The sequence below is a fragment of the Hibiscus syriacus genome, unplaced genomic scaffold, assembly GCF_006381635.1.
Source record: "Hibiscus syriacus cultivar Baekdansim isolate YM2019G1 unplaced genomic scaffold, ASM638163v2 tig00113548_pilon, whole genome shotgun sequence".
Classification (NCBI taxonomy): domain Eukaryota; kingdom Viridiplantae; phylum Streptophyta; class Magnoliopsida; order Malvales; family Malvaceae; genus Hibiscus; species Hibiscus syriacus.
Genome location: NW_024063465.1, coordinates 85,900 through 157,988, shown reverse-complemented (window position 1 = coordinate 157,988; position 72,089 = coordinate 85,900). Strand labels below are relative to the sequence as shown.

Here is a 72,089-nt window from a genome sequence, read left to right as displayed (position 1 = left end):
ACCAGACGGTGTCCCATGGTGTATGCTTTTCGTTGATGACATTGTCCTAGTTGCTGAAACAAGGACTGAGCTGAATAGTAGACTGGCTACCTGGAAGACTGCTTTGGAAGAAAAAGGTCTAGTGATCAATATTGAAAAGACTGAGTATTTATGTTCAAACTTTAGTGGGAACCAAAACGATGAAGATGTAGAAGTATGCATAGAAGGACACGTTCTCCCCTCAAAGGATTGTTTCAAGTACCTAGGGTCTATGATACATAAAGATGAGGGTGTGGATGATGACGTTACACACCGTATAAAGGCGGGATGGCTAAAGTGGAGGGCTGTTACCGGAGTTTTGTGTGACAAGAAGGTGCCTCTAAAACTTAAGGGAAAATTTTATAGAATGGCAATAAGACCAGCGTTGCTGTATGGATCAGAATGTTGGGAAATCAAGAAGGACCACGTAAGGAGGATGGAGGCCGCAGAAATTAGAATGCTTCGATGGGCATATGGTAGGACTCTGTGGGACATGACACCAAACTCTGCTATTAGGATTTCCTTAGGGGTGGTGCCTATACCCGAAAAATTGAGGGAGGGAAGACTACGGTGGTTTGGACATGTCCTTAGGCGACAACCATCGGATGTGGTCAGGAGGGTGGAGTCGATTACAGTCGACGGTGCCAGAAGGAGAGGACGACCAAGGCGGAAGTGGGAAGACTGCTTGAGATTTGATTTAAAGGATTTAGCCCTTACTGAGGACATGACCTCTGATAGGAAAGTATGGAGACTTAAGATCAGGGTAACCGAGTAGTACAAATCACATCCATAGGGTATATCATCTATGTCTTCTTTTTATGCATTTGTAGTAATTTCCATGACTTCTTCTTTTTATACGTTTATGTCATTGGAATTTATGAAGGCTTAGAACTAGGGTAGCGGAGTAGTGTTGCTTTAGTTTAGGTGTTGAGTTAATCGATCGACAGAATCGGCCAAGAGGGGGTGAATTGGCAATAAAACTTTCGGTGGAAGCTTTTGCAGAAAATTGAAAATATTTGCACAGCGATTTAGAGTGGTTCGACTTTCTCAATCAAAGTCTACGTCCACTACCTTAGCTATCCACACTATGGATTTTTCACAAATTCACTAATTTGTCTTTCTTTTGAGGACAAAGAGTAACCTTACAAACCCTCAAGAATTATACCCCAAATTCTTGAGAAAACTCTCTCCCAAAGAGAACAATACAAATTTGCAAACTTACAAGGAAATCCTCACAAGGTAGATTGTTTGCACAATTCTAGAACAAAGAAAAGAACACTCAAAGATGAATACAATTGAGCACAATAAGTGTTCTTGAAAGCAAAATGAATATTGAATGAAAAATAGGCTTGAAATGCTCAAACTTGAGGTTTGATGCTTTCTCTTTGATTCTCTTTTGATTCTAGTTGCTTGATGTTTCTTGTTGTTGATCAATGGCTTCTAAGCTTGCTTAAATACACCTTGAATCACTTCTGAACGTTGAGGATGATTAGTGAAGATAATATAGCCGTTTAAGTGTGAACACAATTAATAAAACAACTTGGAGCGTGGGGGGAATCGGTACCCCTTGAGGGGAATCGGTTCCCTAAGTGTAAAATTCAAATATTTCGACCGTTGAACAGGGGGAATCGGTACCCTCTATGGGGGAATCGGTTCCCTCCGAGCATTCTGGAAATCTCGGAGCCAAACCATTCAGGGGGGAATCGGTACCCCCTTGGGGGGGAATCGGTTCCCTCTGAGCAATCTGGAATTTTTGGCTTTGAAATGGTTCGAAATACTTTGTAAAATTATTTTGAAATTGTTTTAAGATTAAAACTTAATTTTACACTTAAGTAAGGATTAAAAATGACTTTTGAAAGATTTAGAGTAATGTTTTGATATTCGAATAATTATATCGAATATACTTAGAAAATCATTTGGAAAATCTTAAAATTCATTTAACTTAATTTGTTATATCGAAATATCAAAATGTTTTCAACAATCTCCCCCTTTTTGATATAACAAAACATTTTAGTAATTTTAAGATTTTGAAATCAAGTTTTGAAATTACTCCCCCTTACTTTAACACTTCTCCCATTTATCATTTTAAAAACACACTCAAAACACACACTTCTCCCCCTTTTTGTTAAATCAAAAAGATTCAAAGAAACGTGAAAAACATTTAGCCAATTGATTAGGTATATATATGCATAAGCTGCTAAGATCACAATCAAGAGAAACGTTAGCCATTAGTTTCAAAATCAATATTCATAAACAATGTGATATGGCAAAATTGGTCATATTGCTAATAATGATGTAAATGATGCAATAACGAATAAAACACACCAAACATATAAGTTCACACCATCCATAAATCCAAACAAATTCACAATCCACAAATTCAAACATTCAAAATGTTAAAACAATAAGTTTGGAGTTCAAAGCAAAATATAGAATCAAACATCCGTAGGAGGATCGGGAGGAGGAAATCGAGCTCGCATAGCGGCCATCTCGTGAGTGAGTTCATTAATACGAGCGTTGGTTGCTTCATTGTTTGCACGCATCTCCCGAAGAATCTCTAATTGTTGAGCTCCCATTGTGGATAAATGAGACTCTATGGAGGTAAAGCGCGAATCCATGGTCGCATATCGGAAATCAAATGTCTCCATAAAGGATTGAAAATATGGAGGCATTTGAGTCGACTGTTGTGCGTGCTCCTCGGGTTGTTCAGGCTCATCTTCAGCTTCATCGATATCCCTCATTAATTGTTCAGACTCGGGATCTTCGTCAGCTTCGGGTGGAGCTTGTGAATAACTAGCTCCCGGAGTATTTGCAGAAGATCGAACCCATTCACCGGTTTCTTTATCTTTGACCCATCCCGCTCTTGTTAAAGACAGAAGATTGATTTGTTTCTTAAGAGGAAATGAGGCATCTAGACCAAATCGGAGCTCGGCTTTAGAAAAGAGATTACTAAGGATACAACCGTAAACTAGTGAAGAACAGAGTTTCTTATTTGGCACTAGGTTAACGGTTTCAACAATCTCAGCAAAGATAATCTCGGAAAGGTTTATTTTTATATTGTGTTCAAAACAATGCAACCACCAAAGATCTAAAGCTCTAAGAGTTGAATATCAACCCCCGGATGGTCGAAACCACCAAGTGATCATAAGATGAAGAAAACGCTCATGAAGATCTAGAACACTTGCACTATCATTTCGTTTATATCGAGAGCCTAAAACTTGTTTTTCGTTTGATAAACCTTCATTATCCAAGCCTAAGGCATTGGCTATGTAAGCCGGATCAAGATGAAAATATTGACCTAGGAGGTAGGAACGTACTCCTATGGTTTTGGTTTTGTCACGATTTTTGATACAAACGACATTACTATAGAAAATACGAACAAGTTGATGATAGATAACGGGTTCAAGTTCGAAAAGTTTATCAAATTTCCATTCATGCAAGATAGGGAGATATTTAAAGTTAATATCAACCATAGCTTGAAGAGATGGGATACGTTCTTCCCTAATCTTATACGAGTCAAAATATTGGTAAAACCAAAAACGATAATCTTTAGGACCCGGTTGATTGAAACAAGAATTTTGGATAGTCAAGTTGGGATCACGATTTGGAATAGGATTTTGAGGGATAGGAGGAGGATTTGGTTGACGACTAGAACTACTAGATGAATACCTAGCACGTTTAGGATTGGACATGGTGAAGGAAATCGGAATAGATTGAATAACCTGCAATTTTAAAAACAAATGTATGCAATTCAATTAATCCCAAAACTCAATTGAGTCCTCAATATTTCAAGGTTCTCTAAATCAATCCTAATGGGCAAAGTTTTTGAGAAACTTTTGAAAAATACGGTTTTGAGAAATAATATATGTATATTTTTCATAACAACAACATAATTTAATCAAAACACAATAATTTGAAAAACAATTTTTTTTATTAATTTTGAAAATTTAAAAATTTTGGTAAATTCTTGTGTTTTTGATGAAATTAGTTGTAACATCTAGTTTCTAATCACTAAACAATTAATGCCCGATCACTATTTCAACCTAGAACTAATTAAAACTAATCCTATGTTCAAAAACAATGAAATAGAGAGTTTAGAAAAATTTACCTTGAAAGATGAAGATTGATGAGATTTAGATGTTGTTTGCACGATTTTAATGACTTCAACAGGTTTAGAAGATGATATTTGAGGCAAATTCCGATTGATATCGTTGACTTGAGGCAAAAATGGAGATTTGAGAGGGAACGGCGGAAGAGAGGGTTTGAGAATTTTTGGGGTTTTGGGTGTTCTGCCCGATTTAATAGAACCCCAAGGGGGTATCGATTCCCCTGTGGGGGAATCGGTTCCCCTTCAAAAGGGGAATCGGTTCCCTCATGGGGGGATCGATTCCCTCTGCACAAAAATGCTAAAATCCGATTTTAAACACCCAAAATGCTAAATTAATTTTCTCTAGTGGTATTGGCAACTCATATATTGAAAAATAATTATGTTCAAACAATTAAAATAATCTTTAATCGATATTTAAACATAAAATTAATTTTTCATCAAGAATCATAAACTCCCCCTAACTAATAGCAATGAATGCAATCAAAAATTACTATTATGAGCATTTTTCAGTATTTATTAAAAGTGTTAAAAAAATATTTCTAAACACTAAGTGAAGATAGGTTGGTCAAACCTAATTCTCTCCTAAGTGTCCAAAATCTTTCTTTGTCTAAGGGTTTTGTAAAGATATCCGCTAATTGATGCAAAGTATCAACATATTCTAGAACTACATCTTCCTTAGTGACATGGTCTCTAATGAAGTGATGTCTTATTTCAATGTGCTTAGTTCTAGAGTGTTGGATGGGATTTTTAGTGAGACAAATAGCACTAGTATTGTCACACTTGATAGGAATAGTACATACTTCAATTCCATAATCAAAAAGTTGTTGTTTCATCCATAAAACTTGTGCACATCAACTACCAGCTGAAATGTATTCAGCTTCAGTGGTAGATAATGCAACACAATTTTGTTTCTTTGAAAACCAAGAAATCAGCATATTTCCAAGGAATTGGCAAGTACCGGAGGTGCTTTTCCTATCTAATTTGCTCCTCCATAATCCGCATTAGAAAAAGCATGCAAGCTAAAGCTAGAGTCTCTAGGATACCAAAGTCCTAAACTAGGAGTGTCCTTAAGGTATCTAAAGATTCTCTTAACAGCTAGTAAATGTGATTCCTTAGGACATGATTGAAATCTAGCTCATAAGCAAACACTAAACATAATATCCGGTCTACTTGCAGTTAGATAAAGTAAAGATCCAATCATTGACCTATATGATTTAACATCTACACATTTACCTCCTTCATCTAAGTCAAGCTTTGTTGAAGAGCTCATTGGAGTGTCATGAGGTTTCCCATTTTCCAGTCCAAATTTTTTGAGCATATCTTTGACGTATTTAGCTTGATTAATGAAGATGCCATCTTTTCTTTGCTTGATTTGGAGTCCCAAGAAAAATGAGAGCTCCCCCATCATGCTCATCTCAAACTCACTTTGCATTAGCTTAGAAAATTCTTGGCAAAGAACATCATTAGTAGAACCAAATATATCATCAACATAAATTTGAACTATTAATAAATCTTTACCTTTATGCTTTAAAAACAATGTAGTGTCAACCTTTCCTTTTGAAAACCCTTTTTCAATTAAAAAATTTGACAATCTTTCATACCAAGCTCTAGGAGCTTGCTTTAAACCATAAAGAGCTTTTGTCAATTTAAGAACATGATATGGAAATTTTGAATCTTCAAAACCTGGAGGTTGTTCCACATACACTTCTTCTTTTATAAAACCATTTAAAAATGCACTTTTAACATCCATTTGATATAATTTAAATTCATGAAAACATGCAAATGCTAATAACATTCTAATTGCTTCCATCCTAGCTACGGGAGTGTATGTTTCATCATAGTCTATGCCCTCTTCTTGAGTATACCTTTGAGCAACAAGTCTAGCCTTGTTTCTCACTATAATACCACTCTCATCAAGCTTATTCCTAAATACCCATCTAGTACCTACAGTAGATTTATTACTAGACCTTTCAACTAATGTCCATACTTTACTTCTCTCAAATTGATTTAATTCTTCTTGCATAGCCATAATCCAATGTTCATCATTTAATGCTTCTTTAATATTCTTAGGCTCTATGAATGAAATAAATGCAACATAATTACAAATATTTCTAAGAGAAGATCAAGTTGTTACCCCTTTGGATGGATCACCTATAATCTCACTATCCTTGACATAGTTGTACTCTCTTGGATAAAATACTTCCCTTTCTTCAATGGTTGGATTCTCAAGAGGATCATGAGTTTCCTCATTTTTCGTTTCTTCCTTTGATGATGGTTTTCCAACTTCATGTCTAACATCATTTGTATTTATAACACCTACATCATCATTCACACAAGAATTCTTCCTCGGAAGGGGATTATCATCGAAAACAACATGTATAGACTCTTCTATAACTAATGTTCTTTTATTAAATACTCGATAAGCTTTAGAATTTAAGGAGTAACCCAGAAAAATTCCTTCATCACTTTTAGCATCAAATTTGCCAAGGTTTTCTTTACCGTTGTTTAAAACAAAACATTTACATCCAAAAGGATGAAAATAGCTAATGTTAGGCTTTTTATTTTTGAAAATTTCATATGGAGTTTTCTTTAAAATTGGCCTAATCATTACTCGATTAACAACATAACAAGTAGTATTTGTGGCTTCCGCCCAAAAATATTTTGGCAAATTATTTTCACAAAGCATGGTTCTAGCCATTTCTTCTAAAGTTCGATTTTTCCTCTCAACAACTCCATTTTGTTGAGGGGTTCTAGGTGCTGAAAAATTATGACTAATACCATTAGAATTACAAAATTCAATAAATCCAAGATTTTCAAATTCAGTGTCATGATCACTCCTAACACTAGTTATAGAGTAACCCTTTTCATTTTGGATTATTTTTGAAAAAGTGATGAACTGTTCTAATGCTTCATCTTTAGTACTTAAAATAGAACCAAGTATATCTAGAATAGTCATCTACCAAGACAAATGCATTTTGTTTTCCACCCAAGCTAGTAGTCCTAGTTGGCCCAAAAAGATCTACATGGATCAATTGTAATACTCTACTAGTTGATACGTCATTAATGGATTTAAAAGAAACACACTTTTGTTTTCCTTTAGCACAAGCATCACAGATTTTATCATTATCAAATTTAAGCTTAGGCAACCTTCGAACTAAATCACCTTGAATTAGCCGTTGCAAAACACTCATATTAGCATGTCCTAGTCTCCTATGCCATAACCAACTATCATGTTCATCCTTAGCAACTAGGCACAAATTAGTCATATCAATAGAATCTAAATGCACCATGTATATGTTTCCTATTCTATGACCAACAAGCATAATCAAAGTAGATGCAATGTCAATCAATTTTGCAAACACTTAATTTAAAAATAAGACATTGTATCTTTTGTCAAATTTATCTAATCAGATTATGCTTTAATCCATTCACATACAAAACATTATGCAATGTTGATTATCGAGATTAAGAGCACATGCATAAAGTTTTTGAAAATGTTATGCATTAAAACTTTATAATATTTAAAAAAAATATATATATGCATAATCATTAAGAAAAAAAAAATTTAAGGTCAAAATTTTACAAAACCAAAGTTCTTGAGAAATCGATATCAATTGTTAAAGAGATATCAATTACATTTTAAAAACAATTTTGACCAAAAATTAATATGATGAACTAGAGTTTATAAAGCATTACCAAAAATTACTATGTTCATCATACAATATTTTTCAACATACATGAGATAAAACATAATCATTTATTCAACATTTAAAACCTCATGCATACATAAACTAAATGAGCAACCAAATAAAATAAAAATATTAAGTTTAGAGGTTACTCATTCCTTTTTCATGTGTGGCCAGAGCATCTTGAATATCATCATCTTCATCATCATTGCTCACACACCTACAAGAGACATTTAAGTAGATTTGGTATCCAAATTGCTTTGGATCCTTGAACATCAGTTTCAATGCCTCTTGTTCCTTTTGGAACCCATACTTGTCTAATTTTAAATCGTTTTCCTTTCTTTAAAGGACAAGTATGTTCCTTATGACCATGATAATGACAATGTGAACATATTGTCATTATTGAACTAGATGAATTATTTAAAATGATATCTTTTTCTTTTGTTAAACATTAAAGCTTAACTTTCAAATCGAAATTTTCTTTTTCAATACTTTCAAATTTCATTTTTGAAAGCTCTAAATCCTTATTCAAGATTTCATTTTGATTTTCAAAATCCATTTTCGTTTCTAGAAGAAGTTTGTTTAATTTGAAAATTTCTTTTTCAAAGTTTTCAGATTTTATTTTTGAAAGCTCTAACTCCTTTCTCAACATTTCATTTTGATTTTCCAAGTCTGTTTTAGCTTTCAAAAGAAGATCATTTTTAGCAATAAATTTAGAAATCAATTTATTGTATTTGGAGTTCATGGTCTCAAACTCCGAAAATAATTCATCATAAGCATCTTGTAACTCATTAAAAGATTTTGAATTTAATCTATTTGAGTTAGAAGATACCTTTGGCTCTGTGAGAGCTAATAGAGACATCACCTTTATTGGTTCTTCTTCTTCCTTGTCCCCATAGATCTCCTCAAGCTTATCCCACATCTCCTTGGCATTTGAACAAGAAGAAACTCATACATTATATTGACATTAGCTTTTGTATTTTGTTGAGAAGAATATTCTTTCTTGATCATCATCCAAGCTTCCATATCAAATGCTTGGATAAATATCATCATAAGTTTCTTCTAACGACGATAATTTGTTTCATTGAAGTGTGGAGGCACGTCAATTGGTCTGGATTCTTCCATGGAGAATGAACCGGAAGCGGACGCCATCTTTATCGATTTAACTCTTCCCGGATCTACTCAAGAGGCGGTTAAACCTTCAAATGAGTCAAGCTCTGATGCCAATTGTTGAGTTAATCGATCGACAGAATCGGCCAAGAGGGGGGTGAATTGGCAATAAAAATTTCGGTGGAAGCTTTTGCAGAAAATTGAAAAGATTTGCACAGCGATTTAGAGTGGTTCGACTTTCTCAATCAAAGTCTACGTCCACTACCTTAGCTATCCACACTAAGGATTTTCCAAAATTCACTAATTTGTCTTTCTTTTGAGGACAAAGATTAACCTTACAAACCCTCAAGAATTATACCCCAAATTCTTGAGAAAACTCTCTCCCAAAGAGAACAATACAAATTTGCAAACTTACAAGGAAATCCTCACAAGGTAGATTGTTTGCACAATTCTAGAACAAAGAAAAGAACACTCAAAGATGAATACAATTGAGCACAATAAGTGTTCTTGAAAGCAAAATGAATATTGAATGAAAAATAGGCTTGAAATGCTCAAACTTGAGGTTTGATGCTTTCTCTTTGATTCTCTCTTGATTCTAGTTGCTTGATGTTTCTTGTTGTTGATCAATGGCTTCTAAGCTTGCTTAAATACACCTTGAATCACTTCTGAACGTTGGGGATGATTAGTGAAGATAATATAGCCGTTTAAGTGTGAACACAATTAATAAAAAAGCTTGGAGCGTTGGGGGAATCGGTAACCCTTGAGGGGAATCGGTTCCCTAAGTGTAAAATTCAAATATTTCGACCGTTGAACAGGGGGGAATCGGTACCCCCTATGGGGAATCGGTTCCCTCCGAGCATTCTGGAAATCTCGGAGCCAAACCATTCAGGGGGAATCGGTACCCCCTTGGGGGGGAATCGGTTCCCTCTGAGCAATCTGGAATTTTTGGCTTTGAAATGGTTCGAAATGCTTTGTAAAATTATTTTGAAATTGTTTTAAGATTAAAACTTAATTTTACACTTAATTAAGGATTAAAAATGACTTTTGAAAGATTTAGAGTAATGTTTTGATATTCGAATAATTATATCGAATATACTTAGAAAATCATTTGGAAAATCTTAAAATTCATTTAACTTAATTTGTTATATCGAAATATCAAAATGTTTTCAACATTAGGTTTTAACACTTTTGACTTTATTCCTTCTCGTTGCTTACTATCGTTGAATTTTGTGTTTCCTTCATTTCGAGTTTTGCTCTTTTTAAATATTAGCGGGTCTTACGTTTTTGTCTATATGCAGAGATTTTTATGCAGGGATTTATTTGCAGGGATTACTTCACAATTCAGACGTACATATGTAGACTGCATATGAAGACTGTTCAACTATTTATTTATTTATTTATTTATTTATTTATACATGCATGGCATTTCTATCTTTACTTTTAATTTTTATAACTGCCGGAGGTCTTCCACGGAAGCTGCTCTCAACCTGGTATTGGGGGCAGCCTACTACCATACCTCTCCCTTACCCCATTGCATATGAGAATAGGGTTTTATTGTTGTGTATAAAATAAAAATAAAAATATGGACGAAAATGAGTGTCTACAACTGCCCCTCTTTGTCCTTTTTCGTGGAACGAAAAATAGGACAAAGATAAAAAGACACAAATTTTCGTTCGGTAGAGTTGAAGAATAACTCCCTGTCGAGTTGCAGATGGCTCCTCCATCACGAAGTCGAGTCCATCTCGAAATGATATAGAATTGAAGCCGTAGTTTGGGATTTGAATCGGGATGCGACCCCTCGTTGCCCTTCGGTCTTCTTTTCGGTTTAAAGACCTTGGTTGGAGAATTCGACTGGAAAATAGTTCTTTGACTCCACCATGTAGTTGATAGGCCCTCGAGTTGAATGAAATCGAACTCGAAAGGTCTTCGTTGACATATAGCTTTTCTCGACTTAAGTTATGTTGTCGGGAAACAGTTTTTTTGTCATTGAGACATGGTTAACTCGAGTCTTCTTCTCGACTGAAAAAACCTCAATTGCAACCGGACAGTAGTATGATTGAGGTGTCATCGAGCTGAATGAAATCGAACTTGACAATTTTATTGACAGATAGCCCTTCTTGCCTTAAGCTATGATGTAAACTTGATTTGCCTTTGAGTTAAATACAATCGAACTCGAAGGTCTTTAACAGATAACCCTTCTCGACTTAAGCTCAGCTGCAAATGATAGTGCCTTGGAGCTGAACGTAGTCGAACTCGAAGGTCTTTGTTGATAGATAACCCTTCTGGCCTTGAGTTATGCTGTAAATGATGTGCCCTCGAAGCTGAATGTAATCGAACTCGAGGGTCTTTGGCAGATAACCCTTCTCGACTTAATCTATGTTGCAAATGATGTGCCTTGTAGCTGAGCGTAGTCGAACTCGAAGGTCTTTGGTTGGCAGATAACCCTTCTCGACTTAAGTTATGCTGCAAATGCTATGCCTTAGAGCTGAGCGTAGTCGAACTCGAAGGTCTTTTAGTCACAGATAACCCTTCTAGCCTTGAGTTATGCTGTAAATGATGTGCCCTCGAAGCTGAGTGTAATCGAACTCGAGGGTCTTTGGCAGACACCCTTCTCGACTTAAGCTATGCTGCAAATGATGTTTCTTGGAGCTGAGCGTAGTCGAATTCGAAGGTCTTTGTTGGCAGACAACCCTTCTAGCCTTGAGTTATGCTGCAAATGATGTTCCCTCGAAGCTGAGTGTAATCGAAGTTGAAGGTCTTTGGTTGGCAGATAGCCCTTCTCGACTTAAGCTATACTGCAAATGATGTGCCTTGGAGTTGAGCGGAGTTGAACTCGAAGGTCTTTGGTGACAGATAACCCTTCTAGCCTTGAGTTATGTTGTAAATGATGTGCCCTCGAAGCTGAGTGTAATCGAACTCGAAGGTCTTTGGCAGATAGCCCTTCTCAACTTAAGCTATGCTGCAAATGATGTGCCTTGAAGCTGAGCGGAGTTGAACTCGAAGGTCTTAGGTTGGAAGATAACCCTTCTCGACTTAAGTTATGCTGCAAATAATATGCCTTGGAGCTGAGCGTAATCGAACTTGAAGGTCTTTGGTTGGCAGATAACCCTTATCGACTTAAGCTATGCTGTAAATGATGTGCCTTAGAGCTGAGTGTAGTCGAACTCGAAGATCTTTGTTGGCAGATAACCCTCCTAACCTTGAGTTATGTTGCCAATAGTTTCTTAAAAAATGACTTCCCTTCACGGGTCTAAGTCGGTCATGATTCTTCAAGTGGTTCATTTGAGCGAGTCTGAACCAAATGAGATGATATTTGAATGACTCCCCTTTTACGAGAAAGCCCACTGATAAATTCTGTCAGCTGGATATATTCCGTTATAGAATTGAAATCTGGCTTGAAGACATTAACTTGAAATATGTTGTTCGTTGTTGATTTGAGCTGAACTGGATTTGTTCTGAACTGGTTCTTGAACTCATCTGAAGTTGATTATCGATCTTTCAATCTGTCGAATTGGTTGAGGTGTAGCTTCTTGTTGCTAAGTTAAGCAACCACCATCAATATTTAAAGGTGCTTTTGAATCGAGTATTCTTCATCTTGAAGTCGAAACTTGACACTAAAAGCTGTAAAAAAATCGTATATACGAAAAATAATAAATGTAATGCTCTTAAGTATGCCTAAGATGCATGCAACATGAACGGATATATTTTATCTCTTGGATTGGAGTCTCGTGTTTTATCTGCCAATCTGGTCATTAGAATCGATCGCCCCATTTGCTTCTCGAGCTTTGGCTTTACAGACCTTTCATACTTGAGACTGTCCTGTTTGAAAATGTTTTTCTCATTTTTCTTGTTTTAGGAGGGAAAAGGATAAAAATTCTGTAAAATATTGTTCGCAATTGAATCAAATTATAAACGTGAGTTCAAAGAATATCAAATGAATCAATAGTTCTTTTAATGCTTTCAGAGTTACAACTATTTGACAAATGTTCAAATAGATGAGTTGGCTTTAGGTTGACCTGAGGTTTCAGCCATAAAAAATGTCATTTTTTTTGTCATTGCAACATGTTTTTTCTTTGGCTTGGTATTTTAATTGGATGCGGACAAAATAACGCAACTAGCATATCAATTACTAGACTTTCTATTTCGGTCCTCTGAAATCTTCCATTTGTTCAAGCTTTATAGGCTCCTCTACCAAAGACGGTGCAATAAATATCGGTATAAAAATGAAATTCTTGAGTGCTCATGTGAATTTGACTATGACAGGTGTTCCTTAACTCTCTTAGTCCATTTTTACCGAAACTCCTTATTTAAATAAATTTAATTCGCCATTGTCTGGCTAGCCGAATCCATAAAGCCGGGGAATTTAACCAATTGCTCTAGAGGGACAACTCAATATGTAAACACCTTTATCAGGTTAGTTGAATCTTATCCATAAAGCCGGAGCGTTTAACCAATTGCCTTAGAGGGACATCTCAAGCTTTATTGTATAGCATAATCACCTTTATTAGGCTAGCTGAATATTATCCATAAAACCGGGGCATTTAACCAATTGCTCTAGAGGGACAACTCAAGCTTTATTGTATATATAATATTATAATCTTGGTATTCATATCTAATTTCTTAAGTTTGTCAAGAAGAACCTGTTATAGTCTAGGTGTTTTTTGAAAGGAACCTCATTTTTATAGTTCAATTTCCAAGCAACTGACCTAGGCTAGATTTGCCTACTTGACTATTTCACCTGTGAAGATTATTATCATCACTGAATGTCTTAAACAAAAAGTATAGAAATGCCATATGCAAAAGATGCCCCATGTTTTCCGCACCTATGCACATCTAAATACCAAGCCTCTTTTTTATTCTTTTATGAGAGGAGAAGACTATATTGGTTATTGTAAGGGAAATGTATGGAGTTCGGGCTTTTAGGGGTAAAGTCCTTGTTTTGTCACTTTGTCAAAGATATGAAATTCTGAATCATTTACAGAGTTTTTTAATTCAGTTGATATTCAAAGAATTTCAAGTTGTAAATTTGATTCAATGCTTAGCGTAAATTCATTGAAATATCATCACAAAAAGAAATATGTCAAAGTTTAAAAGCATGTTTCAAAAAGAAATATGAGAAAGTTTAAAAAAACAAGTCCAAATAGGATGCTGCAAAGTGGAATAAAGCCTCATTAGGATGCCCCACAATTTTTAGAATGTCGAGGATTAGGGCCTTCATCTACGCTTGCTCCCCATTTTCAACCGTTTCACTTGTCGGAACTTCTTTTGATGTACTCTCAGCTGCACAAATTTCTACTTCGAGAAGGTCCTGGCTTCATCGTAAAATTCCACTATTTTCTATTTGAACGAGTATTATGTGGATGAAGTGTGTCCAACTCTTGTTAGTTAATGTGAATGAAAATAAATGAAAATAACAAAATGCAAAATATGTTTAAATGCATAATGCATGCAATGTTCGAGGCATTGATCCAAAAAATATATTTGTTATTATAAATAATCCTTATTGGTGAAAAAAGTGTTACGTCTGAAGAGATAAAAACATTTTGATGGTATAGATCCCGAACAACTTTTGACAAGTTGATTCATCTTATGCCTTTTTCTATCATCGGTTGAATACCCTGTCGGACCTTTCTGGCCCATCTGGCTAAACTGTGCAAGTGACGAGCTGCTTGCCCTGCATCTCCGGCTTTCATTCTCTGCTGAGCTTTTTTCCGAAGAAGGTGACATTAGAGCTATCCATATGGAGTTTATCAGTTTGTTTCTTGAATTTGTCAATAATGGTCTCGAGCTTAGCTAGGTTTTCACCATCTCGTTTTGGAAAGGTTGACTTTTGCATGTTTGGTGTAAATCTGGGCCAGTTTGAGTATTCTTTGGCCATAACTGGACTTCTGAGCTTTTCATCTCTTGTATTATAACCCCTTTGTCCATTAATGTAAATTATTTACGTTTAACGAACACATTTTTGGTTGATCAACACCTCTTTTGAATGATGCAAATGATGCAAAAGATGACAATAAAATAAAAGAAAACAAAAATGAAAAGAGTTAGTGAGGTAAAAATAAAAAACAATCATGAAAATAAAAGTCCTACCCAACATGATATATTCCCCACATGCTTTAATTCCTAACCGGACATGATCTCTATCCCGCAAGTTGATTTTGAACAAGTCCTAACCGCATAAATTTCTAGTTCACATGCTTTGAACATAAAATAAGGCAGGAAATGAAATCAAAATAGCCTAGGGTTTGAAATGAGGTTTCGGGGTGGGCTCTAATTCCATGCAGTCTCCCGGTTTATGTTCTAAAAAAAGGTACCCGAATTCTCCTTGCTGGTGTCCCCTTGGGCTTGCCAGACCCTTAGTCCTAAGCCCATTTCAAGCTCGTGTGGACTAAGTTAAACTCGAGAAGAAACATTCCCTTATGCCCATACGGAGAATAAATTCACACGAAGACATAAGGTATATGAATCCCAAAGGTTACTTGCTAGGCCCATACGGAGAATAAATTCCCACGAAGGCGTCGTTTTCACCCCCACTTAAAAGGGTTCGGAGCTCGGGTATAGAGTCAGAGATGAAAACTTTAAAAAACCTGAAATCTTTAAAAAAATGTCAATACAACTATTTATTTGAAAAATAATCAAATGTAAATAATTGGGATCGAATAAATAAATTAAAATTTAAATCTACTATTTTCGCATAAAAAGATAACTGAAAATTAATTCTGGCCTGACTCACTTACCGATCCCCAACAGAGTCTTTCGGTTGGGCCCGAAATTGGGCTTTGACTTAGGAAAATGGGGTAGGAGTCGCCACCGATCATTTTAAAAAAATATTTAAGCTGATCGGACACCATCTTACATGATCTGCTTTTTACTAGAAATGTGTCGGGTTCGGGAGTCGGTTACAGTCAAGGAAGGATTAGCACCCTTGTACTGCCCTTTCGGTACCAATTAATTTGTCGATTGTCTTTAATTGCGAAAATTAAAATTCAATTAAAATTTAAAAATTCAATTCGAATTAATTACCTTTAATCGATTTGAATTCTTCTAAAAAGTCCAAAAAATGTTAGAGGAGAAATAATAAATAAGTATTAAATAAATCAAAGGAAAAAGAAATAAAATTAAAATAATAAAATAAAAAAATAAAAATCTGAATAAATGGATTCAATGTAATACCCAACTCCAGTGATGCGAACCATTGTTTCCCTTATGTTGTGTACACCGTGGCAAGATTTGCATAAAGTATTCCACGTGCTTCCTCTGGCTTCAGACACATGCATTCCTGCGAGCCCTCATCTCTATCACTTAGTCCTGTAAGTGAGCAGGAAGGCTTGTTTCGACACCACCATAAAGTAACGTGGCAGCCAAGTCTTTCTGCACATTAGCTATTCTCAGGGGATCTAAATTCCATGGTTTGACCAATACCAGACGATATGCGATTATGGCTTCACTGAGAAAACCAGCCTTTTACCATGGACTAGGGAGTAACTCTAATATTTTATGAAACACCTCCTGTAACTTGCAATCCTCGGCAATTCCCTCGTGCATTCCATTAGGAAACGCTGCCTCGACTACCTCCAAAATTATATTGCACTCCTTTGCAGCATCTCTTTGGATCGTGGTACAATAAAAGAGAGTCCGGATTAGGCGAAGCGGCAGCTGATGATGGGCTACGGTAGACGACAAATTTCCCATACTAGCACTCTTTCTTATCATCGAGCTGTCCGTCAGACGGACTCCGAATAGCTTAACTCCAACGCCCGTGGGTCACGTGCAGGGGTTGTAGCCGTTGTTGACGCAATGCGGGCATTGCCGAGTCATGATTCGTCCGAGGTAAAACAAAGAAGATAATCAAAATCTACAGTTTTTTTATTTATCTGTTTATGAAAATAATTCTGGAAAATGTAGAATAAATAAAAACACAATGAATATAGAGAGATAAAGAAAGTTTAGCTTTAGTGCTCTGAGTTGGGATTTGATGCATGAGGAGAACGCTTTTGCCTTTGTGGTGAACGCACATATCTCTTCGGCTTGGAGGGATTGACCCATGTGGATTTCGGGTTTGAGGAGGGGAAAATTCGTTCTTTTTTCGAACGTGTCGTTGTGGAGAGAGGTTGCGGTTGTGCCATTAGAAACAACAATGGTGACTGGATCCTCGGCTACACCAGGAACATTTGTCGCTGTCCAGTTTTTCAAATCGAGCTATGGGTAGTTTGGGACGGTCTTTGCTTAGCATGGAACAAGGGTATTAGGAGGTTGGTGGTGGAGCTTGATGTTTTTGGGATTGATACAATTTTAAATGTATCGACACTTTATGCGTGCTCCTCGTTGTACTTTCATTTTGGGAAAAAAGTATCGACACATATTTAAAGAGTGTCGATACATAATGTAAACCTATTTTCTAATTAACCAATATATTTTTACCGGTTACATTGTAAATTTACCTGTTACATAATAATTATCGATTTCGATGTTTTTTGAATCGATACTTTTCATAAATGCATCGACACTTATGCGTGCACCAGTTTGAGTTCTTCAATCATAAGTTTATTCATTAAGAAACTAAAACTGGTGTAATGCCCCAAAAATTTATTTAAGGACTAAAACGAAATAAATAAAAAATATGAGGACTTAATTAAATTAAATAATGAAAGATGAGGATGAATAAATTCATGGTTTAGACTAAATTATAAGAAGGGATTAGTAAAGGGATAATTTAGTCATTTGGATTAAATTGAATTTAATATTCAATTAGTGGGGAATTAATATAAGAGATAAGATGAAGAGGGGAATAGGAGGTCAACCCTTTCATCTTCTTTTCTTCTTCGTGGAAAACTCACCCCTTCAGCTCAAAGGTAAGGTTTTCGATTTAATGATTATTTTTCCTTCGATTTTTGTTGGGGATTGAAGCTTTATATGTTGTGGAAGCTAATGAAGGTTTAAATGAGATTAAAATTAAGTTGTTGATGAGATATTAGGGATTTAAGAAAATGGGTTTTTAGGTGATATGATAAAATATGAAGGTTTATGGATGTTTTATGGTAGAATTGACTTGTCATCAACTTAATAAGAAATATGAAGTGTTAGAATTGATCTAGAACATGTTGAAAATTGGGTATGATTCTTGAATCTCAAGTAGGAGATAAGATTTTGAGGTTAAGGATGTGGTAATGTGTATAAATGAGTTTAGATGAAGGTATTTGAGTTAAGGGTATAAAAGGGGTTGAAACATGGAGCATTTGAGTTGGAATGAAGTGATTTTCGTGCTCAAAATGTAAATTCTGGGAAAGATGCATCGATGCATAAGTGAGTGCACCGATGCATACATAAATAAATAAACATCGAAGGTAGTTAGTGCATCGATGCACATGTAGTGCATCGATGCATCCCTTAAGATGAAAACATCGAATGTAATATATGTATCGATGCATAGGTTGTGCACCGATGCATCTGTGAGAGAATGCATCGATGCACTATGAAATGTACCGATGCATGAGTTAAATAAATAAACGAAAATAGTCTTTCTTTTATCTTAAGAAATGAAAGATTTAAATATACTAATATATATTGAATGTGTCTTTAATGGATACTTGAGTAGATCGAAACCAAGCTCTCGAGTCTAGCAAAACGAAAGGCAAAGACAAAGTAGCTGAGTAATCAGATTTGCGTATTGGAAATAATAGCAAGGCGAATCAGTGAGTGCATTTAATTATGTACATAAATGTGGTAATAGCTATAATAACATAATTATAGTTGTAAGTATAGGGATTACCGAATGGAACACTTTGTGTGCTAAAACAATAAGGAAACTATACTGAGTGTATATATTTCCATAGGGAGCACTTAGTGTGCTAAATGATAAGGAAATCATATTAAAATATGGATTTCCATATAGGGCATGTTATGTGCTAAATGGTAAGGAAATCATACTGAGTGTATGGATTTCCAAATAAAGCACTCAGGGTGCTACAGATAAGGAAATCATATTAAAAATATGGATTTCCCTATAGGGCATGTTATGCTAAAATGGTAAGGAAATCATACTGAGTGTATGGATTTCCAGATAAAGCACTAAGGGTGCTTCAAGGATAAGAAATCATACTAATGGTATGGATTTTCGCATAGGCATTTTATGTTCTAAAATGGTAACAAAATCATACTAATGGTATGAATTTTCGAATAGGACACTTTGTGTGCTAAAACGAAGAGGAAGCATACTATGTGTATGATCTTCCAGATAAAGCACTGAGAGTGCTATTATAAAAAGGAAATTACATGAATTGTATAAATTTCCTATGGAATGTATGGATTCCAATAATGATTGATAAATGAGTTTAATGGCATCAATAATGCAAATTATGGTATATATATATATATATTGGAATTAAAGAATTCTTGAAGAGTATATACCAGAATATACCTTGTGTATAGAATTGTTACTTGTGAATAAGTATGCCTCCCTAAGTAATACTTAACGTATGTTTATTTCATGCGTAGGTTGAATACAGTTGAGTAAGAGATATTTGAACATTCAGTCAAGATCGCTTCATCAGTAACCGTATGACATAATGAACTATGTTAGTTATGTTTTAGTCGGCATGTAATAGATTTTAAAAAAAGTGATTAATGTATGTTTTGCTAGAAATACTGTAGTAGTACTGTAGCATTATTGTAGCAGTACTGTAGCTATGCATCGATACACTGTAGCATGCATCGATACACATTTAATATTCGATGTTTTATGCATCGATGCACTGTAGCAATGCATCGGCGCACTGTTCACTGTTCACGGTACTGTTCATTACTGTTTATGGGTACTATTCATAAAAGAAAATCTTTTGTTTTAAATCCTATATAACGAAGCATAATTCGTATGATATGATATGTTTATAATAACATTTATCTTTTAAAAAGAAAATTTATTTTTGAATGGATTTTTAAACAGTAAATTGTACCGAACGTGATGAGACATTTGTATCTTGTATACATAAAGGTATCTGAGATATAGGTGTTACATTTATTGGTATCAGAGCTATAGGTTTAGCCGATTCTCGGCCAAAATCTATTGTATTTGATGTAAAAAGAGTTTACATGCCACTAAAATGTCAAGGTTAGTGATAGGTTATAGAAAATATAATAGATGCCTCTCATTACTAACTTGAGTAATATTTGAATGTATATTATAATAGATGTCGGATTCTACGAATTCGAGAAGAGCATTTGGACAAGAGATTAGAGATGGATCGGGTAGTGAAAGTTATGAAGAGAATAGTGAACATCCGATTCCATCGAAGAATGCAAGCGTACATGTACCTCAAGGTATGCCTGTTCCAGATTTTGGAGCTTTTATGCAAGCTCTAAATGCTATCCTGACACGACTCCAACCTTCTCCGACTCCCCCTGCTTCTTTAGTACCGAGGATGCTAATCCCAAAGGAGTTAAAAAGTTTGGGAGCTCCTGAGTTTAAGGGAGAAGAAAGTGAAGGTCCGATGGACGCATACTTATGGTTCAATGACGTTAAGGCTATGTTGGAAAGTCTGCAGTGCTCCGAACATGAAAGTTGGGTGGAGCAGTATCATTACTTAGAGGATCAGCTCGAGTATGGTGGACAAACACAACGATATATGCGTCCTATGAACAGTGAACTGTCAGTTCTTTCTGGATGAATTTAAAAACAAGTATATTGGGGAGCAGTTTATGAGATCGATGTTATTAAAGTTTCTAAACTTGAAACAAGGCGATCGAGCAATATAGGAGTGTGAGGCTGAATATAACAAACTTATCCGATATGCTACCGAGGTAGTACCTAATGAAAAAGCTCGTCAGGATTGGTTTATTAAGGGTTTGAGGCCTAAGTTGAAGGAAATGATGTTGGCCTTAAACTTATCCAGTTTACAAGAGGTTATAACAGAGCGAAATTTATTGAAAGAGCTCAAGAGGAAACGTTAGCAACATATCAGAATTTTCAGTTGGGAAAAAGAATCAGAACGTCATCATTTGCACAGTATGCAAAAAGGGGCAAAGGCTCAGGTTCTCAATTAACAAATAGAACTGATCATTCTGCAGCTTAAGGAAAACTAAGCAGTCTCATTTCTATGTTGTTAGCTCAGGTGGAGCTCATAGAGAGAAACCTTTATGTCAGATGTATGGCAAGTCACACGGGGAACATGTAGGTTGCTTTCTGGTACTTGTTTCAATTGTGGAATATGGTCACTTCGCTCGAAATTGCCCGAAGAAGTATGGTGATAAATCCGTACAATCTGAGAGATCGGTGGCAGCACCTAATAGAAGCAGAGAGAGAGGAAAATCAGGCGGTCAATCTGAGGCTAGCCAGAGACAAGAAATTCGGGTGTGGCCCGAGTATATAATATAAATACCAAAGATGATCGGGATGATCCGGAGATTATAACATGTACATTTCATCTTTTTTATGATCCTGTTTTTGTTCTAGTTGACCCTGATTTGACACACTCATATATTATACCAGGTTGATTAAACTAGAGAAATTCCTTTAGAACCAATCTCTAGTGAAATGATAGCAGTAAACCCTTTGGGGCATAGTGCAAGGGTAACTCAAGTATGTAGAAAATGTCAAATTAAGATTCAAGGGGTTGTGTTCTTAGCAAACGTAATGGAGTTGCCTTTTAATGAGTTTGAAATCATTATGGGCATGGATTGGTTGTTTTCGCATCATGGATGGGTGGATTGTCGAAAGAAGCGATTATTTTTGAAGGATGCGAAAAGCTCCGAAATAGTAGTGATTGTTGAAAAAGTGAAATCACCCTCCAGTGTGCCATGACAGCTAAGAAAATGATGGCAAGCGGTTGTGTATCTTTTCTAGCTAATGTGGTAGATACTCGAATACCGAAGGTGATGTTAAAAGATATTCCTATTGTTAAGGAATTCCAGAGGTATTTCCGGAAGAGCTACCAGTTTACCTCCAGATCGCGAAGTAGAATTTAGAATAGAAGTTTATCCGGGTACTGAACCTGTTTCTATGGCTCCGTACAGAATGGCTCAAACGGAGTTAAAGGAATTAAAAGCACAATTGCAGGAGTTGTTGGATAAAGGATTTATCAGACCCAGTGTTTCTCCTTGGGAGCACCTGTGTTATTTGTGAAAAAGAAAGATGGTTCAATGAGGTTATGTATCGATTATCGTCAATTAAACAGGTGACGATGAAGAATAAGTATCCTCTTTCGAGGATTGATGACTTGAGAAAGAGGACATTTCCAAGACGACTTTTCGACTCGATACGGACATTATGAATTTGTGGTAATGCCGTTTGGATTGACGAATGCTCCTGCATCATTTATGGACTTAATGAACAAATTATTTCAACCATTTTTGGATCAATTTGTGGTAGTGTTTATAGATGATATTTTGGTTTATTCCAAATCAAGGAGGATCATGACTCATCTTCGAGTAATCCTTCAGATACTTCGTGATAAAAAGTTATATGCCAAATTGTCCAAATGCGAATTTTGGTTATCGAGATTTCTTTTCTCGGTCATATAGTGTCGGCAGAAGGCATTAGAGTGGATTCTAAAAAGATTCAAGCCATTGTAGATTGGCATCTCCTAAGAATATTACAGAAGTCCGGAGTTTCTTGGGACTTGCTGGTTATTATAGAAGATTTGTGAAGAATTTTTCAATGTTATCTCTGCCGCTAACCAAATTGTTGCGAAAAGATGTGCCATTTGTTTGGACAGAGAAATGCCAAGACAGCTTTGAGATGCTAAAGAAAATTTTAACCGAGGCTCCAGTGCTTGTGCAACCTGAGTCGGGTAAATATGTAGTTTATAGTGATGAATCTCATAATGGGTTGGGTTGTGTGCTGATGCAAGAAGGAAAGGTTGTAGCTTATGCTTCTAGGCAATTGAAGAATCATGAGCGAAATTACCCGACACTGATTTAGAATTGGCTGCAGTGGTTTTCGCTCTAAAATTTGGCGACATTTTTGTATGGTGAGCGTCGCCATGTTTACAACGGACCATAATAGTCTAAAATATTTGTTGACTCAAAAAGAGCTGAATTTAAGACAACGAAGATGGATTGAGCTCTTAAGGATTATGATTTGGTTATTATTATCATCCAGGAAAGGCTAATGTGGTAGCAGATGCGCTTAGTCGAAAGATTTTTGCAGCTCTAAGGGCTTTAAATACACATGTGTCATTTAATGATGATGGTGTTTTAATTGCTGAATTAAAATTAAAGCCGATATTTCTAGATCGAGTTAAAGAGCTACAAGGTCGAGATAATAAATGCTTAATGAAGTTGAGCAAGTTGAAAATGAGGAAATTAAAGACTTGATAAGGGATAATGGATGTTTATATTATCAAGGAAGACTTTGTATTCCGATAATGAGGAATTGAGGAAATAAATTCTTTGCGAGGCACATTACAGTCCATTGACAATGCATCTTGGTGGAAATAAGATGTATCAAGACTTAGAGTCGTTATTGGTGGCCAGGTATGAAAGAATTGCAACCGAGTTTGTAGCAAAATGTTTGACATGTCAGCAAGTGAAAGCTGAACATCAAGTACCTTCCGGGTTACTACAACCAATGTCTATTCCTGAATGAAAGTGGGAGAGAATTACAATGGATTGTTTCGGGGCTACCTTTGTCACCAGGTAAAAAGGACTCAATATGGGTAATTGTAGATCGATTGACCAAAACAGCTCATTTTATTCTAGTTCAAGTAGATTACTCGATGGATAAATATGTTGAATTGTATATAAAAGAAATAGTTAGATTGCATGGAGTGCCGATATCGATAGTGTCTGATCGAGACCCAAGGTTTACCCCAAGATTTTAGACATCTTTACATGGAGCATTGGGTACTCGATTGAATTTTAGTACAGCTTTTCATCCGCAGACAGATGGGCAATCAGAGAGAGCTATTCAGATACTAGAAGATATGCTGAGGGCATGTGTAATTGAGTTTATGGGATCATGAGAAAAATATTTGCCTTTAGCGGAATTTGCGTATAACAATAGTTATCAATCAAGTATTAAGATGGCTCCATATGAAGCTCTGTATGGGAGAAAATGCAGAACACCATTAAATTGGTTTGAATTAAAAGATCGAGAATTGGTTGGGCCGGATTTTGAAAGATATGGGAGGATAAGTGAAAATTATCCAGAGCAATCTAAAGATAGCTTCGGACCGGCAGAAGTCCTATGCAGATTTGAAAAGGAAAGAAATAGAATATCAAGTTGGAGACAAAGTGTTTTTGAAAGTATCACCTTGGAAGAAAGTATTACGTTTTGGGCGAAAAGGAAAACTGAGTCCGAGATTTATTGGATCGTATGAGATTTTAAAAAGGGTTGGACATGTGGCTTATCAATTGGCCTTACCTCCGGACATGGACAAGATCCACAATGTTTTCATGTATCAATGCTTAGAAGGTACAGATCAGATCCTTCGCATGTTATCACTCCGGGAGATAGAAATTCGACCAGACTTGATATATGAGGAAGAACCAGTACAATATTAGCAAAGGAAATTAAGGAATTACGTAACAAAAGGATTCCTCTAGTCAAAGTGCTTTGGCAGAATCACAATGTGGAAGAGGCTACCTGGGAAATGGAGGAGGATATGGAAAATCAGTTTCCACATCTTTTTAATTCAGGTACTTCTTTAAAATTCGAGGACGAATTTTATTAAGGGTGGAGAATTGTAATGCCCCAAAAATTTATTTAAGGACTAAAACGAAATAAATAAAAAATATGAGGACTTAATTAAATTAAATAATGAAAGATGAGGATGAATAGAATTCATGGTTTAGACTAAATTGTAAGAAGGGATTAGTAAAGGGATAATTTAGTCATTTGGATTAAATTGAATTTAATATTCAATTAGTGGGGAATTAATATAAGAGATAAGATAAAGAGGGGAATAGGAGGTCAACCCTTTCATCTTCTTCTCTTCTTCATGGAAAACTCACCCCTTCAGCTCAAAGGTAAGGTTTTCGATTTAATGATTATTTTTCCTTCAATTTTTGTTGGGGGTTGAAGCTTTATATGTTGTGGAAGCTAAATGAAGGTTTAAATGAGATTAAAATTAAGTTGTTGATGAGATATTAGGGATTTAAGAAAATGGGTTTTTAGGTGATATGATAAATATGAAGGTTTATGGATGTTTTATGGTAGAATTGACTTGTCATCAACTTAAATAAGAAATATGAAGTGTTAGAATTGGATTTAGAACATGTTGAAAATTGGGTATGATTCTTGAATCTCAAGTAGGAGATAATTTTGAGGTTAAGGATGTGGTAAATGTGTATAAATGAGTTTAGATGAAGGTATTTGAGTTAAGGGTATAAAGGGGTTGAAACATGGAGCATTTGAGTTGGAATGAAGTGATTTTCGTGCTCAAAATGTAAATTCTGGGAAAGATGCATCGATGCATAAGTGAGTGCACCGATGCATACATAAATAAATAAACATCGAAGGTAGTTAGTGTATCGATGCACAGGTAGTGCATCGATGCATCCCTTAAGATGAAACATCGAATGTAATATATGCATCGATGCATAGGTTGTGCACCGATGCATCTGTGAGAGAATGCATCGATGCACTATGAAATATACCGATGCATGAGTTAAATAAATAAACGAAAATAGTCTTCTTTTATCTTAAGAAATGAAGATTTAAATATACTAATATATGATATTGAATGTGTCTTTAATGGATACTTGAGTAGATCGAAACCGTGCTAAAACAATAAGGAAACTATATTGAGTGTATAGATTTCCATAGGAGCACTTAGTGTGCTAAATGATAAGGAAATCATATTAAAAATATGATTTCCATAAGGGCATGTTATGTGCTAAAATGGTAAGGAAATCATACTGAGTGTATGGATTTCCAAATAAAGCACTCAGGTGCTACAAGATAAGGAAATCATATTAAAAATATGGATTTCCCTATAGGGCATGTTATGTGCTAAAATGGTAAGGAATCATACTGATGTTGGATTTCAGATAAAGCACTAAGGGTGCTTCAAGGATAAGAAAATCATATTAATGGTATGGATTTTCGCATAGGGCATTTTATGTGCTAAAATGTAACAAAATCATACTAATGGTATGAATTTTCGGATAGGACACTTTGTGTGCTAAAACGAAAAAGGAAGCATACTATGTGTATGATCTTCCAGATAAAGCACTGATAGTGCTATATAAAAAGGAAATTACATGAATTGTATAAATTTCCTATGGAATGTATGGATTCCAATAATGATTGATAAATGAGTTTAATGGCATCAATAATGCAAATATGGGTATATAGATATATATATATATATATATATATATATTGGAATTAAAGAATTCTTGAAGAGTATATACCAGAATATACCTTGTGTATAGAATTGTTACTTGTGAATAAGTGCCTCACTAAGTAATACTTAACGTATGTTTATTTCATGCGTAGTTGAATACAGTTGAGTAAGGAGATATTTGGACATTCAGTCAAGATCGCCTCATCATAACCGTATGACATAATGAACTATGTTAGTTATGTTTTAGTCGGCATGTAATAGATTTTAAAAAAAGTGGTTAATGTATGTTTTTGCTGGAAATACTGTAGTAGTACTGTAGCATTATTGTAGCAGTACTGTAGCTATGCATCGATGCACTGTAGCAGTGCATCGATACACATTTATATTCGATGTTTTATGCATCGATGCACTGTAGCAATGCATCGGTGCACTGTTCACTGTTCACGTACTGTTCATTACTGTTTACGGGTACTATTCATAAAGAAAATCTTTTGTTTTAAATCCTATATACGAAACATAATTCGTATGATATGATATGTTTATAATAACATTTATCTTTTAAAAGAAAATTTTTTTTGAATGGATTTTAAACAGTAAATTGTACCGAACGTGATGAGACATCTGTATCTTGTATACATAAGGTATCTGAGAGATGGGTGTTACAACTGGCCTAACTTTATCCTATGGAGATAATAGAGTTATCATAAGTTTGCGTTGAGAGATATTTGTTAATAGATTTTTGTTCTTTGAGAAACTGATAACATGGGGGTTTTCCCGATGTTATTCTTTTGTACTGCAAAGTTTTTTTTTATTTTCTTACTGGGTTTTGCTTAAAATATCCAACTTTTTGTATTAAAAATAAAAATTCTGAAATAAAAATGATCACACAAGCACACTTTTTTACTACTGGTTTTATCATTTCGAGATCGATTTTGTCATATTTTTACCTTATATTGTTATGGATCAATACATTTTTATAAAGTATCGACACTTATTGGCGCTATAACTTCTTTTCTTTTAAATTCCAAAAGTGTCGATACTTATAATAAGTATCGACACTATCAACATATTCGGTAGCTCTTTACCGTTTTGTCATTTCGAGACCCGATTTTGTCATATTTTTACCTGTTATATTGTTATGGATCGATACATTTTTATAAAGTATCGACACTTTATTAGCGCTATAACTTCTTCTCTTTTAAATTCCAAAAGTGTCGATACTTATAATAAAGTATCGACACTATCAACATATCCGGTAGCGCTTTACCTGTTTTGTCATTTATAGACCGGTTTTGTCATTTTTTTTACCTGTTTTATTGTTATGGATCGATACATTTTTATAAAGTATTGACACTATCAACATATCCGATAGCGCTTTACTTGTTTTGTCATTTATAGACCGGTTTTATCATTTTTTTTACCTGTTATATTGTTATGGATCGATACATTTTTATAAAGTATCGACACTTTCATATATCCGGTAGCGCTTTACCTGTTTTGTCATTTATAGACCGGTTTTGTCATTTTTTTTACCTGTTATATTGTTATGGATCGATACATTTTTATAAAGTATCGACACTTTCAATATATCCGGTAGCGCTTTACCTGTTTTGTCCTTTATAAACCGGTTTTGTCATTTTTTTACCTGCTATATTGTTATGGATAGATACATTTTTAAAAGTATCGACACTTTCATATATCCGGTAGCGCTTTACCTGTTTTGTCATTTATAGACGTTTTGTCATTTTTTTACTTGTTATATTGTTATGGATCAATATATTTTATAAAGTATCGACACAACCGACAAGTTAAGTTTGCCGTTGCCAAATTTTTTAATATTTCTTCATAATTTACACCTATTACATTATTATTACTCGATATTTCCGGTAGCGCGAATCGAATTTGTCAAATATCTTTTAATGTATCCGGTAACGCGTATATTAGCCGTATATTAGTCCGCCTTTCGGAGACAATCCCCTTTTACGTATCAATGCCCGACTTTGGTACCGCAATGGAGCTAAATCCACAGGTGCTTGGAGAAGATTTGCCTATGCAACTTGGGAAAATTAGTCTTAGCTCTATGGAAGATTAAGAACCTGGTTAAACGTAAACCAGCAATATAGCAGCTTAGGAAATTGTCATTTGTGACTTTCATGTTTGAATGAAATATAAATGTTATTCGGTTTCTTCTTTACTATCTATACTCTCTTAGCTCCGTCATTGCAAAGTTTATGATTTTTTTTTCTATTCAATGAAGCCCTGACTTGGTGATAGTGACAGGAGGATTTAGACATTTGTAGGTCCCAAGTTCGAATAGCATCGAGTGTAGGCTTAATCCAAATTTATTTCGTTTCATCATACAGTTGTCCATGTATTTCTTCTTTTATTCGAGCGAGCTTATGTTACGAATATACATATTGAATATGAATATTTTGAGAAAAATAGTACATCATGGACAAGTAATGGGATTGTTGAAAATGGGAATAATTATTTATGATTTCCGGAAGAAATACACTGGTATTGTTCTGAAATTTAAAGCAGCTTCATTAATCAAATTGCTCTTGGTCTCTAATCCACTTGGTAGCAACCCATTTCTCACCTTTGATCACTGGACAGCTTCCATGAAGTGATGTCTGCAAATAATGTTGAAACAGAGAAACTGTTAGAATCTAGCTCTATCCTGCAAACAATGTTATATATCCCACTTACCCAACCAAACCAAACCAAACCAAATCTAAATCCGAACCATCAGTTTCAGTAAGTTCAACCGATAACCCTAGTATAATAAAGAGATAACCAACCAAACTAAATCAGTTTGGTTATTGTTGGTTATGAACTGAAGTCCATTGGTTTCTCTTTGTTGGTTGATTGATTTCTTGGGACCGAAGAATGAAGGGAAAACTTCTATTTGTTAACAAATTGCAAGCAAGGAAATTACCGGGTCAATGGTGCCATTCAAAACAGCGAGTAGAATAACAGTCCGTCCCCTCTTCGCGGCTTTATCTTTAAACCGACGCATTGTCTGTAGTCATAGCCTTCAATTCTCATGCCATTCTGCAACCAAATTAATGCGGCCAGTACTGAAACTCCCAATAATACTTATTAACGAGAGAAAGCAAATTAGTATTTTGATGTCTACCTCAAACGGGAACATTGTTTCTCCACCTTCTTCTACATCGGATAAATACAACAAGAATGATGCAACCTGTGAGAAAAGGCTCAACTAATTAAGCACAATCTTTTAGTTCTTTGGCGATGACATTCGTAGATTGGGTTGTGAAATTTACAGAAAACTTGGAGGAAACAATACAAGATGGATCCAGAAATAGCATGCACAAAGAATCATCGATAATAGACTATAAATGAGGTGAAGCTAGCTCAAAAAGATGAATCCATACTTATTGTCAATTCCAGTAACATGATGTAATTCAACTATGTACATCTATTTCTGATTCATTTACCAAGAACAATAAGTAATGGTACCATCTTTAACCAATTGTTAAGTAACAAAAGGTTTTAGCGTTCATCTAAAGATAAGTTTCAGTCATCATAATCACAACATAGAAGTTTAGAACTTGAAACTTGTATATCAAAACAAATATAACTAAATTCTATATCCAACTATTCCATTTACACTATAGGCTTACATGTAGACAGAAAACTGATCATTTCAGTTAACCAGAAATGCACCTAAAATTCCAGAAACTGCAATCAAACAAGCATGCAACGGTGAAGTTCACGCGTATGAATGTACCCTTTGGCTTGACTGTGGACCGTATTCAGATGGATTGAATGCATCATAATGAGAATCATACTTCTGTCCGATCTCATACCACAAAATATTAAATGCCTGCAATACGTATTGATTTCAACTTAGAGCAATTCAAAAAATAACAGAAAGAATGACTTAAGATACCAAATTTTCAGAAAACCAAGAGATGCCGTGAGACTATTTGCAGGATATCGGTTTATAGTAAACCAATGACAATTTTTGCCACAAACGGAGCTTCAAGGAAAATCTAATTCGGTAAAAATGATGTACCTCTCCATGACTCTGTGGAATGCTTGTGGCCTTTGCAATTTTCTCTCAATCAATCCAAGGTTCCAGTTTATCTTCGGAAGCACTAATAAAGGTTCCTGAACTGTTCCCAAGGAAAGTTTAAATTGACAACACATGGTTTATGGGCAACCTCAGAGAGTGAGTTATCAGCATTCACCAATTAAAATATTCACTGGCACAAGGAGTAAATATTATCCAGCCTCGATTCTATTTGATACAGATAATAACATCATTGTCTTTTAATTTTCCATCGAACTCAAAATTGAAAAGAAATCAATGGCAAAACATAATTGTAGTCATAAAAGGGTCATCACCTTGTTCTGGTTCCTTTAGTGTTTTCTTCAGTTTCTCCCTTGCGTAAAGCCAAAGTAGATGGCTTGAGGTTCACCTTTGCCATATCGATTATATGTTTGCATTGTTCTGCAGTTGCAAAGTTGGGAAAATAGTAAGCTCGTGGTTTCCAGCTTAAAACCTGCACTTTAAAGAGAAGCAATCAAAGGAAGTTAGACTACAGAAAAGATACTTCACAATCGATTTCTTAACATCTTTTCCAGTTGGGTGGTTTAAGATGTTCCAAGTTAAACATAGAATTCTGTCGAACATTAGCACATAAAATCTTTGTTCTTGTCCCTTACTGCTTTCCTTCTAGATTTGAGATCCCCTGTTTAATTTTGAGATGAACAAGCCTTCGTAAAATATTAAACCCGGAACTATATTACCCGTACTTAGGGACAAGTGTTGGATACATACACATATCCAACATGGCTATGCTCAATTTTCTAAGTTCGGGCAACATATCTTGGGAATACAAACCAACAGATTAACTTGAATATTGCTACTCATAGATCCTAAAACATTTGATTGAATATGTATCCTCTCAGTTTCTGGGTTTTAACCACAAATTGCAACGAATCATGGTTTTTGATTTTTCGATCATGGCTCTTATCCCACCTAAATTTCAGAACACTTCAATTACCCATTCAAGCGCAACTATCAGGTACCAGAAAGTAAAGCCAAATGCAATAATAAAATCCTCCATGTAATCATCATCCAAAACCAAATGAAATAAAAAAAATACAAAAAATATATATATATTAGAGACAAAAGATGAAAAAGGACCTGAAAAGGGATGGATTCAATCGAGCTTTCCCCAGTTTCTCCATTTGGCATCAGATCACCATGCTTCTCGCCTTCAACATGGACCACTTCCAGCTTTCTCAATCCGGGTTTAATAACCGGCACATCCTACCAAAAAAACCCCATTACTTAACCGCTACAATCCAATTCCCCACAAAGCTCAAACAAAGAACATTCATGTTTTACAAGTTACCTGTGAGAAGAAAGTTGAAATAAAAAAGCCAGCAAGGAAACAAAGTAAGCACAATAAAAGGGCAGTTGCTTGCCCCTAGCTGTCTCTTCGAGCTCTTCGATTTCCCTTTCATCTACGGATCCTTTTTTGGAGAATTTTTCTTCTTTTTTCACCTTTTTTATTTGCTCTCACTGTTCCTATTTAGACTTCCAATGATGGGTTTTTCTTATTATTTTTTTCTCTGCAGTTTCTTTTGGTCGTGCTTAAGAAGAATGGACAAACGCGTCAATGGCGGGAGGGTTTTTCTCTCTCTCTCTTTCTTCTTGTCCTTTTGACTTATAAAACTTTGAATCAGTGGATTTACATAAATGCAATCCACTAAATTACGGGCCAGTAATTCAGTATTCGGTTTTTACATCAGTTGGGTGGTTATTTTGATTAACTCAATTTAACCCATAATAATATCAATGAACTGAATCAATCAATTAATTGAAACCGATCTACAATTTTATATTACAAATTTATACAAGGTTATATTATAATTAACGTGGATTAGTTTAAGTGGTAAGCATTTTAATATCATTTAAACATGTCTAGAATTCAAGTTCTTGTGTGTGAGAAAATCCTTGATAAAAAATTCACTCACCAAAATCAAGTGTGCGATACAGATTGATTTGGATTAGTCAGGAACAAAGTCCTGGAATCTGGAAGGCAACCAAAAAAAATTATATTATAATCAACAAAATTGTCTTATAATCTGTAACTATTTTATAACTTTTAATAATCAAATGACTCTACAAAGTGTCACCATTTATATACTTTACCTTATAAAATAAAATAGAATGAAATTATAAAATTTTCAAAAATATGATTGTTCCAATGTCTCTTTACTCCTTAATCTACTCCAATGAATTAAATTATCCTAAAGTTAGTGACAAAATCAAACTTCATGTACTAAATTGAAAATAAAAAAAAATTATATAAGTATTATATTAAAGATGAATAGAATACACAAATGATCCTTCAATTATACGGTGTTGAATTATTGGGTTCCCTCAACTATTGAAAGTTATATAATGATCATCCAGTTATTCACATATTCCAAACATATCATTTTTTTTGTTAAAAAATTGATAGTCTTCTAAGCTAGATGTTAACTTGTTGACTGAGATATAATAAGATATAACCATAGAATAGTTTGAGTTGTATTTTGTGAATCGACTATTTGTTTATATTATATCGTCAAGATAGTACTTGAAACATTATGTTGTCAAGTCAGTATTTGAAAGCAACGGTGATGTTAGTAAATATCATTATAATATGATTTTATCATATCTCAGTAAGTATGATAACGTCCAACTCAGACGACAGTAATTTTTTAACATAAAAGGACAAGTTAGAACATATGAATAATCGAATGACCATTTTATAACTTTTAATAGTTATGAGACTTAATAAAATATAATTTATATATTAAAGTATTATTTAACTTTTAATAATTGTAGGACTCAATAAAATACAATTTAAGTACTAAAGTACTATTCAATAGATATCATGGGCCAAAATGAATTAAGCCCGACCTTTAACAATAATTCAGTTTGATTGTTCTCAATATTTTATATTGATTTTATATTTTAAATTTTGAGAACTCATTCTGATAGAGTAAGAGTTTTGAATATTATTTGATAATATGATTAAATTATATAAATTTAAAATAATTAAATTGAAAAACATAAATTAAATTTATGACATATGTGTAATATATAAACCGATAATTGAATTTGACTTAATAAATTTTATCGTTATTTATTAGATTACGAACAAAATTTGGAAAAAATATAAAAATTAAAAACAATAGAATTTTATTAAAAATTATAATAATGATATTAAACCCAAATTTATAAACCATCCCTTAATAAAATTTGTAGTATTTAATTAAAAAAAACCAAACGCAATAGAATGCGTGTTGATAAATACTAATTTTCAACCAATTTGTCGCATCAATTTTGTTGAAAACATTTTGATGTTTTGATATAACAAATTAAGTTAAATGAATTTTAAGATTTTACAAAAGATTTTCTAAGTATATTCGATGTAATTATTCGAATATCAAAATATTACTCCAAGTATTTCAAAGTTCATTTTAATCCTTACTAAAGTGTAAAATTGTGTTTTATACTTAAACTATTTTTAAAATAATTTTACAAAGTATTTCGAATCGTTTCAAAGCAAAAAAAAAAATTAGATTGTCCAGGGGTACAAATTCCCCCCAGGGGGTACAGATTCCCCCCCAGGGGGAACAGATTCCCCCCAGGGGTACCGATTTCCCCTGTCTAACGGTCGAAATCAGATTGTAATTAGGGAACAGATTCCCCCAAGGGGATACCGATTCCCCCCTGTCTAACGGTCGAAATCAGATTGTAATTAGGGAACCGATTCCCTATGAGGGGGTACCAATTCCCCCCACGCTCCAAGCTATTTTATTAATTGTTTCTCATCTCCAAACGGCTCCAAACATCCCCAACGGCTATATACGACTTCAAACACATTCAAAGCTATAAATACAACCTAAGGACACTTGAAGATGCAAGAGAACAACTATCCAACCAATCAAACACAAGAGAAGAGTTTTTCAATCTCATTTCATCTTTCTCTTGTAAATATTTTGTTCTTGTGAGCTCAATCTTGTAAACACCCACCTTAGAGAGGTTTTCTTGTTTACATTTCTTATCCTTTTGTAAAGGGGAAAGGTTCTAGCTAATCCCATGTAAAAGCTAGGGAAAGGTTCTAGTTTAGCCCGGAAAAACTAGGGAGTTTGTAAGGTTAGTCTTTATCCTCAAAAGAAAGAACAAATTAGTGAATTTGTTGGAAAATCCTTGGTGAGGAGCTAAGCTAGTGGACGTAGACTTTGGTTGAGAAAGTCGAACCACTATAAATCGCTGTGCAATTCTCTATCTTTCAATCTCCTTACTCCTTAAACACAAAACCGTTCCGACCCCTCTTTGCAGACCGTTCCGGTTGTCAATTTGAGCTTTCGAAAATCCTAAAAAATTGGCATCAGAGCCTAACTCGTTAAGAAGGTTTAACCACCTTGAGACGATCCTAGAAGAAGCTCTACCAATTTCCGACACAACCGAGAAGATGGCTTCCACCTCCGGCTCGTTCCACATGGAAGACTCCCTACCAACCGACAAACCTTCATACTTCAATGGAGTCAACTATCATCATTGGAAGAAATTAATGAAGGTATTCATCCAATCCAATGATCTTGATGCATGGGAGATAATCGAGAATGGCTACTCTTCTCCAAAGAAGAAGGAGAAGAAGAGGAGTGACAAAGAACGGAAGAAAGCTCAACTTAATGCCAATGCCATGCACATGTTGTTTTGTGCATTTGGTCATGAAATCTATGAAGGGGTTTCTTCATGTTCAAGTGCCAAAAAGCTTTGGAATAAGCTTGAGGAAATCCATGTAAACAAGAAAGAAGAACCAACAAAGGTGGTGTCTCTAATGGCTCGTGAAGAGCCAGAGGTATCTTCTAACTCAAATGAATTTAATTCATATACGTTTGATGAGTTACAAGATGCTTATAATAGGTTGTATTTGGGATTTGAGACCATGAATTCCAAATATACGAAATTAATTTTAAAACTCAAAATTGAAAATAAATCGATTTTGAAAGCTAGAGTTGATTTTGAAAATCAAAATGGAATTTTGAAAAATGATTTAGAGCTTTCAAAAATCAAAATAAATGATTTAGAAAAGAAAAATTTTGAGTTAGAAGTTAAGCTTGAAAGCTTAACAAAAGAAAAAGAATTAATTTCTAAAAACAATCTATTATGTTTAAATATGGCAAAATGTTCACATTGCCATTATCATGGTCATATGGAACATACTTGTCCTTTGAAGAAAGGAAAACGTTTTAAAATTAGGCAAGTATGGGTTCCGAAAAGAACAAGGGGCATTGAAACTAACGTCCAAGGATCCAAAGTAATTTGGATACCAAAATCTACTTAAATGTCTCTTGTAGGTGTGTGGGAGCAATGTTGATGAAAATTATGATATTCAAGATGCTCTAGCCACACATAAAAAATGAATGGGTAACCTCTAAGCTTAATGTTTTTAATTTTAGTTATTTGGTTGCTCATTTGATTTTAAGCATGCATGAGTTTTGTTTTTAAATAATTATACATTATTGTTTTAATCTCATTTATGTTAAAAAGGTTTTATGATGAACATTTTAAAGTTGTAATAATTTTTTAGAATTTTTAGTTCATCATAAGGAATTTTGGTCAAAATTGGTTTTAATGCAAATGATATCTCTATGACAATTGATATCAACTTTTCAAATGTTTTGATTTTATAAATTTTAAAAATTTTAACCTAAATTTAAATGTTTATGCATATGGTTTAAATGAAAATGATCTCTCTCTAACAATTGATATCAAAATTTTCAAATGCATAACATTTTTGGAAAACTTTATGCATATGCACTTAATTTCAATAATTGATATTGCATAAAGTATTTTAGACCTGGATGTATTGAATTTCATGTGCTACTAACATGTTTGTTATTCTTTGTTGAAATTCAATTTTGTTTAAGTGTCAAGATCCTAAAAGAATAATTTTATTTGGAATGAATTTATTGAGGGGGAGCTTTGATTTTTTCAAATGATTTTTAAAATGTCAAATTTACTACTTACTCTCCAAAGTTATTTTGAACTTCAAAGATTAGAGTCTTTTTGATTTAACAAAAAGGGGGAGAAGTGTTAAGGTGTTAAAGGGGAGAAGTGTTAAAGTAAGGGGGAGTAATTTCAAACTTGATTTCAAAATCTTAAAATTACTCAAATGTTTTGTTATATCAAAAAGGTGGAGATTGTTGAAAACATTTTGATGTTTCGATATAATAAATTAAGTTAAATGAATTTTAAGATTTTACAAAAGATTTTCTAAGTATATTCGATGTAATTATTCGAATATCAAAATATTACTCCAAGTATTTCAAAGTTCATTTTAATCCTTACTAAAGTGTAAAATTGTGTTTTATACTTAAACTATTTTTAAAACAATTTTACAAAGTATTTCGAACCGTTTCAAAGCAAAAAAAAATCAGATTGTCCAGGGGGTACATATTCCCCCCAGGGGTACAGATTCCCCCCCAGGGGGAACAGATTCCCCCCCAGGGGGTACCGATTCCCCCCTGTCTAACGGTCGAAATCAGATTGTAATTAGGGAACCGATTCCCTATGAGGGGGTACCAATTCCCCCCACGCTCCAAGTTGTTTTATTTATTGTTTCTCATCTCCAAACGGCTCCAAAACATCCTCAACGGCTATATACGACTTCAGACACATTCCAATCTATAAATACAACCTAAGGACACTTGAAGATGCAAGAGAACAACTATCCAAGCAATCAAACACAAGAGAAGAGTTTTTCAATCTCATTTCATCTTTCTCTTGTAAATATTTTGTTCTTGTGAGCTCAATCTTGTAAACACCCACCTTAGAGAGGTTTTCTTGTTTACATTTCTTATCCTTTTGTAAAGGGGAAATGTTCTAGCTAATCTCGTGTAAAAGCTAGGGAAAGGTTCTAGTTTAGTCCGGAAAAACTAGGGAGTTTGTAAGGTTAGTCTTTATCCTCAAAAGAAAGAACAAATTAGTGAATTTGTTGGAAAATCCTTGGTGAGGAGCTAAGGTAGTAGACGTAGACTTTGGTTGAGAAAGTCAAACCACTATAAATCGATGTGCAATTCTCTATCTTTCAATCTCCTTACTCCCTAAACACAAAACAGTTCCGACCCATCTTTGCAAACCGTTCCGGTTGTCAATTTGAGCTTCCGAAAATCCTAAACAAATTTTCCCAAATGTCTATATAGAAACAAAGAATTATTTATCGATTATTTGTTGATTTAACGAGAAAAACTTTAATTCTTTAATTAAAAATTCAAATTTTGATACGATAAATCAAAGTAATAAAATTAAAAGAAACATGCTTAATTATAATAGATTATTGTATTATTTAATCCCAATTAATTATTAAATATCGATAATTAAAGAAAAAAACACCACAATATTCTAATATCCTTAATGGACCAAAACACGCAAACAAAGCATCAATGTTATTAACCCACCCTTTTACATGGTTACTATTTATGGTACGGCGAAAACAATCGATGGTGCTACTTCGTTTGCACTTATAGTTCAAGCATTTGCTTCTATGACCACTCATCCTATTTCCCACAATCCCACAACGAAATTCCTTCTATATACATTATACACTCAATTTCAACAACAATATTCATTCTATAAACATTTATATTTTGAGTTTTTTAATATCCGAATTCGAATCTCCCTTTATATAATTTATGTATTATATTTAGATGTGTATCGATATTTGAAATTATTTTGATTCTTTAATGTTTTGTATTAGTTAATTGTACTCCTATTTACGTGTACATGTATTAATCGTAATCGTTGATCAACGTGATTCTACTTGTGTCTCTTATTAGAAGTTTGAATTATGGTTTTGTGAACGAATAAAACTAAGTTAAGAATTAAACTATGCAACACATGAGTCGACTAAGGAATCACGTATCGATAGTCATAAATTACATTTCTAATCTTTATATTTATTGATAAGTATCATTTTTTAAATATTTAAAATCTCATCTCCAAAGAAGTACGGAACAGCACTTCCAAGCACTATATAAAATTGCCCTGCGTAACACCTTCACTACATCTTCCTTTTTATACAATACGATCCCTTTTTTTCTCTCTTGTTTGCATGGGAAGATTTGCCATCGCCAAAGCCAAGACTTCAATGCTCAGGTAACGTTAATTATACATTAAACTTTATCTATTTTTTGTTTAAATATTCTATAGCGTTCTGTTTTGTGTCAGGGAAGCTAAGCGATCATTTGAGCGTCCGTTAAGCAAACTTGCCAGTGTCGATCGGGAGACCATCGCGATGTGTCGGAAGTCGTTGTCGAAGGGTAATGACATAAAGGATTCATGGTCCTGGGTTCCGCATCCAAGGAGCGGGATATATTTCCCTGAAGGCCACGAATGGGTGATGAGAGACGTTCCGGAGGGAGCGGCGTCGTTGGACCAGACATATTGGCTTAGGAATGTCGACGGTGTCGATAAACCAGAGCCATCTGATCGTGAATATTTTCCTAGTGACCACCACTATTCCCATGCAAATATTTGAGAGAAAAATAACAGCAATGGAGTAAACATTAATAGACTTAAACAAAGTGTAGGATCTTTAAGGGATTTTAAATAAATATTTTGTCACATCTATTTTCACCGGTCCTAAATTTATATAAAATTAAAACAATTTTACATTGTTTAATAGGATCATATCCCATATATATATATAATGTTTAAAATAAACATGAACTAAATTACTTATTTACTAATCGAGTGGTCATTCATAAAATATATTAATATTTTTATAATTTAAAAAATTAAAATTATCAAATATTAATTGAACAATTACCAAAAAGAAAGTAAACAATGAAGCATCAGCTCGTGTCATCTTTGAATAATTGAAACGCAGCATATGCCTAACACTGTGTCCTTCTATACATAAAAAGAACTCCTGCATGAGTATATGGGCCTAATCCTGGTCTGAATCCGGCCTCGGCCGATTTGCAGTTCTGTAGACAGATGGAGTCTCTTGTATCGGAGCAACTCTAGATAACCTCCTCATCACGACCACCATTATCCTCGGGACTGCTTGTCGAGGATAAAAGTTCGATTAGCTCCATCCTGTACTCGAGGCCTCTAAGGTAGTGTCCCAATAGCTTACACCTTCAGAGAAGAAATGAGAACATCAGAAGTAACATTTTCCATTTGAATGATTTGCTTGAGTGACTGAAGCTTATTCACAGTTTAAACACGCAGAACAGCTCTCGGATCTATGATCCATTTTATTAATGGCGGGAGGTTAATTTCATATCAAGTGTGTATTGGGGAGGTCAGGGAAGATGGATTAGATAAAGAGGGAATGCCGATGCCTTTTCTTTATCGAATAGGATTCTCAACATTTTTTAGTGTCCGGCAAAGGAGATGCGGCATCGAGCATGTTGGTGTAATGAGCAATAAAAGCATATTTTAGATGGACTAACCAGAAGAGAACACAAGCAAGATAGTCTCGTGTTAGCAAAATGGTGGGCTGCAACTGAAGTGAAGCATTCTCAACAAGTTCAGTACAATCTTCACTCACGACATTATTTAACGCTCCAGTTGCTGGGTTCCCTGAAAAAGGAGGGACCTTGTAATGCATCGTTGGAGAAAGGGTAGCAAGGAGTTCATGGACTACAGAGTATACTGCTTCTCTCGCTTCAAGGGATGTTGGTTCGGAAAGCTCAGCTACCTGAAATTCATGTTGGTAATTTATTAGCCAAAAAAGTATCGAATTTAACTGAAGTTCATTGCTAAATAATAGGTTTCAGTAAATAAATTTGCTGTAAAAAGTTTTTTTGATCAAGGGAAACCTTATATGGCTCTAGTGATCTTAAGTAGTCAAGTAAATCGTTCTTTTCTTCCCCATCAGTTTGTTGCATTTGCAGAGCAGCATTTTTCCTCTTGATTTCACGAAGTTCCTTCAATCGAGCAAAAGGAAATATGAGCATGTATCCCACCAAAATACAGATATGGAAATGTTTCTGTTGATTGATGAACAAATTTGATCGGATTGACATGTATAACAAGCTAACTTATTATATGTAGCTTTTCTCGCATCTTGTTAGTGCTTCACACCGATGCAAACTATTATGTGTTTACGATTATTCAAACCCACACATAAAACATAAAGGAAACGTCTCCATCCACTCAATATTTTGAGCTAAACAATTCAATGATTCAAAGAGAAAAAAGAAAAAGGCCAATGAAAAGAAGCACCTTAAAACAAACCTTTTTCATGAAAGTTAGACGAGACCGCAAAAGGAGAATATATTTATGAGTTACAGGGGACACATCACCCATGCCTTGATATTCGATATCTCCAAATTCGTCTTCAGCGGTTTTCTCAGATTCAGATGACAAATCATCTTTCCCAGGAAACCCATTTGTTTTTGTACCGTCCAACAACGTTTCTTGTAAATGAAAGTTCGATTTTTCTGAAGTTTGATTTCCCAATTGTCCATCGCAACAAAGGTTTCGTTCGAGGCAAAGCCTATATTCAGCATTCCTTAATGTATAACTGCAATTCAAGAAGAATAAATATTTTTCATGTTATGCCTCCAGCATCATAGCTAGTCCGCATGTCTCATAGTAAATCAAACATTTAAACCTATGTCTGAAAGAATGTCTGATCCATGCGACAGACACGGATATTATGATGAAAATGAAGAGTCAGAGCACCTAAAATTGAAACCATCATGGACTTAAAGCCCTTACCCAAGGTTTCAACCTGTTGGCAAACAACTGGAGTATATAACAAATTATCAGTGGCACATATCATTTAGAATAAGAGTATACCCTGTCATCATAGAAGAAACCAATAACTTGGAGAGAGGATCCTGCAATGTCTCGATTAAAACTTGAAACCTATCAGATGGAAGTAAACCCAACATGTCCGAAATAGTCCTTTTCATGGCATCTACAGTTGATGGGGGGACATCTTTTTGGAAAAGGCTGTTATCCAATGGTTCTATCTCTTGTATCAGATTGATGATGGTCGATTTCTGAGAGAAAACGGTAACACTCAATTTCTAGATCATTACAAGAAAATCTCTTTGAAAATAGTAGATATATGCATGAATTTGAAAACTAGAAACGAACATTGCCTAATCTTTGTCAATTCTTGAAAACACCAGGGTTTATCACAGAAGAAAAACAGCTTAGAGCATCCATGTGGCAACGCTTGTCGACTCAAAGAAATTGCTTTGCATACCGGGGTTTAATCGAGCTTAGCTAAAGCTATGAGAAACTAGAGTTGAAGCTTGACTACAACTTCAAGACTCGAAACTTGAGATTCATCTAGTTTTAGTTTTAAAGTTTGAGCTTAGTTTGAGATAAAATCATGTTACTCAAGCTCACTCAAATTTGTTTACCTAGAAAAAAATGAGCTCGATCAATACTTGAATTCAGCTAACTGAATAAGTCGATCTGACCAGGCTGAATTCAAGTTTTTCTTTTCAAGTCAAATCCAATTAGCTTGGGGTAACGTGTGTCTCGTAGATACCCGTTAAGCCAAACTATAGTTCAAGATGAGGCTTTTATTCTTTTCAGACCACATTTTCAAGAGAAAATTTAGAAGGACGTAATTGCAAATCAAATTAGCAAAACATAGTTTAAATTTAGCCATCACCCCATCTCTATACAATTAATATATGACCATGAAATAAAAAATAACTTAAATCATTGTGATGTTACATTACATCGATTACTGTTGTCTAGAGAAACGCTGTTTTCTTCCATATATGTAAGAACTAAAGAAACTGAAATTTGCCGCCATAATTTCGCACAATTTCCCGAATTTTCTCATCAACCAATCAAAAGATAAATCTTTAAGTATTAAAAACAATTCCACCAACGTATAACTGATTTTAGTGGATGAGTTTCTCAACAAGAATTTTTTGCATATACAAAAACTCAAACTTGAAATATTATTTAAATAATATCAAGTTGTATACACACCTACTTTAGTGAGTGAGTTTTGAGATACTCTTACAATTTTACTCTTACTTTTTTTTAAAGTTGGATTTATTATCATCTTTACGGTTTGTGGTTGTTTGATTGTTAGTGATTTATCATTGTTTAGATGTTGTACTGGTCCTTTCCTACTAAACTTTTACGAGGACAAACTACATTGATGATCACTTAAGTTTTAATACTTTTTCATTTTAGTCATTGGCTTTCTAAAATATTTATTATACAATTAATACATTTTTAATTCGTTTTCATTACGCTCATTGCTATTAGATAGTGTTAATAAAAGCTTATATGACACGTTACAGACTTCTTCCCAAAAACATCCCTATGATTTCAAATATAAAACAAGTGCCTAAACTACAACACTTTTTACGTATAGGCGCTTAAAGTATTTTTTTGAATGATTCTGGTGCCTAACGCAATAAATATTACCACTTTAGGTACCCGAACCATTAACGGATTTAAATTTTTCTGTTAAGTAACACGTGTCACAATATGGTAATCTTTAAATTTATTTTTTTTATAAAAATATTAAAAATGTTATTATATTTATAAAAAACCATAATTTCTCTTAAACTACAAAAAAAAACCATAATCCCTAAAATCCCCAAATCTTAAACATAGTTCGTCATTGTCGCACTTTCTGCCCATGACCATCGTCGCTGACGTGGTCATTGTCATCCTCCTAGTCATAAACCGCCGTAGATGTCCCTGATTGTCCATCAAAATCTCATGGGATCGCTATTTTCGTCATAGTGTTCGCGAGGTATAAAACGTCGATTCGCTGTCGATTGGTCAATGTTTCAAAGGGGTTTTGGTCGTCAGGGCGAGGTGAGGTCGGGTGGAACTTCACCAACGGCAAAGGACGACGATCAATGCGGTTTTAGGGGTTAAAATTAAGGTTTTCAAAGTTTTGGAGTTATTTCAAAATTTTTGTGTTTTTTTTTAAAAAAATTAAAATTATCTTATTGTGACACGTGACACTTAATAGAGGAAATTAACGCTGTTAGACATTGAGATCATTCAAAAAATAGTTTAGATACTTATTCATGAAATAAACCATAGTTTGGACACTTATTTTAGAATTAAGCATTACTAATTCAACTACTCGACTGCGGAACCATATAGAATTAAACGAAATTGAGCCCTATAATCTAAGCTGAAGTACAACATGGTGTTTAGTCCAACTCTACCATGAATGGTTAAGAGTTAAAGACATTTTTTGCTGTTTACTCGTCATTCACTCAGTTAAGGCAAATAAATTTTGAAATTTCAAAGGCTTAATCTATATTGCATTGCAATAAGTTCAATCTCTTTTCAATTTCGTAACTTATTTTTCCAGGTTGTTGAGTAATCAATAACATGAATATCAAGAAAATATTATTGCTTCATCTTCTGTTCATAGCTCATACAACACTTATATAATACTCACTTACAACCGTCTAACTACTTAGCTAACAACTAACAATCATCAGTTATAACAAACTATAACTGCTTACACATCATTACACTGCAGCTGCACATATACTTTAGCAGCTCAACTACACTCAATATTCTCCCTACTTTTACATTCTCCGCCAAGAAACGATTGAACACAAACCTTTGCTCGAAACAACACAAACCTTTGCTCGAAACACTTCAAATTGTTAGTTAGACCATCTGCTACTTGATGACTGCCTGGAACATAATAGACCACAACTTGCTGAGCAGCAACCTTCTCTCTAACAAAGTGAACATTTAGCTCAACATGCTCAGTCTTAGCATGATACACTGGATTCACAGGATTCACAGTAACAACCACTGTACTATTATTATCACACCATATGACCGATGTTTTGGACTGAAGAATCCCCATATCCGTGAGCAGGGCACTTATCCAAGTTGTTTCAGCGGTAACATCAGCTACACTCCTATACTCAGCCTCCATGGTTAACCCAGAGACAACCTTCTGTTTCTTAGAGCTCCACATGACCAAGTTTTCGCCAACAAAAACACAATTGCCTGAAATAAACTTTCGATCATCTGTATTGCCAGCCCAATTTGCATCTGCAAAGGCCACGACATGCAGCCCTACCACAGACGGTGTTATAACTAATCCATGATTAAGTGTGCCAACCAAATATCTTAAAATACGCTTGACTGCTACCAAATGGCCACGCCTAGGTGCATGCATATATTGCGCCACCTTGTTGACACTAAACGAGATATCAGGACGTGTGTGGCAGACATACAGAAGCGCTCCCACTATTTGCGATACTCATATGCATCAGCCAACAAATCCCCAGCATCATCTTGTGTATGCCTCGATGTAACTAGCATAGGCGTAGAGGCAGCTCCTGCATTATGCATATTGGTCTTCATCAACAACTCCATGATGAACTTTCGTTGACTAAGGACCAATGTTTCACCAACACGACAACCTCAATCCCAATAAAGTAGTTTAGTTCTCCAAGATCTTTTAGCGCAAACTCTGCTAGCAAAAGCTTTACAATCTCTTCAATCTGCTTGTTTGATTCTCCTGTAATTATTATATCATCTACATAAACAAGCATGCATACATAACTGCTATGAACACATTTAACAAACAAAGAGGTGTCTGCTTTGGATTCCTTGAATCCAATACTGACTAAGCACTGCTTTAACTTGTTGTGCCAGCTCCGAGGTGCCTGCCTCAGGCCATACAACGCTTTTTGGAGCTTGCACACTAGTGATACACCATCAGCAGTTCTTTGTTCAAACCCAGGCGGTTGCTGCATATATACATCTTCACTCAACTCTCCATGTAGGAAGGCATTGTTTACATCAATTTGTCGTAGTTGCCACCCCTTGGTCACTACTAGAGCCAAAACGACATTCACCGTGGTAAATTTGACCATTGGACTGAATGTCTCAGTAAAATCGTGACCTGGAAATTGAGAATACCCTTTGGCTACAAGGCGAGCCTTATACCGATCGATAGAGCCATCAGGGTCCTTCTTCAGTTTGAAAAGCCACTTACACCCTACTGCTGATCGTCCCTCAGGCAGGGGAACGAGAGACCATGTGTCATTCTTTTGCAAAGCTTCAAGCTCAGCGTACACAACGTTCGTCCAATGGGGTGATTGAAGAGCTTCATGAACATTAGCAGGCTCTATAATAGCATAGACAGCCGAGTATACTTTAGGTTTATAGATTCCATGCTTACTTCTGGTCATCATGGGATGACAACTTACCACTGTCCCTTCATCACCTTGCTCACTAAGCTCCACAAGACTTTGTGCACTGGGTTCTCCACCACTTTGTCCACCAAGCTGGTCATGACTGTGTCTACTAAGCTTACCATCATCTTCACTGCTAGATTGCTCACTGTGCTCACTCATGTTTGCTGTCTCGTAATTTTCTATAGCAGCATCACTGGTAGTAGCAACATGACTTCCCACACTCAACGATGGGTTCGAGCATTCTTTTATATTGAGAGGCGCACCTCCTGCCACTTCAGTTCCAACGTCACGTGGCTCAAAATTACTTGTAGCACTTAATTCCCAACATCAGTGACGATCTCAATGGCACCATATTTTGATGCAGCAACCTTTGGTGTTGTGCGAGATGTTGTACCACCTGCAAAAGGAAATACTGATTCATCAAATACAACATGCCGAGATATGTAATTTTTTCCATTCTCGGCTAGACACATGTAGCCCTTGTGTTGGGGACTATAACCGAGAAACGTGCATGGCTTAGACCTAAACTCCATTTTATGTTGTTGAAAAGCTCGCAGGCGTGGAAAACACTTGCAACCAAAGATTCTCATGAATCTATAATTTGGTTTCCTTCCCCACAACTTCTCGAGTGGAGACACCCCATTCAGAACATGTGTTGGAAGTCGATTAATTAGATACACTGCACTAACAACAATATAGTACCAATATTGTAAAGGCATAACAGTCTGTGCTAGAAGAACCAGTGCAAGCTCTACAATATGTCGATGCTTCCTCTCAACCACTCCATTCTGCTCGGATGTATGTGGGCAAGCTACTCGATGTGATATCCCATCCTTGATTAAGATTGACGAGAGGCTTCGATACTCACCACTCCAGTCACTCTGTACAACTTTAATGGTGACACCAAACTGAGTTAGCACCATCTGCTGAAACAGCTTGAAGACGTATATGACTTGTGACCGATCCTTCAGAAAATACACCCAAGAGTGTCTAGAATACGCATCAACAAATGACAAGTAATACCGAAAACCATTAGACACAACATTTGATGGACCCCAAATATCAATAAATACCAGCTCAAAGGGTAAACTATACAACGTAGAAGAGTTTGAGAATGGAAGTTTATGACTTTTTCCAACACAACAAGCTTCACAGACTTTATTCATTTCTTTGGAAACTTTTACACCAATTGTTTTACATACATTTACAATGGTATTATAGGTAGCATGACCTAGTCGTCGATGCCACAAAGTAAACTCATCGACTGCAATAGTTGAATTGGTTAAGGCATTACCACAAGCACCTGACCATTGTTTTTCTGAGAAGACATACAACCCTCCTTCAACACGACCACGCAACAACACTTCTTTTGTGTTGACATCACGAACACAACACCCTCGATCATAGAACTCAAAAATACACCATTGTCCCTAGCAAACTTGGACACCGAGAGAAGGTTCTGTGTTATGCTAGGCACATGCAGTAAATCGTTTAATAGTAAAGATCTAGATTGTGTCATTAACGTTCCATCACCAACCATATTAACACGTAGGGAGACACCATTACCAACAGTTAGCTTACTTGGGCCACCATGCTCTGGTCTACGAGTTATGTTACCAGAATTGGGCGTCACGTGATGAGTGGCTCCAGAATCCACCACCCACTGTTCTTGTGTAGACCCAGCGGATGAATAAGCTTGAGGGAAATTTTCTGAGGTTAGCTGACTGCGAGTCCCATTCAAACAACAATCACACCCAGTGCAACCAGCCTTGTAGCATTGTTAGCATTGGCAGTGTCTTCTGTATACTGATAACGACCAATATTGGTGTTAACGATATGAAAATGTTCATCGAACCGGTGCCAACACCTGTCAATAAGGTGCCCAGGCTTCCCACACAACTGGCATTACATCCGTGTTCGACCACGACCTCGACCGCCTCGCCCACCAGTCATTCCACTAGAATACGAGAAATGCTGTGAGCGATGGCCATACGAGTTAGAGCTTGTTTTAATAGTATCTGACCCCCGAGCTGTGTGAGCACTTGCCATTACTAATTCTTCTTGAGCTGAAAACCCAGCCAACTGTGTTTCAGCATCAATCAAGATCCTGCTTACCTTTTCTAGAGAGATGGAGTCTCCACTGGTAGTTATTACTGCCATGAAAGGTTGATATTCTTTAGGCAACCCTTTTAATATGCTCGCAATGTGACCAATCGTGGGAACAACACTTCCACAAGATGCTAGAGCATCACAAGTTTCTTTAACCCAAGCCAGGTAAGCACGTATGTATCTTCACCTTTCTTGAGAGACTTTAGTTTACAGTGAAGGTTCATCACTGCTGTGGATGACCTTGTGGCAAATATTTGCAGTATTGTATTCCAGACTTCAGATGCAGTCTCTGCTCCTACAAATTGAGAGAGTAAGTGCGGGCTTATAGTCGACAACAACCATGATGCTAACGCACTATCCTGGGCTATGAAATCTTCATAGGCTTCATTTGACACTAGTGAACCGTCCTCAGCAGTCAAGAACTCCGATGGAGGCTTCATCGCACCAGTAAGTAGTCGTTCAAGTCGATGGCTCCTTACTGTGAGAAGCACTTGCTGTTTCCAAAGCAGGAAATTTGCTTCAACAAGTACAACGTTGATCTTCTTATTTGTGAACATCTTGATGTGGCTTGAAAGGAGAGAATTATCACTAGCAGCCATAGAACTGAGATCTAACAAACTCAGCAGTTACTCTTGCAGCAGAAGCATATCCTCCAGATCTTGTGGCGATTGATACCATGTTGAGTAATCAACAACATGAATATCAAGAAAATATTATTGCTTCATCTTCTGTTCATAGCTCATACAACACTTATATAATACTCACTTACAACCGTCTAACTACTTAGCTAACAACTAACAATCATCAGTTATAACAAACTATAACTGCTTACACATCATCACACTGCACCTGCACATATACTCCAACAGCTCAATTACACTCAATACAAGTTACTCGTCATTCGTCAAATTCTTCCTAGAAATTTCAATTTTCAACAATGGAGGAAGCTTCGACCTATATTTCACTGCAAAGTGCAAAGACCATTAACGAAACGATGCTTTTCAAAATTTTCTATATAAACTTTAAAAACCATGCAAATAATTCACCAAAGCAAAGAAAAAATGGCTAATCTCCAAGTCTTCTTCTTCGTTTACCTGCTCGCAGCGCTAGCCACCTTGCATGGCTCCTCCGCCGTCGAGTACACCGTCACCAACGAGGTCCCCATGACTCCCGGAGGCACTGTATTCGACAACGAGCTCGGCATCGAGTACACGATGTATCAAATGGATTCAGCCTCGCAGTTCATCTGGAACCTTTTCCGCAGCCCGACTCGGCTTCCAGAAAGAATGTTCAAAGCGTTGGCCACTTGGCCTATTCATAGTCGATAACCTGGATCCGAGAGCAATCGCCGTCACCAGCAACGATAAGATCAACGTCAGCGCTAAATCGATGGAAAGTCTAACCGGCGAACAACTGAAACGGAGCTTCAACGGGTTGCTTTACCACGAGATGGCTCACGTATGGCAGTGGAACGGGAATGGGCAACAGGGGGACGACCATCTCGGGGGCTTGATCGAAGGGATAACGGATTTCGTACGGCTGAAGGCCGATTACGTTCCCGATGGGCGGCCTCGACGGGGGGATGGCGAGCATTGGTACAAGGGGTACGCCGTTACGGCCTGGTTTTTGGACTATTGTGAGGGCCTGGGCGGAGCTTAACGGGAAGCTCAGAGATGGGCACAATCCCGATTCCTTTTTCCAGATTTTTGGCAAGATTGTTGATCAGTTGTGGACTGACTACAAGAATCAGCCAACAAATTAAACACGTCTTTGTAGAGGGAATGACAATTAATAATTAATTACTTATGAATAAGCTCTACCTCTCTATTTGCACTTGACTACATGATTGAATAAAGGATGATTATATTTAGGGGCAAACTATAACAATGGCAACTTAATTGTTTATTCTTTTCATTTTGATCATCAATATTTCAATTTTATCAATAAAATCACTTAGTTATTTAATTGTAGTCAAATAAATCACTTGTTGTTAATATTAAATGGAGGATCTGGCACGACTGTTAAAAATATATAATTATACATTTAATCCTTAGTATTTATATGTTTTATTAATTTGATTATATTTTAATTCAATTTAATAAATTTACCATCTAATCAGATTGTGACTCGTGTTACTACATAATTGAATGGAAAATAAATTGAAACAATAAAATCAATAAAGAGAATTTGAATATGTAAATGATGCAACTTAATATGTGAAAAACTATACAGTTGCAATAGACGTAGCTCAAATCTAGCACAATAAAATTTGAATGATGTTCGGTCAATTGATCTACTCAAAATCATATCGAACGTGCATATAATCATGAGTTATAACTAAAAAAACATAAATAAAATGGAAAGGACCTTTCAAAAACAAAGGAATTGAGAAGAAGAAGAAAAGAATGAAGTGACTTATTAGTATGATCTGCATTGATTTGTTTACTTGTGTCCCTCACCGGGACTCGGACCGGACTTGTCAACTCCAATGGCTCCAACTCCATCGTATTCGTGTCCTACAGTTGAACCGGATTTCCCGACTCCAACAGCCCGAACGTTATCGTACCCTTGTCCAACACCCGAACCAGATTTCTCAGCATTGTTGTATCTACGTCCGACGCCCGGACTCGGCCGTGACGACATCTTTTTGCTGCCATTATAGGACTGCAGCTCCGAATCCTTCAACCCCCTTGCCCCTGTTTCAGAAAACAACAGAGAGACAAGAAGAAGAAGAACAACAAAAATGAACAATTTTATGCCCATTTTCCCAATGTGATTCACAGCTAGAAAAAGAAAACAATGACGTTAGGCAGTAACAAGGCGTGGTTGGATTCTATTTATAGCATTTGAAACGCAGATGCGATTTGGGATTGATGGTGGGCTTTGTTTGACTAAAACAGAGACAGTGACAATTTGTGTAATGATAGAATTGAGCTTAGGTTCAATGGCAGCCAGGAAGCCTGGAAAGCAAGTTCATGGGGAAGATGAGATTTTGACAAAATGCGAATGAAAAGTAAGCCAAGTTTGGTCTTCAACAACGACAGGCATGGGAAGTAAATAGGCAGAATGCAATGCAGACTCTGTTCTGTTCTGTTGTGCTCTGAAAATTCAAATATATTACACATCAATTACGTGCTCTCGCCTTCCACATCATACGGCCCACAATTGGCAAATTATCACTACGGTTAGCACGATATGAATATGAATGATCTCACTGCACTCGTTATTGCCAACGTGATCTTTGAGTGCCGCGTAATCTGACTAGGGATGGCAATAGGATGGGTTGACGGATTTGAATTTAATTATATGTTATGATAATAAGATTCGACTTTATTCTTACTTGAATTTAATTTTTTCACTTACCTTGAAAATAAAATAAAAATTTAATCTAGCTTGATTTAACATAATTAGGGGACTAAAGATCAAATTGTACCAGAAAATGAGAGGCTATAATCTAATTCACCTAGTTTCAAAACTAAGAAATCTTAAGAATCCAAAAAATTACGAGACAAGACATGATTAATCTAGTTATAAAACTAAGAGGGGCCTAGAAAGTCATTAAACGCAAAATTTTAAAGAGAAGTCATCTCCCATATTACACAACTCATCCTTTACTTAACAACAAAGTATTATTTATTTCGAAAGTTGCTGATTGGTGATTATTTCACTATTAAACCTTCTACCTATCACAATTAGAAAATGAGTACAAAAATTGGACTTATGCTCAACGGTCATAGGGTACAACATTAAATGAAGCTTCAAAATTTCCATGCAGGATTATAATTTGGGGGCACAACTTGGTCTATGAAAATGATGATGTCAATTATCAAATATGCAACAGATCTTACTTAATTCTCAACATTTACTATCGGTCCACTTCCATAGACAATCTACAAGTTCATTATTATTATTATTATTATCAAAGTTAAAGTTAAGGTGATTATAAAGTAGTATCTGCTCTAAATACTCTCAAGCATTTGACAATGAACGCTCAAATACCCTGCTGCCAGGGGCAGACCCAGGGGTAGCTCGGGCAACCCCTCAAATTGTGAGATTTCAATATTTTTACATATATATTTTGTAATTTTTAGATAGAATCTCCATATTTCAGTTAAATTCTCATAGAAAAAAATTTTGTGCAACAAAATTGTCTACTTAGTGTTAATTTTTTCTAATTTTTTTAATTAATACAAGTGTCACCCTTAATATTGTGCAACCCCTAAAAAAATTTATAAGAATTTTTTTGTGCAACCCCTGAATTTTTGTCCTGGGTCCGCCCCTGCCTGCTGCAGTCCCTGATGCTCGGACCCTGACTTCAAAAACAACAACAATTCTATTAACCACTGAGGTAAGTTGGTTGGACAGACAATTTAAGGTTAAAATCACAATAACACATATTTGAATATATTATATTTGGAATTAATCATACAAAATAATCGAATTAATAATTTGTAGGATAAAACTATTTATTTTGTCACCAACTTATTCCAATGTTTCTACTTTAGTCACACAACTATTTTTTATATTCAATTGTTTTCTAGGTCCCTCTTAATATTAAAACTTCACAAATTAGGTCTTGGTCACTACCTAATTTGTAAGTTCGGCTACATTTTAGGTTTTTTACGTTTTGAAATTAGGTAAATTAAGTATTGATTCTCTAACTATTTTGGGTTAATTTGCTTTTTAGGTCCCTCTTAATTTGGTGAAATGACATGCTCCGTCATTTAGTTTGAATACTTTTTAAATCCCTATCAATTTTAAACTTAAATAAATTAGAACATGACATTTTAATTTTTAAATGGATTTCTTGATAATTAGAACAAGACATGCATTTTAGGTCTCTAAAATTACATCGTGACCCTAATATTCTACCCCCTAGTGTTTAAGGATTTGAAACCTCGACACTTACCAATTATACCAAATATTAGTAATATGTAAAGTTACGAGACCTGGACTCAGGAGGATCTTTTGATGGTATCACCATTGATTGAAAATCACTATTGGCTTTGAATTGCTTTCTGAAAATGACTCGGAATGAATTTTTTTCCGTTTTAGATGAAGAATGACATTGCGTGGAAGTTAAACCAATGTAGGATTACATCCTTTCAAATGAAAAGAAATCCCAATCACTTTTTTTTATTAAACTAAGTTGATTTTAAAGTAGTATGTATTCTAAATACTCTAAATCATTTCACACTAACGTTCATTCACTCCTGATGCAGTCGGTGGTGCTCAAACCCGAAACCTCTAAGAATATCAACTATTTCTTTAACAACTGAAGTAATTTGATTCTTGTCAATCACTTTAATTTGAATTGCAAAGGGCTTTATTCACAATTTTCGCTTTTACTTGTATATAGGGATGACAATATGTCATATCATATCAGGTCAGATTTTTGTTTTATTTGAATTCGATTCGAGAATTATATCATTCACTCAATTCTTAACCCTACTTGGATTTAGAGGAGTTTCACTCTATCTGAAATCCGGCTCGAATTTTAGGATAAAAACTCGACCCGAATATCTTTAACAATTATCTTTAAACATATAAACATAAGTTATACTATTATTCTCGAGTTGGATATTTTTCATCCTAAGTTTAACCTCGGATGAAAATTTATTCGATTAAGACCATGAAGTATACATGATACAAACTATTGATTTTATGCCGATTTTGGAGATTTCCCTGTTTTGGTGATTAAATTCAAAAATCATTTTCAACGACTTTACCAAACAATTTATATCCAATAAAGTTGAATACCACAAGCAAAAGAAATCGAAATTTGAGCCAATTGGAATGAGAAATGGGAGAGTAAATTAGCTTGTGGGATGCATCTAAATGAGGAGAGAGTTTTAGAGTCATGGAAAATTAGGTTTGGATGCAATTCATAAACAGTATGATGTAATTGATCCCAATTTGTATAGTGTTCTGTAATTAAGATCCAATATTTGATTTAGATACATACATAATTTTATGTTAGGAGCGAATTTATAAAATTTTAAGAAATAAAAACAGATTTTTAATTTAAAATATATATAAAAAAACTTTTAAGAGGATGACTACGCCCATCTACTCCCCTCAAGCCATCCCCGCTTTGATCCGCTAACCGTCATATCATCTTGCTTGCTCCTTTGTAGTTGATGGGTAATCCGTTTGGATGTGTTTTGAATTTTGCCTTGTTTTTATTCCTTTTTCACAGCTCTGAATCTCTTACTTGAGATGAGTGGACGAGAACGCAAAAAACGACGACCTGTAACTGTAAGCAAGCCAAGCTGATCCGAGTTCTAGTCGTAAAAAGCTCGAGTTTGAACTAGATTCCACGTTAATTAAACTTAAATAAAAGAAAAAGACGACACAATCACTCTATGCCACAAGTGACATCTATTCTAAAGACTCAACCATTTAATAGCTCAAATACTCAGTAATTTCTTATACTCGAATCTGTGACTCTTTTAGAAATAACAATTGTTCTTTCCTTTAACGTAACTTGGTTCGTGTTTTTGTTCATCTATCTCTCTATTTCCCTTTTTCGTAAGCTTTGATCTCCCCATATTAATCGAACGAATAATGGTTCATTCAAAATTTCCAATCCCAATTCTCTTAACCCTAGCATTTCTCACACCTTGTCTTTTGAATCCAAACTCTTCCATGTAATCCTTCACTTCTTTCCTAATCATTTCCTTCATCGCCGCCAATATCTCTTGTGGAAGTGCTGTCATCGCCGACTCGCTCTCGTGCTTTTCTTCTGATAATTTCAATTCGTCATCTTTCGACGAGTTATCATTGTTCAACTCGATAGATTCGTTCCAAGAGCGTCCAGAGTAAGCTTCGTAGAAACGCAGGAGTACCGAGTCGGCTCATCGCTTACGTCGGAACACGACGAACTCCCGGGACTGTTATTGTTGTTGTTACAATTCGTTGTTCTCCGTGATTTAGCCGATCTTTTCTCCGATTCTCTTTGTGAATCGGAATCATCGGAAGTCAATTTACGCTTAAGGTTGAGTTCCAATGATTTTTAATGGCGTTGTCCGTACGCCCGTTAAGAAGCCTAGCGATGGTGGCCCATTTGTTCCCGTACGAGGCGTGCGCCTTCCTTGTGATACTGTCGTCCTCCGCCGTGAAGGCACGGTGCTCAACTTCTGGCGAAAGCTGATTGCACCACCCCAGGCGGCACGATTTTCCTGAACGACCGGGATCCACGTCGAAATCACCGTGCTGTTTCTGGCACCATACTGCTGTACCAACTTCCTCAACGACTCATCCTCCTCGAGGCTCCATGGTTCCCGGACCCTATCGACATCCTGATCCATTAACAACAGTATATTAAAATCCCGGAGGCGATTTTCGTCGGTTTGTTTCTGTGAGGCGCCGGAGCTGCTCTTAATTGTCTGCATTTGTAAATCAAGTAGAAGGAAATGTTTACAAACGGAATGGGTAAACCGGTTAAGTTAACTTACAGGGCGGGTAAAACGATACAGGTAATAACCGTTAATTGAACTGGTATGGACCAGTAATGGTTGAAAGCTACAACTGTATAAAGTTTCCCAATAAATCCTCTAGTGGTAATTTAGGGATTCAAACTGTTATTTTCCTAATTTGACTCAAGACAGTTATGGAAATTACTGATATGGAAATGATAGTTGTGGCGCTGGTAACTGGTAAGTGAGTAAATCGCGAGGATTTTAGGAGAAATGTGTGAGATTTTCAGCACTTAATTTTCAATTTCGTTTTGTCCTTGTTAGTTGGGATAGTTAAGGTTGTGGAAAATGATTTATATAAATATTTTTATTATTAAATAAGAGTCTAAATTTTGTTAGGATAGTTTGAAATTTATATATATAATTTTAATTTAAAATTCAATTTGTACACATTTAGTGTATACAAGTGATGATGAAGGGTTATGGTGGTTAGTAATGGTCTATTTATTTTGGTCTGGATGTAAGTCACAATAAGAGATTTAAAAACGATTGTTAATAGCGATTCACTCCTTAAATGGACCAAAATTATTGGAGATCTGTCAATTATCAGTAATAGAGAGTGTAATTGTTAATATATAAATTTAGGGCAAATTATAAATTTGGTAACTTAACTTTCATATAATTCATATTTGACTCACCGTACTTTTAAAATTTTCAATTTGCTCACTCAACTTTATGGATTGAACTTTTTTTTGTCACTCCACCATTATATCACTAACAGCTCGTTGATGTGAAATATTTTATTATTAAACATGCCACATCGGATTTTCACGTAATAATAATAATAAGGGTAAATTACAAATTTGATAACTGAACTTTCATACGATTCTTATTTTACTCATCGTACTTTCAAAATTTTCAATTTGCTCACTCAACTTTATATATTGAGTTTTTGGCCGAGTGAGCCGGAGTCAGACAAATGGACGCGGGGTTGCCGAAAAACATGTTCGAATTGCTTACCCAACGACTGACGACGAAGGCAACACCGATGAGAGGGAAAATAGACTAGGTTTTCGTGGGAAAGAGGAGATGACTTTAGCAGTGGCGGCGGTGAGAGGAACGGAGGCTCGGGTGGTCGAAAATCGATGAAAACCAATGGGAAGACTTGGTTTTCCCGATGAACCTTCACGATTCCTATACAATGAATAAAGGGGAGCTTTGATGATCGACCACCATGGTTTTAGTCGCAGTGACCTGACACTCACACCAGTACTAGCAGTGATAGTCACCGTCCAACAGCGAAAAGATCAACGACGGGTCATCGAACGATTTCCTATGATTTTACAATGAACGAAAGACTTTCGTCAACAGTGAAGGGTAGGGCTTCGATCGGGAGGAGACACATGTGCTGCTGGAGGTGGCAGTGCGAGCCACCGTTAGCCGGAGATGGGTTCAACGATGTGGGCAGTGGTGAATGATCCTTAGCGATGAGAAACTTACCAGCATAATGATCGAGAAACTTAATCTATAAAGTTGAGTGAGTAAAATATGAATTATATGAAAGTTCAATTATCAAATTTGTTATTTACCTTTTTATTTTTCTGACCTGTCATAGCAGTGATTAAAAAATTATTTCTCTAAGCCACGTCATAACAGCGTGAGAAGTTTAATGGCAGAGTGACAAAAAAAGCTCAATCTATCAAGTTGAGTGAGCAAATTGAAAATTTTGAAAGTATGGTGAGTAAAATAGGAATCATATGAAAATTCAGTTATTAAATATATAATTTACCCATAAATTTAAGTTTGCTACTGATTTTTGAATAATATAACGATAATATAGTAATGATAAAAGCTACCTGCTATCCAGCTTGCATCTACAAGCTGCGTTAATATTATGCAAACAAGTTCACAACTGGATCATTTAGCTTCGAATTTCCAACCAAACCACATCTTTTGAAGTAATAGCGATCATCATCGAAGACATATAGGTTTTTTTTACCGAAATATGACTCATATACCTAATAATTACATGTCAGACATATTCTCCTAATATTATCGATCTAACATCTTTTCTAACAAAGTACAGATCGCCATTCCGCGCCTTCGTGGATTCTGTCCGAGCTGGTACCATGCCAAGAAAGGTGCGGATGATTGGTTCTGTTCGAGCTGACGCCACGTAAGGAAAAATGTGGATTACCAACCGCGCCTTTGCGGATTTTTAACACGTACTTAAGTCGCGGATCATTATCCGTTCCTTTTTTTAATACCCCAACCGTCAACCTCCCACATTTATGGGAACCTGTCTACCCCCTCCTTCTTCTTATAAATACCATCCCCAAACACAACCTCCAAACCACACTGAAATCTCAAATTCTCTCATTCTTCCGAGTATCAATCTTACTATTAAGAAGGTAAAATACTTTTATTGTATTATAATGAACCAATAATTTATTATTTTATTAAATTTTATTATACAATTTTTTAATTAATTTTCACAGTTATAAAATGGAAGGCGATTTGCTACATTTAGATGAAAATCATATCTCGAGGTATTTTACCGATACAATAACAATTTTAAATTCTATTGTAATTTTAATTATTGTTAATGTTTTTTTATTTAATTTTTAGTATTAGTTTATATTTTAATTTCTATAATATTTATTAAATTAGGAGAAATATTATATATTAGATCCATTCATTCGTAACCTTAAGTTAGAGATACCTACTCGTGTATGGCCGTATTTAGTCGAGGCTGAATTTAGTTACGTAGAAAAATATGAAGGCACTATAACCTTGAATCCAACCTTATTTCTACATTGGTTGAGAGGTGGAGATCAGAGACACACACATTCCATCTTCCGTGTTGAGAGTGCACAATTACGCTGGAGGATGTTGCCATACATTTGGGGCTTTCAGTAGATGGAGATGTGATTTATGGGGTGACAGATTGTGACTGACATTCCTTGTGCGAGGAGTATATTGGAGGTGTCACGCCTAATTTCAATGGTGGTCGAATACCATTAAATTGGTTGGATACAACTTTCCAACATTTGAGTCGCGATGCCTCCGAGGAGCAGATTAAAATGTATGTATGGGCTTGCATATTACAGCTCATAGGAGGGATCCTAATGCTCAACAAATCGTGCAACCAAATTCATTGTATGTGGTTGCATTACCTTGCAGATTTTCATCATGCTGACACACTCAGTTGGGACTCCGCAATTTTGACATTTATATATAGGGAAATGTGTCAAGCTACTGCCTATTAAAAAAATTCTATCGACGGATGTCTCATTCTTCTCCAGTCTTGGACGTGGTATCACATGCACTTTTTATGTCCGGTGGTGAAAAACCCGTTGATCTTCCCGTTATTATTGAGGTAATTTCAATATTGATTTCATATATAAATAATTTTGTTGAGTATATAATAAAAATAATTTCATTTAATAGGTGATCAAGTGCAAGAAAATATCATCGAGATTTACCTAATGAATTGGAAGAAATTAGGCTACTAATTGATTAGAAGGTTGATACAGATGTATGTATTTAAATATTATTATATACTCATTGATCAGAAGGCTAACCAAATGCCCAACAGTGACTAAAATAAGAGATTTACAATTATCATAGCCAAATTCGAACAACATCAAAAATACACAATACATTAAATCAGTGACTAAAAATGGAATAATAAAAACATATCCTGCTTAAGTATAAATAACATTAAAGTACAATGACCTCAACATAAATATATACATACACATTCTTAAAGGCTAATAAGGACTAAATTGCAACATTCATAAAATAAGTGTTCAAAATAAAAAGAAATAAAATGTTCATTAATGACCAAAATTAAATATTACATAAATCAGAAGGACACTAAATAGGGTTTACCCACACGCTAAAATGCTTGACTAGTCCCCTTCTAAACGACGTCATTTCTTATGGGATATAAACGCCTGAACACAAGGCTTATCCCTTCTCATTTCTCATTTGTTTCGGTTTGAAAACCAGAGGGAAAAGAGAGAGTTAAGAACTCTCTCAACTTCCCTCATCGGAGAGAGAGAGCCACGGTGGAGCCCGCGACGGCGTACAACGACGCACAGTGGTGCACGACGATCGCAGGAAGCCAAAAGGACCCATCTTATCCTCCCTAACCCGAGACTAAACTTCCCTTACCCTAAAACCAACCCAAACACCCTAGATCTAGGATGTACCTTTCGAAAAAGAAGAAACTCCGGCGACCTTCGGGCTTCCCGATGCTCCTCCGACCAAGGTACGAGTTCTCTCATCTTCTCTCTTTTCCTTGTTTTTTCTTTTGATTTCTTTCATTTTTTTCCTGTTCGAGGCTTTTTTTCAACCCCCGAATTTCTCTCAAATCTCCATTCTCTCTCAAACCCACGAATGCCTTGATATCTTCTTTACCCTCTACTTTTTTGTTTCTTCTGTGATTGATGATTGTTGATGGATTTGAGTGATAGATAGACAACCCCTTCAGTGAAATAATGTCCCTCGATAGGTTATCATATCCTAGATTTCTAGGATAAGATTTTATTTGATTTTTGTCTGCTTTCTGATTGATTTTGGGGTCACTGTTTGGACAAGTTTGTCGACGGAAGCAACATAAGCGGTCGACGGGGGAAGGCTCTGCTTAAGCGACGACTAGTAAGTTGAAGAGTTGGCGCGTAAAGCTCACGAGCCTGAAGGAGCTGAGGAGTCGGCGGCGACTGCTGAGCTGAAGAGTGATGAAAACCCTAATCTATTTAGGGTTACCATCTTGGGCCAGTTCGGGTCAGACCTTAGTTGGGTCGGGTTAATTCGAACTTGGGTCTCTGGATGCTGGACTTGTGCCTGTAGTTGGGCTCTGGGTGAGATGGTTGTAATGGGTTGGGTTGAATTATATGTTGGGCTTCGGGTGGTGGGTTATATGGGTCTGATCTTGAATGTTGGGCCAACTTGTAATGAGCTTGAATTAGTGTAATGGGTTGGCCTACATAATGTAATTAAATAATATTAATAAAAATAATAATTAATAATAATAATAAAGTATTAATATATATATTAATACTTTTTATAAACCCGGACAAAAACGGGTGTCTACACCTTCCTCGCAAGTGATCCATTAATCTGCAAGGCGGAAACAAAACAATGTTAAACTCAAATAGCCAAATGTAGATTCGTGTAATATGAATTCACACATGCATCATGTAACACCCCAATTTAGGGGCTAAATTTAAGAAATTATAAATTGGTGGATTTAATTGATATTTTGAAAGAAACGGTGGATTAAATTGTAAGATTTCAAAGTTGGCAGACCGTTTTAAGAAGTACATAAAGTTCAGTGACTAAACTCATGGTTTACCCATTTTTCTTTACGCATGAATTATAACATCTTCCCCGATTGTTTTTATGCAGAATTTCCAGTTTTCCTTATCCAACAACCCTCCTTTCAACTCCGATCTACCCGCCGTCCGACCTCCGATCGATGAGCCGAAACCTCCATCGTGTTCGTTGTCAACCGAGGAACAAAACCCCTCAAACCTTTCATCGTGAATCGTCACCGTTCGTCGTTAATTTCAGTTGGAAGTACCGTCGGTAATAACTCGATTTTAGTTGGTTTTTCATCGATTCACGACGATCGGGTCATCCGTTTACGACACCTCCCGCACCATCGTGTTCCTTGTTCCGTTCCGAGTCTGCCGGTGTCATCCTTGGTCTCCGTCGACGGCGGCGCGTGAGGAGGTGAAGCGGTCAAAGTTTTCGATTCGTTGAAATCAAACTCTCCGCCGTTCAAAAATTTGAACCGAGCTTTGTAAGTATCTCGAAATCGCTTAAAATAATTTTTAGGAATTTTTCCAGGAATTTTCCGATATCAGGACACTGTTCACGCGCCCCCACGCGCCACCATTGCGCGTGGGAAAGGCAAAAGTGACCGATTTTTGAGCTGTTTTGACCAGTTTGACCGGTCACAACCCGACCCGACCCGTTGACCGTTGACCGGCGTTGACCACTGTTGACCAAAACTTTGACCGACTTTGACCGGGCATTAAACGACCTTTGTTTTTGACCGCGTATACCTATCCTGACATTTTTCGACGTTCCAAATCCGATTCCGCAATCCGTTTTTCGAAATTCATACCCGAAGGCCTTGAAATTACCGGTCAAACCCGTTGACTTTGATTTTGACCGAAAATTCCAAATTTCTGAAAAGTCATATTTTATGCTTTCGACGTCCTGAATCCGAATCTGAAGTCTGTTTCGCCAAATTCGAACCCGGTAAGCTGTATTTCACTGATTTATCACCCGATTCGATCCGTTTATCGCAATTAAGCTCCGTTTCTGATATAATTTATGTTGATATGTATCTGAGGAATTATTAGAAGTTGAATTGAAGTTCAAAGGCGTTCGAATGGAATTTTTATGGTCGATCAGTATTGCACGGAAATCGAGGTAATACTTTACTACCTCTTTATGCTTTATAGAACATATTGGTATTGGTAAATGCATGAATGGAAATGTTTGGTCTCATATGTGTAATTAATGAAGATCTACACTAGATACGAATACGGTAGAAAGTAGATAACTGAATATGGCTCAGATGACTATTATAAGAAATTGGAGGACAGTTGGAATTAAATTACAAGTTCTGGAATTAAGTGATAAAAGAATCAACCATGGATTGTAGATTATAATTTATCTCATTAAAGGTACTTAGATGATAAATTATGAGAATATTTCGATTAGGTAAAATTACGAAATTACCCTTATGTTGGAAAATGACAAGAATTGTATCTGGAAGTTGATTAATAAATCTGAAAAGAATTATTGATATGCTAAAACTATTGATGTGCATAAGAAATGTTAGTTTTACTTGGAAATTATGGATAACCGATTTTTAACCCTAAAAAGGTTTATGCTAGATACTAGAAGTCTTTTAAGGAATCATTTCAAGATCAAAGAATGTTCGAGGAAGCAATTAATCATAGGATCTCTATATTATATTATTTTCGTTAAGAGCTAATATCGAAATTATCTGATTAAGAAATTACGAAAATACCCTTGTGAGGTAAAATAGTCAGAGTTCACCCTGAAGGAGAAAGCACTTTGAGGATTTGTACTTAACTCGATTAAGTACAAATTTAATTATTAATATTCTGTCTTTGTAAAGAAAAATTCATAATATTGCATTTGTAAAATTCGAGAAGGCACTTGACCCGAAAATATCCGAGTTATGAGTAAATACCTGAAGAACAATTTATCGGAGGGTGCTCTTTTATCAGAATTGTTCGAACGGACTGGAATAGATGATAAATTGGAATTAAATAATAAGACCGGATGGAGGAAAAAGATTGAAATACCGTAGATCTGTAAAATGACCAAAATACCCCTGTAATGGAAATGGCCCAAGAATATCACCAAGCTCAGGAATGATGGATATCCTTGAGCTCTGTTATGATTGGAATAAAACTGAAAACCAAAATGACCAAAATACCCTTATGGTCTATATTAAGTAAATGTCTTGGATTAATTAAGGAATCCAAGTAAGCATAGGTATTGGACTACCTTTAAAGGTAATGGAAAATAATTTAAGTGAGTAGATTAACCCTAAAGCTATGTCAATACCTGAATGACATAGATATTCCTGGAACATGTGTTCGTCTTCTCAAGTTTGGCTCGATGATAAATTTTGGAAGTATTCAGCTCAGCTCTAGATCGTATTCAGTACTAAGAATTGGACGTTTGTTCGACAAATCAACCACGAATACCAAATTGAATGGAATGGAAGTACAACATGTATCTGAAATTCAGGAACGTTTGAATTACTCTGGAAAATCTTGAAGTAACTGGAATGGACATGACTGCTAAATGAATTAGATAACCTCAATGACTGAGGATTTAATAAGTGATTTGGATAAGTCTGGAAACTCTGATGAGTTTACGTAGTGTACAATTACAATGGGTTATGAACAAATTAATCAAGTACGTCAGCATTTCATGATATTGTGGAAGCGTGGAAATGAAATAAAGACATTTGAAGATTTATTCATCGATGATTTCGAAAATGGTCTACGGATAAGAATTTGTGGTATTAAAGAATAAATACCCTAGAAGGAAAATGAATTGACCAGTCGACATAGATTGTTAAGGTTCTGAATCTTCGTTCTCAAGTTGTTTGATTATCCGATCAATTGACATGGATGTAAATGATTCTGAATACCCTTCTGATTACGTACAACTTCTGAAAACTGTCCGAATAAGATAATATCCTGATAATTCACATTCTGAATAACTGATGATTCTGTCAGTTAATGAACTCTTCCAATAGTGATTCTAAATTCCAACATTCTATCGACATACTGAAGAACTGTGTTTCTCTGCCTGATACAGTACCTCTAAATAATACATGTAAACTCTGGTGTGTTCCCTAATTACATGAATATTTTATCTGATTTCAAATTTGAATTCTGTTATGATACCTGACCTGGATTCTGATATGATATTGACATGGATTCTGATCTGATAAATAATCTGGATTCTGATATGATACTTGACTTGAATTATGTTTTGATTTTTGATATATCCGTTTACGGACGAAACATGTTTTATTGGGGGGTATTGTTGGAGGAAGATTACTTGGAGGCTCCTCGGTTGTGTGCTCAGGGCTTTACTTACTAGTTCCTCGGCTGTGTGCTCAGGGCCTTACTGGACGTGACGGGGTTGTATGATTCTGGGGAACCTACACATTTTGTTCGTGACGGATGGGGGTATATATATATATATATATATATATATATTTTAAAAAGATCTGAAAAGTTACATGGTTTTTGAGAACACACTAGAAAACCTATTCTGATCTCCTGAACTCAGTCATCCGAAATATTTCTCTGAAATGAAAGCTCATTGTCCACTACCACCTGAAATATCAGTAGGATCTCTGCTCAGCATAAAAATCTGTAAATGTTCAGAAACAATAAGGAAATATATATTTATCTGTATCTGCACATTCATCAGCATCATCTGGTAGTTCTGTATTATTGAGCTTTCCAAAACTCACTCTATTACTCACCTTTTCAGGTTAAAAGAATTATACCAGTACATCTATCGACTTCAGTAAGGGAGTTCGTCCGGCGTTGTTGCAGAGTATGATACATGTGATTAGGGGAAATGTAATTGTATTTTGATTTATATACGAGTTTGGAAATCTGTTTTATTTTTAAATAGTGAAAACTGATTTTATAAGTTTACATGTTCTGATAAAAAGTTTTAAATTTTCCGCTATTTTTACAGTGGGTCGCTCCGGTGGTCCTAATGTGACTTCCCGGATCGGATCGGATCGGGCTACCCGTATCGGTCTGGGGGTTACACATCAAGGAGCACACATATATAAAAAGAATTATAACCCAAGCAACCAATCAACATCCAACTCTACAGTACAATGGCACAAGCGTAATTAAAGAAACAGTCAATTAGAAAGAACAAATGCTTTACAGTCGTATTAATCGAACAACAAGAGTTCACCCCAAAGGTATTTTAGATTGATACTTCAATTGCCTTTTGCTTCCATTAAGGCACAGTTTAACTTTTATAAGCTACACTACAAGCTATTAGCTATAATAAAAAACTGACCTGGATAAATACCTGAGCATTCCTTTATCCAAATCCAAGTGAGGTGCAAACAAAACAATATTTGACTTACATGGCCAAATGCAGGTTCACGTAATACAATTCATGCGTGCATTTAGAAGCATCCATACATAAGAAAAGAACAGAGTAATAAACGATGCCTAACTTCGTAGCACAATGAATGAAGTGTATACCGGAAACCTTAATTAGAGAAACAGATGATTAGAAAGAATGAATTATCGAGTCATATTAATTCAGACAACAAAAGTCAATCCCAAAGGTATAATTAAAAACCTGGATAAATCCCTGAAAATAAAAAACATCAATCAAGCTCATCTATCATCAATAATTAACACCCAAATATCCCCGATTCAACACTATAAGCCCTGGCATAATCAGCAATGAATCATATAACCACATCCAGATGAAAAATTCAATAGTATCAGAATTGAATGATGCAAGAGTAATGGAAAACATGATACAACAGAAGGATTTGCGTATATAAATGATAAACATAAGAGGCTGGTAAAAGTACCCTCAAACGATCAGAGAGAATGGAGGGAGTGATGAGCTTGTATTTAGGAGCTTCGGCGAGAAGCTTGTCATAAGGAGCTTGGTCGAACAGCACCATGTTGTTCACCTTCTCCTTCTGCTTTCCCTTGCCCCACTTCTGTTAATACCCCAAAAAGGGAAACCCACATCATGTCTAACTCTAAAAGTGCATAAAATCAAAACACATTTGTTTGATGGTAGCGAAAAGAAATTGACCTTCTTCTGCTTGCCACCTCCAGACTTTGCAGGCTTGGATGATGGAGGAGGGGCTTTGTCTTTCTTTGGGGCCTGCAAAAACAAAAACGAGATAGTATCAAATCTCAAACAAATTTGGATTTTATTTTATGGGGAAAAAGGACTGCAAACGGGGATTGCATTGAAAAACGAAGAGCGACAGATAAACAAACCATTGAAGGATATGATGAGGCGGTTTTGGTTATGGGTGGCCGTGGGAGTGAGAACGCATCGAGGAAGGTGAAAGGGAGGGGGATTCAGAATACTTGTGGAGTTGCGTAAAACATCTTCGCCCACATAATACCCCCAATAATGTTGGGTTGGGTTGGGTTTGGGCCTGTAAAATTACGAAAAAGTCTAATTAAAACAATATTAACATTGAGTGAGGATCATGAAGGAATGCATCAAATAGCTTAGCCATGGACAGAATATGGTGGTTCTGCGGTGCGGCGCCTAAAAAACAGCTAATATACGGCGTGATCGGTTAAATAAGTGACCGGTTAAAATTTAGACCGGTTATGTTATATTATTTAACCGGAAATATTATAAAGTACAATAACATACTAGGTAGCGCTTATATAATGTAATAGGTAGCGCTTATATTTACCTATTTTATAAGTAAACCGGTATATTTATACCGATAGCATTGCAAATTTACCTATTACATTATATTATATTGAAAGTGTCCATACTTTTTATAAAAAGGATCGATACTTTAACAGTGTTTCATGTTTTCCACCTACAATATTAATTTAATAATTTCATTTGCACAAAAAATTATTTGATTGTTTTGATATTTTATAAAATAATATTTAGAATTTTTAATTTAATAATAATATATATCGTAACGTAAAAAATAAATCATTAGACGCCTATAATTACTAAATTAATATCTTAAAACTCACTCAAAAGATAACCTTAAATTAATGTTTTCCACAGTGAAAAAAGTATGGACACTTTTATAAAAAGGATAGACACTTTACAATATAACCACTACCTATTACATTATATAAACGATACCTATTACATTATATAAGGGCTACCTATTACATCATATGTTTACCTATTATATTGAAAGTGTCCATACTTTTTATAAAAAGGATCGATACTTTTTTTAAAACTTATGTAATTTATGTTTCAATTTTTTTAACAGTGTTTCATGTTTTCCACCTACATATTAATTTAATAATTTAATTTGCACAAAAATTATTTGATTGTTTTTATATTTTATAAAATAATATTTAGAATTTTTAATTTAATAATAATATATATCGTAACGTAAGAAATAAATCATTAGACGCCTATAATTACTAAATTAATATCTTAAAACTCACTCAAAGGATAACCTTAAGAACACTTGAAGAAGCAAGAGAACAACTATCCAAGCAATCAAAAACGAGAAAATCCCAACATGATAACAACTGAACATATCATATCAATGTTCAAACTCAAGTTGTAGATTTTGATTTCCTTTTGCTTGGCATCATATGAGATTTGGATTTTGATTTCCTTTTGCTTGGCATCATATGAGATTTGGATTTTGATTTCCTTTTGCTTGGCACCATATGAGCTTTGGATTTTGATGAGCATCGGAAGTATTTCAGACTTATGATTTGGGTGGTACTCAACTTATGATTTTAGTTGCTATTTGTTACATTTCTTGTATACCACCCAGATCATACGCCCGAAATGTTTCTGACGCTTTAAAGTTGACCAAAAAATAAAATGGTCGGGATTTCCCTCGCGTTTATACGTTGGAAAAAAAACAATGGAAATTAGGAATAATCAATGATAACATGCATATTGGCTTGGGCTAATATTTATAGTGGAGCCGAAATATATTGAAATTCAAACTCAAATTGAAATTTAAATTCAAACTCCAATTACATATGAAATGAATTTGAAATGCAGTGTTAAATTGAACATGAAAATTGCATAATTGATTCATACTGTTCAAGTAACATGCTTTATGAACCATCAAGCTAAAAGACAATATTGATTGAGTTCAAAGCTGAGTTGTGAGTTGATGGAGTTGTCACACTTGTCACATGGTTGGAATAAAGTACTCACATGCGAGATAGATTGTTTTGTTATACATAACCCATCTCAACGAAATTAATCCAAATAATGTACCCATAACAATGTTCAATTAATGTACCCACAACAATGTTTAATTGATTTGTTGTTTAATTTTCAATTTGAATTATTTGATTTAATAATTTCATTTGCACAAAAAATTATTTGATTGTTTTGATATTTTTAAAATAATATTTAGAATTTTTAATTTAATAATAATATATATCGTAACGTAAAAAATAAATCATTATACACCTATAATTACTAAATTAATATCTTAAAACTCACTCAAAAGATAACCTTAAATTAATGTTTTCCACAGTGAAAAAAGTATGGACACTTTTATAAAAAGGATAGACACTTTACAATATAACCACTACCTATTACATTATATAAACGATACCTATTACATTATATAAGGGGTACCTATTACATCATATGTTTACCTATTATATTGAAAGTGTTCATACTTTTTATAAAAAGGATCGATACTTTTTTTAAAACTTATGTAATTTATGTTTCAATTCTTTTAACAGTGTTTCATGTTTTCCACCTACAATATTGATTTAATAATTTCATTTGCACAAAAAATTATTTGATTGTTTTTATATTTTATAAAATATTATTTAGAATTTTTAATTTAATAATAATATATACCGTAACGTAAAAAATAAATCATTAGACGCCTATAATTACTAAATTAATATCTTAAAACTCACTCAAAAGATAACCTTAAATTAATGTTTTCCACAGTGAAAAAAATATCGACACTTTTATAAAAAGGATAGACACTTTACAATATAACCACTACCTATTACATTATATAAACGATACCTATTACATTATATAAGGGGTACCTATTACATCATATGTTTACCTATTATATTGAAAGTGTCCATACTTTTTATAAAAAGGATCGATACTTTTTTTAAAACTTATGTAATTTATGTTTCAATTTTTTTAACAGTGTACTGCGAATTTAAAATGATAATATACTTGTAGTTATTGTACATACCTAAATATGTACTGCGAATTTAATGTTGTACCCACCCTTTAACTACCACTACCAATGCCACATCCTATTGAAAGCAGCACGACAGAAACATGTTCAAAATGAACCTTCGTTTACATATCCATCAACTCCTGGAGCACTGAACTTGCACAACAAAATTGAAGCCATGGATAATACTGATGTAGACAATGTTAAGCCAACCGAGGAATGCCATGAAGTACATAATGTTGATGAATCTGACAGATTGGTTGGTCAGCTCTTCTGTTCACGTGATCAAGCTTGGCACTTTTACAAGGGATTCGCACGGGAACATGGGTTTAGTGCACGTAAGGGAACAACACGGCTTGACGTGGAAGGGAATGTGAAGACACAAGAATTTTGTTGTTCTAAAGAAGGGTTTCGAGTATCAAAAGTCAATACTGTTGATCGTCAACGTGCTCATACGCCAGTCACAAGAACAGGATGTAAGGCTAGAGTCGTAGTTACAGCAACAAATACAAACGATCAGTGGGTTATAAGTAAGTCTGATCAGAAACATAATCATGCATTGTGCACATCTGCTATGACACCATTTATGCGTTCTAATCGAGCTGTAAGTAAGGCTGATATCGATGAGGCAACAACATTGAAAGAGGTCGGTGTTGGCACGTCACAAGTAATGAACTATTTAACGCAGCATGCAGGGGGCTATCATAATGTTGGATTTACACATAAAGACCTCTACAATGCACTTCAAAGAGGTAAAGCAAAGGAAATCGTCGATGGGGATGTGAATGCGCTTATTGCCTACTTTTTATTATAATATGTTGAAAGTGTCCATACTTTTTATAAAAAGGATCGATACTTTTTTTTAAAGATATGTAATTTATGTTTCAATATTTTTTAAGTATGTTTCATGTTTTCCACCTACAATATTAATTTAATAATTTCATTTGCACAAAAAATTAGTTGAGTGTTTTTATATTTTATAAAATAATATTAAGAATTTTTAATTTAATAATAATATATACCGTAACGTAAAAAATTAATCATTAGACGCCTATAATTACTAAATTAATATCTTAAAACTCACTCAAAAGATAACCTTAAATCTGGGTTCCGATGTGTAAATGTCGACACTTTTTTAAATGGTATCGACACATTTTTCTTCCAATCTGAACATAAAGTACCGACACAATATTAGAAAGTGTCGATAAAGGTTGTAGACCTATTCGCTCATAAAACCGGTATTTTTATACCGGTTATATTACAAAATTATCTATTACATTATAAATCTGGGTTCCGATGTGTAAATGTCGACACTTTTTAAATGGTATCGACACATTTTTCTTCTAATCTGAACATAAAGTACCGACACAATATTAGAAAGTGTCGATAAGGTTGTAGACCTATTCGCTCATAAAACCGGTATTTTTATACCGGTTATATTACAAAATTATCTATTACATTATAAATATGGGTTCCGATGTGTAAATGTCGACACTTTTTTAAATGGTATCGACACATTTTTCTTCCAATCTGGACATAAAGTACCGACACAATATTAGAAAGTGTCGATATAGGTTGTAGACCTATTCGCTCATAAAACCGGTATATTATACCGGTTATATTACAAAATTATCTATTACATTATAAATCTGGGTTCCGATGTTTTTTCAATCGACACTTTTTTAAATGGTATCGACACATTTTTCTTTCATTCTGGACATAAAGTACAGACACAATATTAAAAAGTGTGAAAACTTTGTTGTGGATATCGAAAACAATGCTATAGTCATGTGTTCGATACATTTGCAAGTAGATGTAAAATATATTAGTATTGATATTTCAACAATCCTCAAATGTATATGTACACATAGAAGCGAATATGGAATAATTAATGAAATATACACACAGTATAATCACACCAAATTATAAATACACAAGAATGTTCAAATAATGTACCGACAAACAAAATTAATCCGATGAAAAAGGGTTGTTTCTAACGAAGTCCGGAACATTAGAGGCCTTCAACAAATTTTCCAAATACTCTCGTATGTTTCCGCCTTTTTCTGAGGACATACATAAATAATTTCAATTATCAAACTAATGAGGTGCAATTTTACTAACAATAAATTAAATTCGCATAAGCATGAATAAATTTGTGTCATACCTAGAGCTTTGTCGTTCGAATGGGAAGCAGCGTCAAAGGTATGTGGACTATGTAATTGTATTTCTATATAAACACATAAGTTGTTAAAATAATCAATGTCTGAACACCTGTTCAACTGGAAAACATATTGCATAAATGCAACTTACCGGATTATAAATCATTTTTTCCGCTGAATCATCGACCAAAAGTGTATTTAGCTCGTTAAAATCTGGACACGCGTTCCAAACATCATTGAGATCTTTACAGTAGGTAACAGAATCGTATGTTTTGCATTTTTTTTGATCCTGTTCACAAACAGTCGAACATAAATATGTAGGAATCATAGACAACGAAAAGTCAGCAAACTGTAATGACATTCATCTTACCCACACGAATAGAAAATGCTCGGAAAATACAGGTAGTTTCTCAAGTACACGGTCGACGTTATGCCTGAGATTGTAATCATGTTTGAATGTTAACATTCAAATGTATATTAACGATTTTGACTACAGTAATTCAATTGCCTCAAACATGTTCTAACCTCATCTTTGAAGACCAAAGGGCAACAACAAAATTGTCGACACAAAATTGCATAAATTCAAATAATCCTCTTCTGAGGACAACTTCTACAACATGAAGAAAATGAGATTAAAGTTCTACGCTTATATGTTAAAATAATGGATACAAAAGAATAGAAAAACCTGCCGGCAGTCTTGGGATGTAGGCAAGGACACCATTGAGATCAAAAATTAAAAGTTTTCTTGAAGGCGGCGTTGCAGACACGATATACTTGTTTGGATCATCATCTTCATCATCATCATCATCATCGTCATCATCTTCATCGCCAGCTTCATCGTCATCATCATCATCTGTTAAAAGAAAATAAAATAAAGTTCAGAACGTGTAAATGTTAAGAAACATAGATAATGAATTACCTAACTCGTTTGATGTCGTTGACGTAATTCGTTACGCAACATGGAGACTTCACGTTGCAATGATGAAATATCGGATCGCATTCCACTCACAAGGGAATCAATATGCTCCCGAAAATTGACCATGTATTCCATCACGGTCTTAATTGTGACATCCTCTGCAACTGGAGCTTCTTCCATCATTGCGTCTCCACTTGGTTGCTCTTCTTCATGGCCAACGGGGTCCATTTCCTCCCTCTCTTGATCTAATCCGACCTCCTTGACACGCTTCCAACCGAGTTTTTCAACAAAATCATATCCCGCTTTTTTAATAAATACCATGTCAATCTTGCGGGTTAATCGAACAGGGGCGTCATGCGAAAAATCAACTTCCTTCTTCTTCAACAGATGGGTGATGACACATCCATATGGTAGTGTAGTTGAAATTGTTGCTCCCTTGTGACCATATATACAATTGTATTAAATATGAGTTTTGCAATGTTTGGAGCCGTTTTGGATTTATACTTTGCTATCCACCAATAATCGCTGTCTCGAAGCGTTGAATGTTTTCCCCACTAGGCC

General features: G+C 35.2%; 4 protein-coding genes and 2 pseudogenes across 4 annotated transcripts; 2 read left to right on the top strand and 4 right to left on the bottom strand.

Annotated features, from left to right (window-relative positions):
- Nucleotides 1-28,675: 28,675 nt before the first annotated feature.
- LOC120186452 lies at nucleotides 28,676-31,894 on the bottom strand (annotated as a pseudogene).
- A 6,433-nt stretch (nucleotides 31,895-38,327) lies between these two features.
- Nucleotides 38,328-51,469, top strand: LOC120186449. The gene is made up of 3 exons (XM_039190369.1): nucleotides 38,328-38,406; nucleotides 38,479-38,802; nucleotides 51,450-51,469. The coding sequence occupies exons 1-2, from the start codon at nucleotides 38,363-38,365 to the stop codon at nucleotides 38,786-38,788; spliced, it is 354 nt and encodes a 117-aa protein (XP_039046300.1). The 5' UTR covers nucleotides 38,328-38,362; the 3' UTR covers nucleotides 38,789-38,802; nucleotides 51,450-51,469.
- On the bottom strand, nucleotides 39,276-44,413 carry LOC120186456. Its single transcript, XM_039190371.1, has 6 exons — nucleotides 43,841-44,413; nucleotides 41,065-41,297; nucleotides 40,498-40,786; nucleotides 40,080-40,187; nucleotides 39,711-39,958; nucleotides 39,276-39,393 (listed from the first exon to the last, which is right to left on the bottom strand). The coding sequence occupies exons 1-6, from the start codon at nucleotides 44,411-44,413 to the stop codon at nucleotides 39,276-39,278; spliced, it is 1,569 nt and encodes a 522-aa protein (XP_039046302.1).
- Nucleotides 48,611-49,208, top strand: LOC120186455. Its single transcript, XM_039190370.1, has 2 exons — nucleotides 48,611-48,725; nucleotides 48,814-49,208. Exons 1-2 carry the CDS (start codon nucleotides 48,611-48,613, stop codon nucleotides 49,206-49,208), a joined length of 510 nt encoding a protein of 169 aa, XP_039046301.1.
- A 2,652-nt stretch (nucleotides 51,470-54,121) lies between the features above and the next one.
- On the bottom strand, nucleotides 54,122-54,859 carry LOC120186515 (annotated as a pseudogene).
- Nucleotides 54,860-64,329: 9,470 nt separating this feature from the next.
- On the bottom strand, nucleotides 64,330-65,659 carry LOC120186491 (40S ribosomal protein S25-3-like). Its single transcript, XM_039190395.1, has 3 exons — nucleotides 65,551-65,659; nucleotides 65,360-65,431; nucleotides 64,330-65,261 (listed from the first exon to the last, which is right to left on the bottom strand). The coding sequence occupies exons 1-3, from the start codon at nucleotides 65,551-65,553 to the stop codon at nucleotides 65,034-65,036; spliced, it is 303 nt and encodes a 100-aa protein (XP_039046326.1). The 5' UTR covers nucleotides 65,554-65,659; the 3' UTR covers nucleotides 64,330-65,033.
- Nucleotides 65,660-72,089: the final 6,430 nt, after the last annotated feature.

Excerpts from the sequence above, each read along its gene's own strand:
- LOC120186456 (XM_039190371.1), bottom strand. The coding sequence starts at position 44,413 with ATGCATGCACCTAGGCGTGGCCATTTGGTAGCAGTCAAGCGTATTTTA. Across the intron at positions 41,298-43,840 it reads TTGTGTTGTTTCGAGCAAAG|AAATTGAGTGTTACCGTTTT; the intron begins GTTTGTGTTCAA and ends GTAATGATCTAG. Across the intron at positions 40,787-41,064 it reads GTTTCTTCTATGATGACAGG|TTATACATTAAGGAATGCTG; the intron begins GTATACTCTTAT and ends CTTGAATTGCAG.
- LOC120186449 (XM_039190369.1), top strand. The coding sequence starts at position 38,363 with ATGGGAAGATTTGCCATCGCCAAAGCCAAGACTTCAATGCTCAG. Across the intron at positions 38,407-38,478 it reads GCCAAGACTTCAATGCTCAG|GGAAGCTAAGCGATCATTTG; the intron begins GTAACGTTAATT and ends GTTTTGTGTCAG.
- LOC120186491 (XM_039190395.1), bottom strand. Across the intron at positions 65,262-65,359 it reads GAGGTGGCAAGCAGAAGAAG|AAGTGGGGCAAGGGAAAGCA; the intron begins GTCAATTTCTTT and ends GGGTATTAACAG.
- LOC120186455 (XM_039190370.1), top strand. The coding sequence starts at position 48,611 with ATGGCTAATCTCCAAGTCTTCTTCTTCGTTTACCTGCTCGCAGCGCTA. Across the intron at positions 48,726-48,813 it reads GGTCCCCATGACTCCCGGAG|CCCGACTCGGCTTCCAGAAA; the intron begins GCACTGTATTCG and ends CCTTTTCCGCAG.